The sequence below is a fragment of the Cajanus cajan genome, chromosome 4 (assembly GCF_000230855.2).
Source record: "Cajanus cajan strain Asha chromosome 4, NIPB_CcT2T_4, whole genome shotgun sequence".
Lineage (NCBI taxonomy): Eukaryota > Viridiplantae > Streptophyta > Magnoliopsida > Fabales > Fabaceae > Cajanus > Cajanus cajan.
The window spans coordinates 78012871-78064664 of record NC_138520.1 but is presented as its reverse complement, the minus strand read 5'-3'; the positions used below and the strand labels follow the sequence as shown (position 1 = coordinate 78064664).

The 51794-nt window shown below is 30.8% G+C and overlaps 6 protein-coding genes across 15 annotated transcripts; 3 read left to right on the top strand and 3 right to left on the bottom strand.

Annotated features, from left to right (window-relative positions):
• Positions 1-350: 350 nt before the first annotated feature.
• LOC109802797 (heat shock 70 kDa protein 4) lies at positions 351-2621 on the bottom strand. The gene is made up of 3 exons (XM_083073175.1): positions 2482-2621; positions 2184-2403; positions 351-2088 (listed from the first exon to the last, which is right to left on the bottom strand). The coding sequence occupies exons 1-3, from the start codon at positions 2518-2520 to the stop codon at positions 443-445; spliced, it is 1905 nt and encodes a 634-aa protein (XP_082929301.1). The 5' UTR covers positions 2521-2621; the 3' UTR covers positions 351-442.
• Positions 2622-6959: 4338 nt separating this feature from the next.
• LOC109802438 (heat shock 70 kDa protein 4) lies at positions 6960-10520 on the bottom strand. 8 transcript variants are annotated; one of them, XM_083073181.1, is made up of 5 exons: positions 10451-10520; positions 10334-10372; positions 9557-9648; positions 8804-9064; positions 6960-8712 (listed from the first exon to the last, which is right to left on the bottom strand). In XM_083073181.1, the coding sequence occupies exons 4-5, from the start codon at positions 9018-9020 to the stop codon at positions 7088-7090; spliced, it is 1842 nt and encodes a 613-aa protein (XP_082929307.1). In that variant the 5' UTR covers positions 9021-9064; positions 9557-9648; positions 10334-10372; positions 10451-10520; the 3' UTR covers positions 6960-7087. The 8 variants fall into 8 exon arrangements, with proteins under 8 accessions (XP_082929307.1, XP_082929308.1, XP_082929305.1 ...); XM_083073182.1 differs by adding an exon at positions 9176-9258 and having other exon boundaries at positions 9557-9657; positions 10334-10500; XM_083073179.1 differs by adding an exon at positions 9176-9258 and having other exon boundaries at positions 10334-10500.
• Positions 10521-29707: 19187 nt separating this feature from the next.
• LOC109812402 (heat shock cognate 70 kDa protein) lies at positions 29708-33321 on the bottom strand. The gene is made up of 5 exons (XM_083073185.1): positions 33244-33321; positions 33140-33203; positions 32456-32546; positions 31632-31854; positions 29708-31522 (listed from the first exon to the last, which is right to left on the bottom strand). The coding sequence occupies exons 4-5, from the start codon at positions 31849-31851 to the stop codon at positions 29889-29891; spliced, it is 1854 nt and encodes a 617-aa protein (XP_082929311.1). The 5' UTR covers positions 31852-31854; positions 32456-32546; positions 33140-33203; positions 33244-33321; the 3' UTR covers positions 29708-29888.
• Positions 33322-34204: 883 nt separating this feature from the next.
• Positions 34205-38133, top strand: LOC109812386 (heat shock 70 kDa protein 4). Its single transcript, XM_083073186.1, is given in 3 exon segments — positions 34205-35441; positions 35671-35923; positions 35925-38133. Coding segments are annotated over 3 exon segments (1809 nt in total). The 5' UTR covers positions 34205-35221; the 3' UTR covers positions 37261-38133.
• Positions 38134-41494: 3361 nt separating this feature from the next.
• On the top strand, positions 41495-44382 carry LOC109812398 (heat shock 70 kDa protein 4). Of its 3 annotated transcripts, none has more exons than XM_020376346.3 (3): positions 41495-41653; positions 42108-42330; positions 42644-44382. In XM_020376346.3, exons 2-3 carry the CDS (start codon positions 42111-42113, stop codon positions 44272-44274), a joined length of 1851 nt encoding a protein of 616 aa, XP_020231935.1. In that variant the 5' UTR covers positions 41495-41653; positions 42108-42110; the 3' UTR covers positions 44275-44382. The 3 variants fall into 3 exon arrangements, with proteins under 3 accessions (XP_020231935.1, XP_029130034.1, XP_029130033.1); XM_029274201.2 differs by having other exon boundaries at positions 42065-42330; XM_029274200.2 differs by having other exon boundaries at positions 41495-41659.
• A 3853-nt stretch (positions 44383-48235) lies between these two features.
• Positions 48236-48991, top strand: LOC109812385 (uncharacterized). Its single transcript, XM_083073821.1, has one exon. The coding sequence runs from the start codon at positions 48236-48238 to the stop codon at positions 48989-48991; it is 756 nt and encodes a 251-aa protein (XP_082929947.1).
• The last annotated feature ends 2803 nt before the right edge of the window (positions 48992-51794 follow it).

Sequence of the window (51794 nt, the reverse complement as noted above, 5' to 3'; positions counted from 1 at the left end):
GTGTCCAAAAAAAAAAAGATGGGTTATTCTTTACAAAATATCAATTAAATTTGTCAAAAAAAAATTACACTTACGTGTAATTTTGACAAATCCAACAACACATTCATTTAAATTATCCAAATTAAGTAACAAAAAAAATTATTTTAAATACAGTCAAAATAATTATCAGCTCCACCGCACGTGGAAAAAAATGTTTTATAATTGTTAACTACATTAATTTTATCATTGTCAAACTTAAAAAAATAATAAGATTTCCTTTCTTTGTATCAATACAATTGTAGAATAGAAAGTACGGGCCTCTGCAATTACTTTGATCTAAACTGAATCACGCTCCAGTCACGCACAAAACATCTAAAACAAGCTTTTCCAACTTAAACTATTTTAAGATAATACTAATTGTTTGCATTTATCAAAAAGAAAATGAGAAGCAACACAACCAAAATTACTTAACAATGATTCCCAAGGACTCGAGTCTTTCAAGGAAGCTCTCAAGCTCTTTCAGACAAGCCTCAAACACAGCAATGTCATACTGTTCATTCTCCTCATCAACCAAATCAGCAGCCCTATCTATTGCAGAACATATGTCCTCCTTTTCTTTAGAGCAAACCAATGACCTGATACAATCCTTCTTCAAGGCATTCCTGATTTTGTATACACACTTATCCAAATCATTCTTAGTATTGGCTTTCTTAAGGAACTCTCTATCTTCGGCCTCATAAAACTTTGCTTCTTGTATCATTCTTTCAATTTCTTTGGCCGACATTCTGTCTTTATCATTGATGATAGTAATTTCGTTCCTATTGCCAGTGGTCTTTTCCTCAGCAGAAACAGATAATATACCATTTTCATCAATTGAAAAGCTCACATCTAAAGGATGCCCACGAGGAGCGGGAGGAAAACTAGAAAGAACAGAAAACCCCAGCAAATTGTTATCACTGGCTCTTGTTCTCTCACCCTCATAAACATCAATCCCGACCGAAGATTGGTTATCAACGGATGTTCCAAATCCTTGTTTCTTCTTTAGAGGAATGGAAGTGTTCCTAGGAACCACAACACTCATAAGATCTCCTTTGACCGATACACCGAGAGACAGCGGTGTGACATCTAATAATACCAAATCTGGAACATTCTTAAAGCCTTTACTCAACAATGCAGCTTGCACAGCTGCGCCATAAGCAACAGCCTCATCAGGGTTAATACTCTTGCACAAATCTTTACCATTGAAGAAAGCCTGCAATAACTGCTGCACTTTGGGAATTCTAGAAGAGCCACCAACAAGGACAACATCATGCACACTGCTTTTGTCCATCTTAGCATCAGTAAGACACTTCTCTACTGTCTCAATGCACTCTTCAAACAGCTCCATATTAATTTCCTCAAACCTTGCACGACTGATTGAAGAGTTGAAGTCTATGCCTTGAAATATAGCATCAACATCAACTTTGGTGGTAACAGCACAAGAGAGTGTCCTTTTTGCCCTCTCACATGCAGTTCTCAACCTCCTTAGAGCCCTAGGATTGCCACTAATGTCCACTTTGTTTTTCCTTTTGATCTCTTCTACAAAATAGTTCACCATTCTGTTGTCGATGTCCTCTCCTCCAAGATGAGTGTTTCCAGCAGTGGCCTTAACCTGGAAGACCTTATCCTTGATTGTGAGGAGTGACATATCAAAAGTACCACCACCTAAGTCAAAGATGAAAATGTTTCGCTCTCCAACACAATTAGTTCTCTTGTCAAGGCCATATGCAATAGCAGCAGCAGTGGGTTCACTGATTATCCGTATAACATTGAGGCCAGCAATGGCACCAGCATCCATGGTGGCTTTACGCTGAGAGTCATTGAAATAAGCAGGCACAGTAACAACAGCATTCTTCACAGGTTTTTCCAAAAAAGCCTCAGCAATCTCCCGCATCTTAACAAGGACCATGGATGATACTTCCTCAGCACAAAGTTGCTTCTCCTGACCCTTGTATTTAACCACGATCATTGGTTTGTCATTGGTACCAGCAACGACCTTAAATGGCCACAACATTTTATCTTTTTGAACATTTTGCTCGCTATATTTCCTACCAATCAACCTCTTGGCATCTGCAAAAGTTAATAAAAACCCAATCATCCATTTTTTCTAAAAAAGAGTACAGAAAAATCATAAAAAAAGAAGTCACTGAGGACAGAAAATATACCGAAGATGGTGTTCTCTGGATCGGTGGCAGCATGATTTTTAGCAGCATCACCGATCAACCTTTCATGGTCAGTGAAAGCAACACAAGAAGGAGTAGTGTTGTTGCCTTGGTCATTGTGAATGATCTCCACTCGACAGTGTTGCTCCTGCCATACCGCAACACAAGAGTAAGTTGTTCCAAGGTCGATTCCTATCGCAAGACCCTCTTCTTTTGCCATTCTCTTTCAAGTGATACACAGGATAGAATTCAGAATTTGGGAGATTTAAAAATGTTGAATATGTATATATAAACTACGTACATGACGTGCATCTTGATTCCATAAAATGAAACTACACATGCCTAGTCATCGGAAATCACGACTTAATTATACCTATTAATAGGGTCTCTTCGTGCATCTGCAATTGGAAAACTAAACGACTGAAAATATTCGGTTCCTAGATGCGTGTCATTGAGTTGGGAACTGCCGACACCACCAAATGAGGTAGTAATCAATCGTCATGCACATGATATACTTCTGTAACTTCATTTTTGTCAGAACTGAGTATGTACATGGATATTAAAATAAAGTTAAATAATCTTATATTCGTAAATATTTTATACTCCTTTAATTTTTTTTCATAATCCTTTTCACACTATTTTTTTTATTCATTATCATTTTTCTAAAATTAATGAATTATTAATTTTTTTTATTTTTATCTTTAATAATTGATATATATTTACTGAATAATGTGTTTATTTATTTTTAATGTAAGTCTTCTATTTTTTATTTTTTATTGTTAGACGTTTAAGATTTATGCACAAGAATTATAAAAATGATTGATATTTTAATTTTTAAAAGTATTTATTATTTATTTTCTTATTATACCTTTTAAATGGTTGAAAAAAAAATAGATATATTAAAAATGAATAAACACATTGTTCAATAAACACATTAATTATCAAAGATAAAAATAAAAAATAAAAATAATAAAACATTAGTTTTAGAAAAATAACAATAAAAAAATAATATTAAAATGATTATGAATAAAAAAATTAAAAAAATACTTATTTTATCTCCAACCATCTAAAATATATAATAAGAAAATAAATAATAAATATTTTAAAAAATTAAAATATCAATTATTTTCTTAATTCTTGTGCATAAATCTTAAACATAAAAAAAATAACGGAAAGAGTAACATTTTACTGTATTTTATAAACATGCGTGCACCAAAAATAGGAGATTCTATTTAGTAATTATTAGATTTTCATTTTCATTAAAAACTTTTACTCTCATGTACTTTATACTTTTTTTTTAAAACTTTTCACTTCCGCAACGAAATGACTATCTGTTTTTAAATTTTAATATTTTTTTTATCACAACTATCTTCTGTCAAAGTTACCTAATAAATAAATATATTGAGGCATAAAATACATCTTTTTTCTCCTGGTTAACGATAGAGTAGGTAGTTACTTTGTTTTATATGTTTTTATTTCATGTTTTATCCTTAAGAAATACAGTAGTTAGTGAGACTGAGAGAGGATATTGAAATATAAATATCTTAATAAAGATGGTGATGAAATAGAGGTATCTTCTAATATATTGATTAATGAACAATTAAAGAAACAACATATATAATAAGAGATGTTAATATTAAAAATATTTTCAATTAATGTTTAAATCTTGAATATTAATATTAATATTAAATTATATTTTTGTCTCCTATAATATTACATTTGCAATTTTAGATTCCTGTATTTTTAATTCGACAATTTTAATTTTCCAATTTCATAAAATTCATCATTTTAGTCCTTGCATGATATAAAATTATGTAGATCACATAACAATTAAAATTTAATAATATTTAAACTAAATTTTACTTTTAATTAGCTTTCATTTTATCTCATAAAAGTCGTATAAAATGAGGTGAAATGAGATAAAAATATAAATATAAATATAATTTAATCTAAACATTATTAAATATTAATAATTGTGTCATTTTCTTGATGTCAAATTATAACTAATATTATAATTTTAAAATTAAATTTTTTATAAAATTCAGGAACTAAAATTATAAAAAATAAATAAACCAAATGTATAGATATGATATTGTAAAGGGGTCAATAGTGCAATTTAGCCTAATATTAATTTTATCCAATAATCTATATCAAAATAAACTTAAATATGTTTTTATTTCTAAAATGCATGTTTTAATTTTGGTTCCTATAATTTTTTTTTTGTTTTTCATTCTTCTAAAATTTGTAAACATTATTTTTAGATCTTGTAAAATATTTTTTGTCCTTGTAGAATGAGTGAATTTTAATTTTGGTACTATAAACTATTTTTTCTTTGATTTTCATCATTTTAAAATCTAAAATTACTATTTTTTTGTCCCTAATGATGATTTTAAGGTATGTAAATAAAATTTATTTTAAAGATTTTTAAAATTCTTTAAATGTATCGTATATAAATATGATATCATTAACAATTATACGTAACATTTAAGATAACCTTTTAATGAAAATTAAATATTTAAAAATGTTTACATAATAATAGAGACTAAAAACAATAGTTCTAAAATTTAAAGCAATGAAAAAAATATTACAAGGACTAAAATCTAAACTTATTCGTTTTACAAGAACTAAAAATATATTTAACTCATCAAAATATATATATATATATATATATATATATACATTACTCATAATCACTTTAACGTGAATATTATTAATTACTCTAACTTTAATATATGCTATAATTTTGAATAAGAATATATTAATATTATTAATTAATTTGAATCAAAATATATGGATAAAAGACACACACTAGAAGGGGTTGAATAATGTATATTAAAAATTCGCGTTTAAGCAACGAAAATGAAAAGAACTTCACAGACAAAATGCTGGAGAAGGGTTAGATGAAACATTAAAATTTTATACTAGTTCGTCTCAACTATCGAGACTATGTCTAGTTCTCAATCCAACTAAATTGAGTTTCACTATCTTTTAAACAAAATACAAATATTCTTTCAACAAACCACTTTTGACTCAATCCTAAGTAATCTTTGACTTGTCTCTTCAAACAATTATTCAAGTATTCTTTAAATAACAAATCTTTTCAGACTTAATACCAAATATCCTTTCAAATAAGCATATTCAGGTTCAACCCTTACAACAAAGGTTACAAGAAATTATGAGGTTGTTTCATTTCTTCTAGACGTGTTGCAACCTACAATGAAAGTACAAATAATTTATACATTCACAGTGAATGTTTCTTTGTATGTGTATGTATCTTTGATTGAATGCATGATCCTTATATAATAGTTTCAGAGAAGATGATCGTTGTAACAATTTGAATTGAACTCACAAGTTGCTTCATCTGTCTTCACTGCTAATCTTAGGGGAAAGATGTTGTCGTTGTTTCGTTTAATACGAGCATTAAATATTTTTCAGTAAAATGTGTATATCTTATTCGATCTAACTAGGAAGATACTTATCATTATTTTTTTTCTAGAATAGACATAATAGAAGTAATGTCAACGTTGAGGAGTTAATGTCGGAGCAGAGCAGTTTTTCCAAAGCCTTTTTTTTGCTTTTTCTGTAATACTTGAGATCTTGCCTTTTGATTTCGACAAATAATGACTTTTCCTTCTTTAACAGATTTTGAGAGTTTTGATACATCTTTCTTATTTGATTTGACTTTGAATCAGATTAATTAGTGTTAATAAGTTAAGTAACTTTCGATCAGTTAGTTTAAATCATATTATCAGTTGACGGCTTAAGGCTTTCATATTTTTGTTTTTCACGATCAATCAATTATGAACTAATATAATGAGCAAGAAACGAATAAAGTAACATTTGATCCATTTTAGTTTTATGTTTTATTAAAGCAAAAGAGAAAAAATGAAATGATAAGCCAAGTGAAAAATCAACAAACAAAAACGGACAGGCTCAAAATCCTTTCGGTTATATAATGTAATCTCATTCAATCTTATATTATTTTTAATCATGTAATTAACATCCGGTTTCATCGTTTCACTAAATTCGTTTGATCTCAATTCCTTGTCACACAATCACTTTATTATCAATCGTGAACCCTAACTCCTTTGGTGAGCTTAATTGGAAACAAACGTTAACTTCAAAAAATCATAACACATGCATACATTCAAATCTTATTCCTGCCAAAATCAAAGGGAAATTTTATGGCGCACCACTATACATTTGACTATTATATAGTATTGTATTGGATTTTATTGGGATGAGAAAAAAGAATGTAAAAATTGTCTCAAGTATTTTGAGAAATAAAATTGACGAGAGAAATAAAAATGATATTTTTAAGATCGGATCAACTCTTAAACTAGATCCCATTATTTGCACGCGCAACGTGAGTAAATTGATAAATTTGAATTATGATGAACTCTCAAGACTCATTTTGATGAGCGCGAGTGCAACATCATTTATTTGTTACTTTAAAAATGTTAATAACACTTTGATATATAAAAGTTCAAATCTTGAATGATCCAAGTAATATGTGATTTTTTTTAAAATAAACATGCATATGTGTCATATATATGCAACAAAAATTCCAATAATTAGAATGTTAAAAAGGATGCATGACTATGTAAGAAAATATATTTGTATAACATCATTTGCATTTTCAAAACTAATTGTTTGTGTAACTTTCCAAATTAAATAGCCTAGTTCTTTTCTTTTTATTTTCAGATGTGGAGAAATACAATTCAATATTATAATTTTAACTAGTATGTATATTGACTACCAAAATCAACGACGTAGTAATTTCATCATGTCCAGCCCAAATATATTAATCTTAAACAATGTTCAGATAATATCATAAAAGAAGTTTGTATATATAACAAACAAAATGAAACATAGCTGCCACAAAAAATCTAAACTAAAAAAAATACCTAATCAAAGTTGCCAATGACACCGTCGAAGAGGCTCACAAGTTCGATCAAATAATCCTCATACATCTCTGTTTCATCCTCGGAGTCATTATCCTTGAGCAAATTTGTGGCATTAATAACTGCAGAACCGATCTTCTTCCTTTGTTTTGAACTGATATCATCCTTCTTTAAAACTTTCTCCATCTTGTAAACATAATCATCCAAAGCATTCATTGCATTGGCCTTCCTACGGAACTTCCTATCTTCAACCTGGAATCTTTCAGCTTCTTGAATCATTCTTTTAATTTCTATTGGTGACAGTCTTTCTTTGTTATTGGTTATGGTAACTTGGTTCCTATTTCCTGTGGTTTTTTCCTCGGCAGAAACAGTTAGGATACCATTTTCATCAATGGCAAAACACACATAAAGAGGATGGTCCCGAGGAACTCGAGGAAAGCCAGAAAGTTTAAAATAACCCAACAAATTGTTATCACTTGCTCTTGATCTCTCACCCTCATAAACGTCAACCAGGACAGAGGATTGGTTATCTTCAGCTGTACAGAATTCTTGTGTCCTCTTTACAGGAATAGTAGTATTCCTAGGAATCATGACACTCATGATATCTTCCTTGACTGATGTACCAAGTGAGAGTGGTGTAACATCCAACAGCTCCAAGTCTGGAACATTTTTAATGTCTTCACTCAACAAAGCAGCCTGCACAGCTGCACCGTGAGCAACAGCTTCGTCAGGGTTAATGTTCTTGCACAGATCCTTCCCCTCGAAGAATTCCTGCAATAGTTTCTGCACTTTGGGAATCCTAGAAGAGCCACCAACAAGAACAACATCATCTACACTGCTCTTATCCATATTAGCATAAGTAAGACACGCATCTACTGTCTTCATACACTCTTCAAAGAGATCCATATTGATTTCCTCAAACCTTGCTCGAGTGACTAGAGAAGAGAAGTCAATGCCCTGAAATAAAGCATCTACCTCAATGGTGGTATCAACAGCGTATGAAAGTGTCCTTTTTGCCCTTTCACAAGCAGTTCTTAACCTCCTCAAGGCCCTTGGGTTCCCACTAATGTCCACTTTCTTCTTCCTCTTGAACTCCTCTACAAAGTAGTTTACCATTCGGTTGTCAAAGTCCTCTCCTCCAAGGTGAGTATTTCCTTCAGTGGCCTTTACTCGGATAACTTTGTCCTTAAATGTGAACAAAGACACATCAAAAGTCCCACCACCTAGGTCAAAGATGAAAATGTTTCGGTCTCCAACACAATTAGTTCTCTTGTCAAGGCCATATGCAATAGCTGCAGCGGTAGGTTCATTGATTATTCGCATAACACTGAGGCCAGCAATTGCAGCAGCATCAATGGTGGCTTTTCGCTGAGAGTCATTGAAATAAGCAGGCACGGTAACAACAGCTTTCTTTACAGGTGATTCCAAATACGCCTCTGCAATCTGCCGCATGTTTGTGAGGACCATAGCTGATACTTCCTCAGCGCAAAGACGCTTCTCTTGACCCTTGTACTTAACTATGATCATGGGTTTGTCATTAACACCAGCAACAACCTTGAATGGCCACAACATTTTGTCTTTTTGAATAATGGGATCACTATATTTCCTACCAATTAACCTCTTAGCATCTGCAGAAGTTATAAGAAATTTCATGGTTCATCTGTCATGTACTCATGGTAAAAAGAATGACACTGTAGTAGCTGAGCATAGAAAATATACCAAAGACAGTGTTTTCTGGGTTGGCAGCAGCCTGATTCTTAGCGGCATCACCAATCAATCTCTGCTTGTCTGTGAAAGCGACGCAAGAAGGTGTTGTTCTGTTGCCTTGGTCATTATGGATTATTTCTACTCTATCATGTTGCTCCTGCCACACTGCAACACAAGAGTACGTCGTGCCAAGGTCGATTCCTATGGCAAATTGATCTTCTTTGGCCATTCTTTTTCACGTGAACTGAGGCTTCAAGTTTTGTTAAATATGGCCTGTTGAGTGTTGATTGTGTATGTTACACATGTTAGTTCTTAAATTGTGGATCACATCTTTTTAAAACTATATATCAAAATTAGATAAGGCTAACAGTTAAAGTAGTTTACATTTACTTTATAAGAGATGAACTAATTGTTTTTTCTATCAGTAGACAGAAGTCACGAATTACCCACCTCCCATGAGCAGAGTCCTGCTAATTCGATCACACTCTGGTTTAATTGTAATTATAAATATGATGAATAATACGTCAAATTAGTCCACAAAATTACAGTCACTACTCAATTAGTCCCTAAAATTATGAAGAAAAAAAAAATCCTGAATTTGACAACTATGAATCAATTTAGTTGCTGATGGTAGTAACCAAATTAACTGATCTGCGTCACAGTCAAGGGCTAAATACATTTGTAATTGCTAAAGTGAAGGCCCGGAAGTTAGGATTAAAATATTGGAGGATTGTGAAATTGAGGGTGTTGATTCAGGACATTTACCTTGAAATATGAATAGCTAATAAGAAAGTAAAAAACCGCTTTGAATCTGTCTTTGGGTCCTTTCCTTCTTACTAACCGTCAGAATCCTGATTCTGCACAAACTTGTCAAACACGAGTATACCATCAAATGAAACAAGATGCGTCCATAAAAGTTATAGTTCAAGTTACCAATTTCGCCCATGCATTCATTCAGTGATATAATTTTGCCCCTTGTCTCATTCTTGGCGACTAAGCTCTATAACTAGTGACATGAAAGATTAAATTGAGGCCCTAATGCCGAGATTAAAACATTGGACGGCACCAATTTTGGGTACTAAAATTTTGTTAAATAAAAAAAATTGCTTCTAAAAAAAAAAAGTAGTTCATTTATTTATATAAATCCTCATGTCAAAGCTAAAAAAAGCGAAAAAAATTCTCCCCATTTATTTTTTTCATCATTTCTTTCATTGCTATGAATTTGGAAAAATTAAAGGTACCCTCCGGCCTCCATTAAGTGTGTATCATGTCCATTTCATTTTATTTGTTTTCTCAAATCCTTATTGAGGGAAGAAACGGAGAAAAAAAAATGACGCAAAGCAAGTTTTGTTTCAAAAGAAAAATGAGCACACACAAACCAGTCGTTACTGCACCACTACGTAGGTATTAATAAACAAGCAATCAACAAAAGTGTAACGAGTAAAATGAATCAAAAGGTTAAAGCATGTGTGTGTAAGCACAAGAATAAATAAAAAGAAAGAAAAAATACATGAACTTCGGGTAAGAAAATGGTTGCAATACCTTGAAGAGTGAAAAGCTCTGTCTTTGGCCTTGAAATGTCTGAAAGAGCAAGATAATTGTAGCAGTTTGTTAGTAGAGAACAGTGTCAAATATGAATATAAGTTGTTTCCATGATACCTCTCTTCTCTCTCCTAGAGACTTCCCAACGAAGCTAACACATCGCATGCCTAACGGAAATCACCACTTTATTATTCTCATTAACAGGGTCTCTTAGTGTGATTGGTGAATTTCCACCAAGAATTTTAAAATTTCAAAAAATTTAAATTTTTTTAAATTTTAATTTTCTTTTCTATTATTTTTTAAATATTTTATTTAGATAAATTAATTTAAATATGATAATTTAGTTTTCATTATAGATAAAAACTAATTTGGTGTATATATATATATATTGAAATTTTAAGCTTAATTTTTATAAAAAATAATTAGTTTAAATATTTAATAAATTTAAAAATATTTAAAAATATTTAATAATTAAAAATAAGAGAAATAAAAGATATATAAATAAAATAAGAAAAAAATATAAATAATTTTAAATTCTTACTTTTTTTTTAGAAAATTTAAAATTTTACTATTTTAAAAATTTTCACAAATATTTAGATTTTAAATTCTTAACAAATTCTTCAGTCAAACAAAATGTTTTGTCTTAAAATTTTTAAAATTCTTTAAAAAAATAAATTACTTCGATTAAATTTCTGTTCGTGGTGTGATATTGGAAGTTATACTTGGGAACTGACGACCCTACCAGATGAGGTAGTAATGAATCGTCGTCCACATGATGCACTTTTGTAACTTTATTTTTGTTTGAACTAAGTATATGGATATTAAAATAAACTTAAATAATCTTATATTCATACATATTTTATAGCATTTTATTTTATAAAATTGCGTGCTCCAAAAAATATTGTTTTAAGTAGAGCAAAAGTAGCTTTATATCATTATTAAAAAAATAATAACAAAATAAGTGAATGATTATCTTTATATTGTTATGAATAATAATTAGTGATTTAATTGTTCAGTTACCATGTACTTATAAATAGGTTACTCCTCTCCCAAAGATAATACACTAATCAGAATCTTTTCTCTATCTCATACTGTCTTATTTCTTCTCTCTATTTTTTCTTCCTTTTATAACACGTTATCAGCACGAAGAATTTTCTTGAAGAAGGTCATATTTTTTAAGACAAATATTTCAAGGTTAGTTATTCATTTTCCATAATAAGAATTTGTATTGTTTACATTGTTATGAAACAAATACTCCGGAAGACATTATAATAGTCCTGAAGACACTATTAAATAAAGAAATTCTTCATACATTTTTGAAATTTGTCTAGAAGACAATATCAAAGAAGAATGTTCAACCTCTTTTATTTTATTTTTTTTTCTCACCAGAAGTGGAAAAATGGTGAAAAAAAAATGAAACCGAAAGAACAAATTTTGTTTTTTGTTTTTGAAATTGAATGATTCTCCGTGAATGATATGTGTTGTAAAATTGTATAATTTTCCATGAATGTTATATATATACACATATAACGATTTTGCAATGATCCAGAAGACATTGTCAAATTTTAAGCATTTTATTTCTCACCGGAAGTGAGATAATTGTGCAAAAATGAAAAATAAAAGGATATTTTATCACCAGAAATGAGATAATTGTACAACAATGAAAATAACAGAATATTTTCTCACCGGAAGTGAGATAATTATGCAACAATAAAAATAAAAGGATATTTTCTCGGTGTAAGTGACATAATTGCACGACAATGAAAATAAAAGAATATTTTCCTCATCGGAAGTGAGAAAATAATATGAAAAGTGAAAAATAAAATAAATTTCACCAAAAGTGAAAAAATTTGATATAAATATATTATATTGTATTTGATCCTTTGATATAAATGAGGTCATCACCGGAAGTGAAATAATTTTGTAAATGTCATAATTATAATGTTGAATGATATTTGAGACACTTATAAAAAATTATGACTAGTAAAGCGTGTCCTCAAACTTATTTAGATTTTGTGTGATTTCTTGAAAAGATTATGAGTTTTCCTACATCTGTAATTTGATATTATTCATGATTAAATTGATTGAAATAAGCAACTTGTCATGTAATTGAACTCATGTGTTACGTTATTGAATCTTAAAGGGTTTGGTTTTAAATCCTATTGATATAATTGATATTATTTATTTTCATAATGTTATGCATCTATTATTTTAATTGATGTAGATATCATTGAATTATAATTTGATTGTGATTTGTACAAAAATATAGAATTTAATGAAATTATGATCAATGTTTATTTCCTTAATTTTTCGATACAACATTTATAAGGAGAATAATTTTCCTAATTTTTAGCATTATTTTTTTATCTCCTTAAAGTCAACCTAGCAATGACATAAATATATTTTTATTAAATAATTTTTTTTATAAGTATAATGAGAAAGATCAGTGTTTTAAAACCCGGACCGACCCGGCCAGTCGGACCGGTTGGACCGGGAACCGGTGGTCCAGCCGGTCCGAATCTGAAGTTAGATCGGTTATGCAGTTGACTCGTTTCAAACCGGATTGAACCAGTCAATTTTCCGGTTCAACCGGTGAACCGATGGGTCAAACCGGTTCAACCACTTTTTTTTTTTTTTTTAATTTTTTTAAGGGACCATAAATCACAAAAATAAATAATGAAAATTGAATCTCTTAATGAAAAAGCAAGGAGTCTTATTAAATATAACAATGACTACTTGTTCTAATATATTTATTTGCAATATATATAACTTAAATAATTTTTATAGTATATTATTAATTTTAAATTATATATTTAATAATGTAATATCTATGTAAATATTACATATATTATTTTGTGATATTAATTGCAAGCATATTATATATGTACATATTATTTATATTTTTAATTTGTATTAATATACCGTTTAACATGTAATTTTTTTATGTATTTTTTTACAAAATAAAAATAATTTTAAATAAGATAGAAAAATTGAAATTTAAAATAATATATGAATTTATTAAAATTTATAAGTATAAAATATATTTAATATTTTTAATAAAAATAAATAAAAATCGAGTCATGCGGTTCAACTAGTGACCCACCGGTTCAACCTTTGACCCACTAACCCAGTACCTTAACCGGTTCGATGACCGGTCCGGTTTTTAAAACTATGAGAAAGATTCATATTTTTTTATAACGAAAGACATAAACAAGTTATGATTTTTTTTTTCAAATGAATGATTTTTTTTTCCAGAAATTATTATCTTGTTGTCTTTTATCATATTGCTTATTTACATTTTTTTTTAATTTTATGAAGAATGGATATTGATAATAGCATCAATAATGAAGATATGTGTCTCGCTGATAGTGCAACGACTCACACAATTCTCAAGAATAATAAATTCTTTTCAAATTTAGTGATGCAAGAAATCAAAGTTAGTACCATTTCTGGTACTACAAATATAATTGAAGGCTCCGGAAGAGCTAATATATTGTTACGGGAGGAACGAAGTTGCATATTAAAAATGCATTATATTCTCCTAAGTCTTATAGAAACTTATTAAGTTTCAAGGATATTCGTTTAAATGGGTTTCATATTGAAACAAACAATAAAGGGAATGTAAAATATCTTTATATCACGAAAATTCACTTGAATAAAAAGGAAGTAGATATTTATGATATAAAGAAAGACATAAACAAGTTATGATTTTGTTTTTAAATGAATATATGATTGTGTTGTATCATTCATTTCCTAAAATGATAAAATAAAGTGTTAGTGAGATATGTTTTTAAATTTTTTTTTGTACGAAACATTTATTTGTAGATAATATACATGAGATGATATAAAAAAAAAATTAGTGCAGATTTTGATATTAAATTCATGTCTAAAGATACATAACAAGAATGTCATTTTTATAATGATTTCTCAATTTGAAAAATGTATTATATTTTTCATACATCTATTTTGCTCTAGAAGTAGCAATATTTTTTTTTATATAAAAAAGGATTAAGAAATATCCTTAGTTGGTTTATTGTCTCTTGAAGACTAAAACAAAATATTGAGATTTTTTTTATGCAAGAGACCAATTTAACTAACATTATTTTTATCTTCTCATATTCAATAATGCGAGAAAATAATGTTATATGATATTACAAATATAATTGAAGACTCCAGAAGAGCTAATATATTATCAGTGAAAGACACGAAGTTGCATATTAAAAATGCATTATATTTTTCTAAGTCTTACAGAAACTTATTTAGTTTCAACGATATTCGTTTAAATGAGTTTCACATTGAAACAAACAATGAAGAAAATGTAGAATAACTTTATATTACGAAACTCCACTTGAATAAAAAGGAAGTATTGAAAAAATTATTTATTTTTTCCTATGGACTGTATTGTACGTATATTAATACAGTTGAAACACATACTATTGTAAACCAGAAGTTTACAAATCAAAATAAATGAGGTTTGGCATGACCGGTTGGGTCACCCTTAGACTATTATGATGCGAAAAATAATTGAAAATTCATGTGGACATTTATTGAAGAACCAGAAGATTCTTCAATTAAATATTTTCTCATGTACTACTTGTTCCCAAAAGAAGTTAATAATCAGATCATCACCAGCAAAAATTAGGGATGAATCTATCTTATTTTTAGAACGGGTACAAGGTGATATTGTGGACCAATACACCTAGAGCTGTCAAAGTGGGCTCCAGCCCGTGGGTCAACCCGGCCCACCTTGAAAACGGGCCGGGCCGGGCCAAAAAAATGAAAAATTTATGATGGGTCAACAAATGTGTCCCGGCCCACTTTCGACCTGGCCCACCCGGGTTGAACCCGTGGTGGGCCGGGCGGCCCACCTGACCCACTTACCAACCCATCCCCTAAACCCACTAACAACCCACTAACAACTCACTTAACTATTTATTATTATATATGCATTATTTTAATAAAATATCATTTTTTTTATAGATAAAGATAAAATCAATGTTAAACAATATGAAATTACTATAAATTTATCTATCCAAACCTCTAATAAAATTTAATATTGATGAACTCTCATGAAAGATTTTTTATTTTTTTTGTTTTAATTTTTTAAAGTTGCACATTTATTAATTTAATTTTAATGTTGTATGCATGATACTTAGTTCAATAATTTTTACTTTAGATTAAATATTATTTTATATTGAAATTTATTTTAAATTATAAATTTTTTTAAAAAATCAGGTGGGTTGGTGGGTGGCCCGTTTAGCCCACTAACCCGTGGTGGGCCGGGCCGGGCTAGAAAAATTTGCATAAAAGATTTGGTGAGCCGGGCTGGGTTGGCCCACTTAAAAAGTGGGTTGAGGTGGGCCGGGCCAAATGGGCTAGGCTGGCCCGTTTTGACAGCTCTAAATACACCCCCCATGTGGACCATTTATATATTTTGTGATTTTAATTGATGCATCAACAAGGTGGTCACATGTTTGTTTATTACCAATTCGCAACCAGACGTTTGCGAGATTATTAGCTCAACTAATTACACTAAGAGCTCATTTTCCTGACTATCCAATTAAAAAAAATTGTTTGGATAATGCTGGTGAATTCACATCTCATTCTTTTAATGAGTTGATTTTCCCAACATTAGGGGGAGAACACAAATAGCTAGAAAAAGATATTAGTTGGAATGAATTATCACTATCTCATTTCGATCCTCGTACAAAACAATGTGAACTAGAAGTTCAAAAGATAATTCATTTGCAAAATCTAGCCAACCAATTACCAAATGTGTTCACAAATCAAAAAAGGGTGACTAAGTCATATGTACCAGCGGTTAATGCTCCAATAAGAGTCGAAGTCCTTGTTGGACAATTTAATACTACAAACGAGTCACAAATACGCCTGAAGCGTGGCAGACCAATTGATTCCAAGGATAAGAATCCTCGAATAAAAAAGGGAGCCAAAGAGCAAAATGACCAAATTGAGGATGTAAAAACTCAAAAAGATTCCTCTGACATAACTAACATTCCAGTTTCAAAAGAAACTCAGGTACCTAAAATTATTAAAAATGAAGAGATCTCAATAAATTATGTCATGAATGGAATACGATGGAAATGTCAATATTGATGACGTGTTTTGTTGAGATTTCCGTTGAAATACTTTTGTTATAATTGTAAATCTGTTTAATTCTAGCAACGGTCTCAAACACGGCAAGTATACCGGCCGTTCAAGTAGTAAAAATATCGTATCCACAGGGATTAGAAGGTAAAATAAGCATTTATTGACTATTCGTGCTAAAGAATGATTCCAATTTGTAGTTTGTCATGTGAATATGAATTGAAGAGCATGACTATTGGAATGAAAGCTATAAATAAATATTGGTTGTGAGTGGAAAAGGGTTAGAAATGGTATTATGGTATTGTGATGTTGTGGGGGTCAGATTTCACCAAATGTCAAACTAATGAATCCTTAATCTCTTGTTAAATTCATTGCTTAGTCAACCCAATAGTTTACTCAAACCTAATTCCTTAGAAAAAGAGCCTAGGTGCGGATATTGAATATCAATCCCTTGAGTACCCAATATCTACACCCGCATTACCGGTTAGGGTTTAAGACTACTAATGGGTCAAGCTCTATCCCTAGATACAATCTCCACTAGGCATATGTTCCAGAACTAGTTTCAAAGGTATTTTCCAATACTCAATGAAACCTTAAATCATGCAAAGGGTGATCAATCCAAAGCAAGCATTAAGCATAGAAACGTACACAACAAAGAATGAAACAACATGTATATATATCATTAAAAACGTAAGGATTACAATAGAGTACGTTGGTTACATCTAACCCCACAAAAATGGGTGAAACTACTCAACAAAGAGGGCAAATACAAAATAGAGATGGAAGAGAGGAATGAAGAATCGAAGGAAAGATTCGCACACGAACGATCCCAAGCCCTGGGAATCCCTTCCGCAGCTGCTGGAGGCGCCCAATGTGTGAATGAGGGTTTCTCCCTCGAAAATGCCTTCAAATACGAGCTTGGGGAGTCAGATTAGGATTCACGCGCCAGGCGCGTAAGTTTTCGCGCCCAGCGCAGGTCCTTCCAGAGAAGTCAAGCACTCTCTGTCTCAACACAAGCCCGACGCAATTCCTTTTGCACCCGGCGCAATTCCTTTTGCGCCCGGCGCAATATAACTTGCAGAGATGAAATACTCTGTTTTGGTCGCGCCCGGCGCGGGTCATCTTGCGCCCGGTGCAGTCACTCTTCTCTGCTCCTTAGCTTCTTTAGTTTCCAATCCTATGGGTCTTCAACTTCCCACTCTTCACTCAATACCTACACAAAAAAATGAGGTGGATTAGGGTATTGTTAGATGAATTTGGATTAGTTATATCTGCACACAAAATGAACTAAAAAGAGAACAATTATGTTGCAATGGTTCAGAGGATGAGTGGATTTGTTCAATAAGTCTCATCCAAAAAGAGGTATAATTGAGACTTAACAACTCCCCCAAACTTAGAACCTTGCTTGTCCTTAAGCAAAAGGTAATTAATCAAGCATATAACAAGCAATGCATGTGTGGTAAATTCTACATCCCAGTCCACTTGTATTTTCTTTTCGCAAGCATGAACCTAAGATGGATCTTCAGTCACAATTATTGCAATAGAACATGACAAGGTACAAACAAAGGTTTCAAAAGAGATCAAAGAGCTGAGAGAAGTTAATGACTATCTATGAATGCATCTTCACTAAGAAAGTGTTTCTCTCTATGCACACTAGTGTATCAGGGTGAGTGTTTCTCTCTAGTCTACTACTCACGCCACATGATTCAACTTTGCTCTTCGTTTCCAAATGAAACCAGTGGTAAAACAAATGCAAGCACTTATCACAAGGTCTTTATTAGGGCAAATTTGGGTCAAGCAATAGCTATTTTATGGTTTTTCAAGGATTACAGGTGCTATAGCTTAAGAGAGCAATTGAGATTTTACAATGATGTCCCTCTCCATACCCCATTACAATAATTTGGCACATGCCCTTTACCGGATCCAAGCCATTAGCATTTATGAGATGCATATTTACATTTTTGCATCTTACTAGCTATTTTTTTTTTATTTTTTTTTTATTTATTTTGAATGGCTGACCACATACTTTCTTCTTCCCAAATTCCTCATTCTTCAACTCCCCCAAACTTATTTGATGTTATCAATTTGCTCTCTTAACTACAGCAGAGGTTATGGTTAATTTTTCTAGATTTGGGATAAGTGGAAGGTGTGGTGTTTATAGGCTTAGGAAATTATGAGTCAGGTGAAAAATGGAGATGGCTTTTTGGCTTAGATGGTTATCAAAATAAGGAAATATGAATGCCTTGATCTTATAAGTGCACAACACTAGCAAACCACTAGGGAAACTCAAGCAAAGTCTATCATGCAACTTAAGTGTAATTCACTCATAGGTATTTAGGCTCAAACCTCACTCGGCTATGCATCCACAAACTATCAAACTCAGCTCAGTTCTATGATCAACATTGAAACCCGTATGCAACTAGTCATGAACTAAAGATCTAATGAGACTTGAAAATGTCTAAGGTACACGCACCATAAACATCAAGCAAACCACAATCCAGAATCAACCACAAGCAAAACAAGTATCAACAAGATTAAGAACCGTGCTAAAGCAAAATATTCACAAAAAGAACCAACAGTGTAATCACCAAAAAGAAACTAGATATAAAAACAGTTAAAATACTGAAAATAAAAGACAGAAAAATAAATTGCAATAAACAAAGGTAAACTAAGGTAGGCTCCATTTGCTTCCATCTATGGGGTCTGGTCATCATCATCAACAGCTGCTCTACCATCATTAGCAGCTCCACTCCCCCAAACTTAGGAGCCTGGTTCCCAGGCCAACCAGTATATGCCTGAAAGTCCTGGTAACTAGAAGTGGTTGCAGAGTGTAATCATGAAGAACAAAATGGTGAGCACAAAATTTATACACAGTGATGACCAAGCAACTATAACACCATGGAGAATATCCTTAGACCAAAAATAAGCACAACATGCATGCACACGGAATTGGACTATGACAATGCAACACAAATAGAACATAAAGAAACATGATTGAAAGTAGCTACATACAGGGTATCAGGAATGTTATGCGCCGGGTGCAGAACAGGTGCGCCGGGCTTTGTATCAGTAAAATCCAACGAGGTTTCAAAATCTGATATCGCGCCGGGCGTGACTTAAGCGCGCCCGATGTGGTGGTTCTAGAGACCAAAAATTGAATACTACGCCGGCACAGAGACTCATTCGCCGGGCACGTAACTACTTACAAGGTCAATTTACCCAAGTTTTCTTTAAGATCAGGCCCTATTTCCACCTAGACACAGAATTGCCTCATTCTTCACACTCCAAACAAGATGTACCCTATATTTGTCAACTCAAACATGATTCTAACAATTAACACATAACAAAGAACAATATATACCACAAAACAACATATAACACAAAACACAACACATAATACAAAACAACACATATAACACAGAACAACATGCAAAATTTAAAACACAGTTTAGATCTCTGGGTTGCCTCCTAGGAAGCGCTTGTTTACTGTCTCGAGCCTGACAGTGACCAACTTGTAGTGCTCTGATTCTCCTTCCCCTCCTGTTGCTCTTGTTCCCCTTTGCCCTGTGTTCAACCTCGTGATTGCTCAACAACGGCTCAGAAGGATTAGTCAATCTGGTTCGAACAGTACCTTGCATACAAGAGAAGGCGGAGGACTAGAGCGCACAGGTTAGCTCTAGCAATTCATTGCTAGCATAAAAAATAACAAAAACAATAAAGGATTAAATCACAAATAGCTATAAATACTAAATTGCCTTGCTAATCCCCGGCAACGGCGCCAAAAACTTGTTGAGATTTTCGTTGAAATACTTTTGTTATAATTGTAAATCTGTTTAATTCTAGCAACGGTCTCAAACACGGCAAGTATACCGGCCGTTCAAGTAGTAAAAATATCGTATCCACAGGGATTAGAAGGTAAAATAAGCATTTATTGACTATTCGTGTTAAAGAATGATTCCAATTTGTAGTTTGTCATGTGAATATGAATTGAAGAGCATGACTATTGGAATGAAAGCTATAAATAAATATTGGTTGTGAGTGGAAAAGGGTTAGAAATTGTATTATGGTATTGTGATGTTGTGGGGGTCAGATTTCACCAAATGTCAAACTAATGAATCCTTAATCTCTTGTTAAATTCATTGCTTAGTCAACCCAATAGTTTACTCAAACCTAATTTCTTAGAGAAAGAGCCTAGGTGCGGATATTGAATATCAATCCCTTGAGTACCCAATATCTACACCCGCATTACCGGTTAGGGTTTAAGACTACTAATGGGTCAAGCTCTATCCCTAGATACAATCTCCACTAGGCATATGTTCCAGAACTAGTTTCAAAGGTATTTTCCAATACTCAATGGAACCTTAAATCATGCAAAGGGTGATCAATCCAAAGCAAGCATTAAGCATAGAAACGTACACAACAAAGAATGAAACAACATGTATATATATCATTAAAAACGTAAGGATTACAATAGAGTACGTTGGTTACATCTAACCCCACAAAAATGAGTGAAACCACTCAACAAAGAGGGCAAATACAAAATAGAGATGGAAGAGAGGAATGAAGAACCAAAGGAAAGATCCGCACACGAACGATCCCAAGCCCTAGGAATCCCTTCCGCAGCTCCTAGAGGCGCCCAATGTGTGAATGAGGGTTTCTCCCTCGAAAATGCCTTCAAATACGAGCTTGGGGAGTCAGATTAGGGTTCACGCGCCCGGTGCATAAGTCTTCGCGCCCGGCGCAGGTCCTTCCAGAGAAGTCAAGCACTCTCTGTCTCAACACAAGTCCGGTGCAATTCCTTTTGTGCCCGGCACAATATAATTTGCAGAGATGAAATACTCTATTTCGGTCGCGCCTGGCGCGGGTCATCTTGCGCCTGGCGCAGTCACTCTTCTCTGTTCCTTAGCTTCTTTAAGTTCCAATCCTATGGGTCTTCAACTTCCCACTCTTCACTCAATACCTACACAAAAAATGAGGTGGATTAGGGTATTGTTAGATGAATTTGGGTTAGTTATATCTGCACACAAAATGAACCAAAAAGAGAATAATTATGTTGCAATGGTTTAGAGGATGAGTGAATTTGTTCAATAAGTCTCATCCAAAAAGAGGTATAATTGAGACTTAACATGTTTGCATATAATATAGCTCTAAATGAAATAAATGATATTGAGGATCAAGAACCAAAGTCCATCAACGATTGTCGACAAAGAAATGATTGACCAAAATGGAAAGATGCAATTGAGGCAGAATTAAACTCGCTTGCTAAGCAAAAAGTTTTTGGACCAGTACTACGTACACCAAAAGGTGTAAAACCAATTGGATACAAATGAGTTTTTGTGCGAAAACGAAATGAAAATGATGAAATTGTGAGATACAAAACAAGACTAGTTGCTCAAGGTTTTTCACAAAGACCCGGTATTGATTTTGAAGAGACATATTCACCTGTAGTGGATGCAAACACTTTTCGATATTTAATTAGTTTGGTTGTACATGAAAAACTTAATTTACATCTAATGGATGTAGTTACAGCCTATTTATATGGTTCTCTTGATGCTGACATTTATATGAAACTCCGAGAAGGATTTAATTTGCCTGACGATGCAATTTCTAGAGAAGATTATTCAATTAAATTAAATAAGTCCCTATATGGGTTAAAGCAATCAGGTCGTATGTGGTATAATCGACTAAGTGAATACTTGTTACAAGAAGGATATAAAAATGATCCAATTTGTCCGTGTATATTTATTAAAAGATCTCAAAATGGATTTGCCATAATTGTAGTTTATGTAGATGACATAAACATTATTGGAACTCCTGAAGAGCTTTCAAAAGCAATAGATTTCTTAAAGAAAGAATTTGAAATGAAGGATCTAGGAAGGACAAAGTTTTGTCTAGGATTGCAAGTTGAATACTTAGAAAATGGAATTCTTGTGCATCAAGAAGCTTATATAACAAAGGTGCTGAAAAGGTTTTATATGGACAAATCACATCCATTGTGCACTCCCATGGTTGTAAGATCTTTAGATATTAATAAAGATCCATTTAGACCCCAAGAAAAGGATGAAGAAATACTTGGTCCTGAAGTACCATATCTTAATTCTATAGGAGCACTAATGTACCTTGCTAATTATACATGACCTGATATAGCATTTGCTGTTAATTTGTTAGCAATATATAGTTCTTCACCTACACGAAGACATTGGAATGGAGTTAAATAAATATTTCGTTATCTTAGAGGTACGATGGATATGGGGTTATTATATTCAAATGTTTCCAAACCAGAACTAAATGGTTATGCAGACGCAGGTTATTTGTCGGATCCTCATAATGGTAAATCACAAACAGGATATTTGTTCACAAGTGGTGGTACAGCCATTTCATGGAAATCTGTAAAACAAATCAATCATATCAGCCACTTCATCTAATTATGCTGAAATTTTAGCATTACATAAGGCAAGTCGTGAATGTGTTTGACTAAGATCTATGATTCAACACATACGGGAAACTTGTGGTTTATCTTCTAGAAAAATGACATCGACAGTTATATATGAAGATAATGCTGCATGTATTGCACAATTGAAAGATGGATACATAAAGGGAGATAGAACAAAGCATATTCTACCAAAATTCTTTTTTACTCATGATCTTCAAAGGAATGGTGATATAAATGTTCAACAAGTCCGCTCAAGTGACAACCTAGCAGATCTCTTTACAAAGTCACTTCCAAGAAAAGTTTTTGAACCGTTGATACACAAAATTGGACTCCGTCGTCTTAAAGATTGTATGCATGAGGGGGAGAAATAAATATTTATGATGTACTCTTTTTCCTTCACTAGGTTTTTATCCCACAGGGTTTTTCCTAGTAAGGTTTTAACGAGGAACATTCTAAATATTGGACATCCAAGGGGGAGTGTTATGAATAATAATTAGTGGATTAATTAGTGGATGTCAATATTCATTATTAATCATTACCATTTATATGTCCGTTATGTATTATTCCCTTTATTATGTAATTGTTCAGTTACCATATGTACTTATAAATAGATTACTCATCTCCCAAAGATAATACACCAGTCAGATTCTTTTCTCCATCTCATACTGTCTTGTTTCTTCTCTCTACTCTTTCTTCCTTTTATAACAAGAATGTCATTTTTATAATGATTTCTCAATTTGAAAAATGTATTATATTTTTCATGTTTTAAGAGCACCAATAAAACTAATTAAGTTTTTCATCTCTACTTTAAGTTTTTATGTCCGTTATGTATTATTTCCTTTATTGTGTAATTGTTCAATTACCACATGTACTTATAAATAGGTTACTCCTCTCCCAAAGATAATACACTAATCAGAATCTTTTCTCTATCTCATACTGTCTTATTTATTCTCTCTATTTTTTCTTCCTTTTATAACATATATTTATTATAAAGTATATTATTTAGTAACCATTTATTTAGTATTCATTTTTATTAGACACTTTTATTCTTACATACTTTATAATTTAAAAAAAAAATCACTTCCACAATAAAAAAATAATCTATTTTTAAATTTTAATATTTTTTATCACAACTAGTTGTTTTTATATAAAAATTACCTAAAAAATAAATATAGTGAGGCAACAAATACCTCTTTTTCAACTACTTAATGATAAAGTAGATATTTATTTTGTTTTATATATATTTTTTTTCATGTTTTTATCCTTAAGAGATAGTTAGTGAGAGAAGATATTAAAATACAATATAAGATTAAAAGCATCTTAATAAAAGGTGGAGATGAAATGGAAGTATCTTCTTTATATATTAATTTGATTAATAAAAAATTAAAGAAACAAAATAAAATAAGAGATGTTAATATTAAAAATATTTTGAATTAATGTTCAAGTATCGAATATTAATTTTTAGATTAAATTACATTTTTATCTTCTATAATATTAAATATGTTATTTTGATTTTTCTATGTTTAATTATATAATTTTAGTTTTTTAATTTCATATAATTTGTAATTTTAATTTAATTGTGAAATACAAAGTAGATGACATAATAATCAAAATTTAATAATATTTAAATTAAATTTTACTTTCAATTATTTTTATTTTATATTGTAAAAGTTATATAAAATGAGGTGAAAATGGATAAAAATTAAGAATTAAAAGTGTAGTTTAATCTAAATATTATTAATTAATAATTGTGTCATTTACTTAATAATTAATAGATGAATATTTGATGAGACCACCAAAATTACAAATTTAATGAAATTGAAAGATTAAAATTGCAAAAAATAAATGAACCAAAAGTGTGGATATGATATTGTAGAAAAATCAAAAATGCAATTTAGCCTAATATTAATGCTATCCATTAATTTAAATCAAAATAGACTTAAATATATTTTTATTTCGCATAAAATGAGTAAATTTTGATTTTGGTCTTTATAAAATTTTTATTTGTTTTTCATCCTTTTAAATTTTGTAAACATTGTTTCTAGTTCTTGTAAAGTATTGTTTGTTCAAAATGAGTAAATTTTGATTTTGGACCCTATAAACAATTTTTTTCTTTGATTTTAAGTATTTTAAAATCTTAAATTACTAATTCTTTTTTGTTCCTAATGATGATTTCAAGACATATAAATAACGTTTATTTTAAAGATCTTTAAACAATTTAGATGTATTGCATACAAACATAATATCATTAAAAGTTGTATGTAACATCTAAGATGATCACTTAATCTTTTAATAAAAAAAATAAGTAATTAAAAATGATCACATAATAATAAGGACTAAAAACATGTTTAACTCATCAATATATATATATATATATAAGGGTGTTTGCGGTGCAGCTTAAGTTGATTTTTGTCTTAAAAGTCATCCAAGCCAAATAAGAAAATTAAATACAATTTGATTTAGTTTGATTTGAATAAATTATGAAATCCAAACCAAACTAATCTATTCTTTTACGGTTTGATTTGGTTCAATTTTTGCGATTTTACAATTTTGTTATTTTAAAATAAAAAAATATGTAAGATTATGTTAATTTTTTAAAGTCGTACGTAAAAATAGTAAAACTAAAAATATGCAAATACTCAAATATTTTAGTCACTTAATATATTTAATACTAATTCTAACCTTATTATTTTAGTAAAAATATTCTTTAATACAATTATCATATTAAATATTTTTTTCTCATATATAGTTTGTCACTTAATTTTTTAACATTATAAATAAATCATATTTTTTGTTCTAAATTCAGTTTAGTAGTTTACAATTTTATAAAATACCTTTTATATATTATAACATATATTTGAAGAGAAAAACATTTTTTTTGCAACTTATAATTTTATAAAACACATTTTTATATGTTATGTGTCAATTTTGTACACATCTACTATGTATTTGAAAAAAATATTTAAAATAAATGTGATTTGATTTAATTTGAAACGATTTCAAATTCTAATTTGAAAATCAAACTAAATCACATGATTTTAGAAATTTAAAAACCAAATTGAACCCCTAACTTATGATTTTCTATCAATTTTTAATTGCTACAAATGACAATAAGGTTTTGTGGAGTGGGTAATAGGATATCCATACCCGCCCGTTATATAAAAATCTACCCCAATTCGTTCTATATTTGTGTAGATATCTATTTAATGGATCCTGCAAATTTTATAAATATTTATGGATATTTATGAATTATTTTAAAAATTAGCAAATATTATAAATAACTTTAAACTTATATTTAATGTTAAGTATATTGAAATATTTAAACAAATAATTAATATTAATTTTTGAACTTGTAATTAATGATATTTTTGAAATATTAAAAATAATATAAAAGATGTAAGATAGAAATGCGAATATTTAAGTAATATTATTTAGGAAGTAACCGCGGATATGGATACTACCGTACCTGTTGCTCGCTCCGTTTGTAAACAGGTAAAAAAATACATATATTCATTATCCGCCGATATCCATTTAAACTACTTATTTATTATTTATGACAGATTTTATCCACAAATACTCACATATACGAGTATTTTTGTCATTCTATATATTACTTGCAATCACTTTAGTTTGAATATTATTTATTGCTTTAACTTGAATCAATGTTATAATTTTGAATAAGAATATATTAATGTTATCAATTAATCTGAATCAAAATATAGTGTCTTAATTATGTCAATTATATATTTTTATCAATTAAAATAATAGTCAAAATCTTATTGTATTTTCATAGAAAAATAATGGATGAACGAGTTTTGCTTTTCGTTTTGGTAATTTTTTTTATCACTTTAAAATTTGGAATTATTAATTTTGCTCCTTATAATATGAGTAATTTTTTATTTTTAAATTTATAAAATAATTTTCTTTAATTTTCACTCTTCTAAGTCTCAAAGTCGTTATTTTCTTGTTTTTAATGATTATTTTAAGATAGATAAATAATATTTATTTTAAAATTTTATAAAAAAATTTAAAATATCACACACGGATATATATTATTGACACCTTATAATAAACACATAAATGATTAATAAGAATCACATAATACTATGAATTAAAAATAATAGTTTTAAATTTTATAGGAATAAAAAATTTATTTTTTTATAAGTATTAAATTCAAATTTTGTTCATTTCATAAGTATTAAAACAGGAGGGATCTGTTTACTCGATGAGTAAGTCTACTTAGACTTATTCCGTTCAATAACTCATGTTTTATATTAAATTTTAATGATTTAACCGTTGAATTTAAAGTTCTTAATACATAAATTAAGTCTAAATTTTTAAAAAATTTGAAAATCATTTGATATTTTGTTTCATTAATTCAAATCAATGTATAAAATAATTTTATGATTATCTATCAATTTGAATTAATGAAATAAAGTATCAAATGATTTTGAATTTTTTTTAAAAATTTGCATACTTGATTTATGTATTAAGAACTTTAAATTCAACGGTTAGATTGTTAAAATTTGATGTAAAACATAAGTTATTGAACAAAGTAAGTTTATGTAGACTTACTCATGGAATAAACAGGTCCCTCCTCGTATTAAAATCATATTTAAGTATATATTTTCTTTTTTTACAAGACATACGAAATTGACTAATGTGTGCAAAAAAAAAAATTTTAATAATTTATTTGAAAACTTATAAGTTAACTCATACTTGAGTAGATTACCTTATAGGTTAATTTAATTAAAATAAGGGGGTGTACTGTTTAGAATTTCATAGGATTTTAAAAGATTTTTTTGAATAATTTGGTGAAGGATTTTTCACTCTTGGCAAGCAGACCAAGCTTCGTTGTAGTAATTTGATATCGTCCTCAGGGATTTGGGAATACTAGTAATTTCCTTTCTTGTTTACAAAGAACATGAATGAAATATTGATTTGAGTTTATAATAAAGCAATTAAAAGCAAAAGTATGAATGTAATAGAAAACCTTATATGAGAAAGAGATTGGATTCAAATGTACTTTCTAACTCTTTTAATCTTCATCAGATAAATATGATTCCACTTCTATCACTTCCATGTTCAATAATTACTCAAAATTGAGCCCTAAGGTGGTTAACCCTAAACATGATTCCTCTATGATTTAAGATTAACACCTTGCATTAAGACAATAACTTGAACCAAAATGGCTAACAAAATCAAGTGTATTCCTAGAACAAGAGATTATTAGGTGAATGCTTCAGTTCAGGGTTTTGAAAATGTTTCCCAACAAGGTTCAAAAACCTAATATCATAAAACGGGTGATCAAACCGGATTAAGCATTAAGAGAAGAATCAAACACAAGTAATAGAACTGAATATCATATAGATCTAAGAAGAAATAGAGTTAGTAGTTACATTGAATCCAACCAAGAGAAACTAGCCACTCATGGGGAGGGCCATAGCAAATAAAAAGATGAGTTTACACAATAGAAGAGAAGAAATGAAGATGGGTCCTCGTTCCCAAGCAAGCCAATCTTTAAGTCTAATATTCAAGCTCTCCTCTTCTCCTGGGTGATCTTTCTCTCTGTGTTTCTTTTGTTTCGTTTCGTTTTTATTCCCCCCTTTTTTTTCTTCCTTGCCCTAAAATACCTCCTATCCAAGTGAAAGTTGGGATTTTTAACCTAAGGCCGCAGCTCTGGATGTGTGGTTGTAGCTTTAGAAGTGTTGCAAGATGCACAAAGCTCCAAGGCTGTAGCTCTGAAATGGGGGCTGTAGCTCTGAATGTCTGGACTGCCCAAAATATTCCAAGGCTGGAGCTCTGGTTTCATGGCTGAAGCTTCAACTCTCTGGAATTGGTTCAGGCTTCGTGGCTGCAGCTTTGAATCTGGAGCTATAGCCTTAACTCTCTGGAACACTTCTTTTTGGTTTGGGCTTCATGGCTGCAGCTTTGGCTTTGGAGCTATAGCCTTGGATTTCCAACTTCATCAAAATCTACACAAAAAGGTAATATTTTCAACCAAGGAAACTACACTCTTGTAACTCCTTAGATTAATCTTAGTTCATCTATCAAATACAACCAAAATTACTTACATCTCTCCCAAAAAGAGTGTCAAATTAAGCATAAAAATATGCAATTTGAGCACTTATCAGTATTTGATTAAGATTTTATGTCACTTAAAAACAATTCAGTGATATTCAATCTGAATTTTCAAGATTTTTAAAGAGTCAATTAAAACCATTGGTATTCATTTGAGACTTTTTACAACTTAAAAATAATCCATTAGTATTAAAAAAAATATAGGAATTTTAAAAGGTTGTTGTATTAGAGAGATTTTGAAGGACTTTTTAGTGACATCTATAAATACCAAATTCATAAAACAATCACATCCAAACTCATCAGATTTTAAAAGATTGTTTGAAGCGACTTTTCAAGTACTTCAAAAATTTCTAAGTGAATTTTTCATTTTTTTTTCTATGTTCATGTCTTCTCCATTTTTTTTTCTTGCTAATAATACTGCACTACTGCTCATATATAATAATGTAAAACTTCTATACATAAATGATAGTATCATTGACTTGATCTATTTTTCTCTCTGTTCTCTTTAATTAACTTGTTCTATTTAGTTAAAATTGTTCCTTAATTATATAAAACAAAAAAACATAAATTCCAAATGACCCTCTTAATGGGAATATATAAATACCAGGTGGCGATTTCCAATGGCCTGGAAGATATAAATTCATTTTATGAAATCAAGATGCATTCATGTCTACGCATATACAGTAGTTTTAAGTATTTCTGTCGTTTAAGTTCATATTTCACATTTATATATAAAAAAACAAACCCCTGTAATGTAATCATGGAACGATCACAAGATAAATTAGAAGTAAATTTCAGTCAGCCACAAAATATCCAGTATATAAAAAGTTACCAAACTTAGACAATTTTAAGTTAATACCAATAGTTTGCATTTAAGAAAAAGGAAAATTGCAAGTCAACGTCAAATTACTTTTAAAGAACAACTAAACAATCTAGCTAGCCCATGGCCTTGAGGCGTCCAAAGAAGATCTCAAGCTCTTTCAAACAATCCTCGAACCTAGATATATCATCTTGCTCATAGTTCTCATCAAGCAAATCAGTAGCCTTATTTATAGCAGAACTGATATCCTCTTTTTCTTGTGAGCAAAGCATTGAGTTTATATCCTCCTTCTTTAAGACATTCCTTATTTTGTAAACACAATAATCCAAATCATTCCTTGTTTTGGCCTTCTCAAGAAACTTGTTATCTTCGGCCTTATAAATCTCTGCCTCTTGTATCATTCTTTCAATTTCTTTGGTTGACAATCTGTCTTTATCACTGGTTATGGTAATCTCGTTCTTATTACCTGTAGTTTTTTCTTCAGCTGAAACAGATAATATACCATTTTCATCTATGGCAAAGGTCACATTAAAAAAATGACCACGAGGGGCTGAAGGAAAGCCAGTAAGCTTAAAAAAACCCAACAAATTGTTATCACTAGCTCTTGTTCTCTCACCCTCATAAACCTGAATCAAGACATAGGATTGGTCATCTTCGGTTGTAATGTATTGTTTTGTCCTCTTTACAGGAATAGTAGTATTCCTAGGAATCACAACACTCATGATATCTCCTATTATATGCTTACCAAGTGACAACGGTGTAACATCCAACAGCACCAAATCTGGAACATTCTTAATGTCTTTACTCAACAAAGCAGCTTGCACAGCTGCGCCATAAGCAACAGCCTCGTCAGGGTTGATGCTCTTGCAAAGATCCTTTCCATTGAAAAAGTCCTGCAATAACTGCTGCACTTTGGGAATCCTAGAAGAGCCACCAACAAGGACCACATCATGTACACAGCTCTTCTCCATCTTAGCATCACTAAGACACCTTTCTATTGTCTCCATACACTCTTCAAAGAGTTCCATATTCAGTTCCTCAAACCTTGCACGAGTGATTGAAGAGCAAAAGTCTACGCCCTGAAATAAACCATCTACCTCAATGTTGGTTGTAACAGCATACGAGAGTGTCCTTTTTGCCCTCTCACACGCAGTCCTTAACCTCCTCAGTGCTCTTGGGTTGCCACTAATGTCCACTTTGTTTTTCCTTTTCATCTCCTCTACAAAGTACATCACCATTCTGTTGTCAATGTCCTCTCCCCCAAGATGAGTGTTTCCAGCAGTGGCCTTAACTTGGAAGACCTTATCCTTGATTGTGAGGAGAGACACATCAAAAGTACCACCTCCAAGGTCAAAGATGAAAATGTTCCGCTCTCCAACACAATTACTTCTCTTGTCAAGGCCATATGCAATAGCTGCAGCGGTAGGTTCACTGATTATCCGCATGACATTGAGGCCAGCGATGACACCAGCATCAATGGTGGCTTTACGCTGAGAGTCGTTGAAATAAGCAGGCACAGTAACAACTGCATTCTTTACAGATGTTTCCAAATACGCCTCTGCAATCTCCCGCATCTTTGTGAGGACTATAGATGATACTTCCTCAGCTGAAAGGTGCTTCACCTGACCCTTATAGTTAACCACAATCATGGGTTTGTCATTAACACCAGCAACCACCTTGAATGGCCACAACATTTTATCTTTTTGAATAATTGGATCACTATATTTCCTACCAATCAATCTCTTAACATCTGCAAAAGTTATAAGAAATCTTATCATTAGTTTGTCTGGCTAAAAGTCTACAGATAAATCATAACTGCAATTATTTAAATGCAGCACTGATAAAAATATATAAATTACCAAACACAGTGCTCTCCGGGTTTGCAGCAGCCTGGTTTTTAGCAGCATCGCCAATCAACCTTTGATGATCCGTGAAAGCAACACAAGAAGGAGTGGTGTTGTTGCCTTGATCGTTGTGAATGATCTGCACTCGACAGTGCTGCTCCTGCCATACTGCAACACACGAGTAAGTTGTTCCAAGGTCGATTCCCACCGCACAACCCTCGTATTTCCTGGCCATGATCTTTTAAGTAAATGAATTAAGATAAGAAAAGTTGAAGTCAGAACCCGAATAAATAATGAAACAAATCATTTTGGCTGTTACTAAGAATTCTTGAGTATTAGAATTGGATTTCAGGTAAAGAAATTTGTTATGATACACATGTTAGTTCTTAAATTGTGGATCACATCTTTTTAAAACTATATATCAAAATTAGATAAGGCTAACAGTTAAAGTAGTTTACATTTACTTTATAAGAGATGAACTAATTGTTTTTTCTATCAGTAGACAGAAGTCACGAATTACCCACCTCCCATGAGCAGAGTCCTGCTAATTCGATCACACTTTGGTTTAATTGTGATTATAAATATGATGAATAATACGTCAAATTAGTCCACAAAATTACAGTCACTACTTAATTAAGTCCCTAAAATTGTGAAGAAAAAAAAATCCTGAATTTGACAACTATGAATCAATTTAGTTGCTGATGGTAGTAACCAAATTAACTGATATGCGTCACAGTCAAGGGCTAAATACATTTGTAATTGCTAAAGTGAAGGCCCTTAAGTTAGGATAAAAATATTGGAAGATTGTGAAATTGAGGGTGTTGATTCAGGACATTTACCTGAAATATGAATAGCTGATAAGAAAGTAAAAAACCGCTTTGAATCTGTCTTTGGTTCCTTTCCTTCTTACTAACCGTCACAATCCTGATCCTGCACAAATTTGTGAAACACGAATATACCATCAAATGAAACAAGATGCGTCCATAAAAGTTGTAGTTCAAGTTAGCAATTTCTCCCTTGCATTCATTCAGTGATATAATTTTGCCCGTTGTCTTATACTTGGCGACTAAGCTACCAATTCACTTGACTCATAAAAGACTAAAATATAGCTCTATAATTAGTGACATGAAAGATTAAATTGAGGCCCTAATGCCGATATCAAAACATTGGACGGCATCAATTTTGGGTACTAAAATTTTGTTAAATCCAAAACATTGCTTCTAAAAAAAAAAATAGTTCATTTACTAGTATAAAGCCTCATGTCAAAGCTAAAAAAAGCGAAAAAATTCTCCCCATTTATTTTTTTCATCATTTCTTTCATTGCTATGAATTTGGAAAAATTAAAGATACTGCCCATTAAGTGGGTATCATATCATGTCCATTTCATTTTATTTGTTTTCTCAAAACCTTATTGAGGGAAGAAACGGAGAAAAAAAAATGACGCAAAGCAAGTTTTATTTCGAAAGAAAAATGATCAAAAGTGTAATGAGTGAAATGAATTAAACGGTTAAAGTATGTGATACCTTGAAAAGTGAAAAGCTCTTTCTTTGGCCTTGAAATGTCTGAGAGAACAAGATGACCGTATTGTATTGTTTGTGTTTGTTAGCGGAGAACAGTGTCAAATATGAATATAAGTTGCTTCCATGATACTTCTCTTCTCTCTCCAACAGACTTCTCAACGAAGCTAACACATTTTCCTGCACAAACGGAAATCACGGTTTTTATTCATCGATACCTATATTAATATATAAAGTCTTACTTTTTATAACCACTTTGAATTTCATATTTTATCATTATTATACATTTTTATTTTAATTTTTTTTAAAATAATATCTTTAATCAAATTCAAAAACTTGAAATTAATAGACTAATTAAAATATTAATTAAACTAATATATTTTTATTACTTAATTTTTATCTTTATTTTGATACATCTTTTTTAATTTTTACTTTTTAGTATCCATTATTCATAAGTACTTATTTATTATTTATGATGACTTTTATCCATAAATACCTGTAAACACGAGTAATTTTACCATTCTTACATATTACTCGCAATCACTTTAGTTTGAATATTGTTAAGTGCGTGTTTGGTTTTAATTTATAAACGTAATTTTTCACTCTCTCTCCACGTTTTGAAACAAATTTACGTGAAAGCTATAAATTTTTTATTTTTCATGAACGTGAATTTTCAGGTCCAAAAGTCCAAGCAAACACCCACTAAGTACTTTAACTTGAATATATGCTATAATTTTGAATAAGAATATGTTATCAATTAATCTGAATCAAAATATAGTGTCTTAATTATGTCAACCATATATTTTTATCAATTTAAAATAATAGTAAAAATTTTATTATATTTTAATAGAAAAATAATAAAAATAGCACGTTTTTCTTTTCGTGTGGTAATTTTTTTTATCCCTGAAATTTGGAATCATTAATTTTGCTTCTTATATTACGAGTAAATTTTGATTTTAAACTTGTAAAATATTTTTTTTATTTCACTCTCCTAAGTTTCATAGTTGTTATTTTTTTTCTTTTTAATGGTCATTTAGAGATAAATAAATAATATTTATTTAAATATTTATAAAAAAAATTTAAAATATCACACATCGACATATATTATTAACAATTGTTGAAGCCACTCGAGATGGTTACTTTACTTTATAATAAACACATAAGTGATTAATAAAGATTACATAATGCTATAAATTAAAAAAAATAATTTTAAGATTTTAAAAAATAAAAAATAAATAAATAATGTTTTTAAAGTTACTAAATTCAAAATTTGTTCATTTCATAAAGATTAAAATCACATTTAAGTATATATTTTCTTCTCTTTTTTTACGAGAAATACGAAATTGACTAATGTATAAAAAAAATATTTTAATAAATTATTTGAAAGCTTATAAGTTACTCAAATTTATAAGTTATAAAAGTATTTGACTTTGACAAGATACTTGAGTAGACTATCTTATAAGTTAGTTCAATCAAAATAAATTTATTTGATAGAACTTATAACTTATTTCTCTAAGCTAATTAAAATAATTTATATTTTATAAGCTTTTAGTTATTTTTATTTCCTTTTTTATCCCCTATGATTTACTTAATTTTTTTATTTTTTTTTTGCATTTTTTCAATTAGAAACCCTTTCGCCTATCCTCTAGTTCACTCTTATTTTCAAATAAATATTTTTTTATATATTATTTTACATTAATTAACTAATTTACCCATTAATCTTACTAAACATTTTGAATTAGATTAATTAGTGTTGGTCAGTTAGTTTATAAATGATATTATCAGTTGACGGCTTAAGGCTTTCATATTTTTGTTTTTCAATTTCCATAAAGAGATACCGTACGTGCACGAAGAGACCCTCTTAATGGGAATATATAAATACCAAGTGGCGATTTCCAATGGCAGGAAGATATAAATTCATTTAATGAAATCAAGATGCATTCATGTCTACGCATATACACTAGTTTTAAGTATTTGTGTCGTTTAAGTTCATATTTCACATTTATAAATAAAAAAACAAACCCCTATATTCAACAAAACTTCAAGTCTTTGCCTGAATTCAATTAACTTTTATTCACGTGAAAGAGAATGGCCAAAGGTGACCATGGATTTGCCATAGGAATCGACCTTGGTACAACCTACTCCTGCGTTGCAGTGTGGCTGGACCAACAAAATAGAGTGGAAATAATCCACAATGACCAAGGCAACAGAACAACACCTTCTTTTGTTGCTTTTACAGATGATCAGAGGTTGATTGGTGATGCTGCTAAGAATCAGGCTGCTGCAAATCCAAACAACACTGTCTTTGGTATATTTTCTACTTGCAACTGTTAATGCCTTAGTTTTATGACTTCTCTTAGATTTTGTTTAAACATAAGTTAAAAGTATTCTAAGAGCTTCTCTAATCTCTACCGAGAATAAATAACAGTTTTCACAAGGAAAGTTCTAAAAAACACTTTTAAATTTGTGTTCAAGCAGGCTTAGACTTTTAGCGGGATAAATGAAATACAATAATTTTTATTTAATTAACTTTGCAGATGCTAAGAGGTTGATTGGTAGGAAATACAGTGATCCCATTATTCAGATAGACAAAATGATGTGGCCATTCAATGTTGTTGCTGATATCAATGACAAACCTATGATCATCATTAAGTACAAAGGGCAAGAGAAGCTCCTTTCCGCTGAGGAAATATCATCTATGATCCTCATGAAAATGAAGGAGATTGCAGAAGCATATTTGGAAGCACAGGTAAAAGATGTTGTTGTTACTGTGCCGGCTTATTTCAATGACTCAGCGAAAAGCCACCATAGACGCTGCTTTAATTGCTGGCCTCAATGTTATGCGGATAATCAATGAACCTACTGCTGCAGCTATTGCATATGGCATTGACAAGAGAACTAACTGTGTCGGAGAGCGGAATATTTTCGTTTATGACCTTGGTGGTGGTACTTTTGATGTGTCTCTTCTCACAATTAAGGATAAGGTCTTCCAAGTTAAGGCCTCTGCTGGAAACACTCACCTAGGGGGAGAGGACTTTGACAACAGAATGGTGAATTACTTTGTAGAGGAGATCAAAAGGAAGAACAAAGTGGACATTAGTGGGAACTTAAGAGCGCTAAGGAGGTTGAGAACTGCATGTGAAAGGGCAAAACGGACACTCTCCTTTGCCGTTAGTACCTGTGTTGAGGTTGATGCTTTGTTCCAAGGCATTGACTTATGTTCTTCAATCACACGTGCAAAGTTTGAAGAAATTAATATGGAGCTCTTTGTGGAGTGCATGGAGACTGTAGATAGGTGTCTTAGTGACGCTAAGATGGAGAAGAGCAGTGTGCATGATGTTGTCCTTGTTGGTGGCTCCTCTAGGATTCCCAAAGTGCAACAACTCTTGCAAGACTACTTCAATGGGAAGGATCTTTGCAAGAGTATCAACCCTGATGAGGCTGTTGCTTTTGGTGCAGCTGTGCAAGCTGCTTTGTTGAGTGAAGGCTTTAAGAATGTTCCTGATTTGGTTCTGTTGGATGTTACACCTCTGTCACTTGGTATAGCCGTAAAAGGAGATCTCATGAGTGTTGTGATTCCTAGGAATACTCCTATTCCTGTTCAGATTAATGTGTATGAGGGTGAGAGAACAAAAGCCAGTAGTGATAACAATTTGCTTGGTTTTTTTAGTCTTTCCGGTTTTCCTCCTGCTCCTAAGTATCATCCTTTTGATATATGCTTTGATATAGATGTCAATGGTATTTTGTCAGTTTCTGCAGTGGAAACAGTCACTGGCTATAAGAATGAGATTACCATAATCAATGATCAAGGAAGATTGTCAGCAGAAGAAATTAAAAGAATGATACAAGAAGCTGAGACTTTCCAGGCTGAAGATAAGAAGTTCCTTAGGAAAGCTAATGCAATGAATGCTTTGGATGCTTACGTTTACAAGATGAGGAGTTTTTTAAAAAAGGAAGATATCAAGTTAAAACTTTTCTCACGGGAAAGGGAGGAGATTAATTCTGCAATTACGAAGGCCATGAATTTGTTTGATGGTAATAAGCTGCATGATGATGGAGATGTGTTTGAAGATTATCTGAAAGAGCTTGCTAACCTTTTTGAACCCATCATGGGCAAGTTTGGTTAAGTGTTTCTTAGTCTAGGCTTTTTTGTGGTGCTGACTTTTCATTTCCTAGTTTTTTCTTTTCCTGGAAAAGTTACTGTCATTGTGTATGTGATGATTGCAAACTTTTATGAAGAATATTATCTGAAGTCTAAAAGATGTAATGTTGAAGTTTAAATTATTTGTACTGAACATGTTTAAATTTGTGATCCTTTGACTTCTTCTCTGTCTACAACTAGATAAAATTTTAGTACTACCGTTGTCATGCACAATAAGGCTCCTCTATATACTGTTGTTGATTTTCTTTTGGTCCAAAGTGTGGTGTAAGTGTAAGAGGCAAAAGAGAAAAGTATATTGGGCACCTTTTGGAGTAGATGATGAGTTAAAATATTGGAATATTGGAAAATTATAATGTTTGTGAAGTGTATTTTTTTGTTAAATTTTATAGCTGATTTTACTGTGATGTGTTCTAAACAGTTTTCTCCCAGTTGTGTTGTGACTGGAAATTTTAAAGCATACGGTGACATTAATGCTGTTACAATACTCTACATTGATGAAATAGGTGACCACTTTTTTCCAAATTTATCCAAAGAAAGATTACCCTAAAGAGAAAAAATTAATGGAAGTAACCTATACTCTGTTTTTAATTGATTGACATTTTAGTATTAAAATAATGGTCTAATTATTCTTTTAATAATTATAATTATATAAATTTTACTTTTAATTTTAATAGTTTAATACATTCAATTTCTACACTCATATATAAACAAAAAAAAATCTAAATAATAGTACTTAATATATAAATTTAGAGGGACTATATACAAAATTTTACTTAGAACTGATTAGGAATCTGGTCACTTACGAGTAAATAAATTATTAGGTAATTTAAGACTATTAATCCATAATTTTAATAATCTCTACATAAATTAATAGTACTTAATAAGATATTATTTAGCGATGATAATGGCTAGGATCTAGATAGGTTCTACAGTACTTATTTTCATACCTGTATTTACAAAGAAAATACGTATCTAGTCTAATGTCCACACGAAAGATTACAAAACATTTAATTTTTATAAATAAACTTAAAAAAAGTGATGACGTAGGCAGGATACAAGACAAACGATGAGTGTAGGTGAAGACACGAAATAGTAAAAAGAAAAATCAAGGTTAAATAGGATTTTAGTTATAATATCATAATACAATTTAAATAAATAAATAAATTATTATAAAATAATCATATTATATATATAACTGTAGGACAGGACAGATTGAATATCATAATACATGTTTCACATCTATATTCACTAAATTTTGTGAGTTTATACCAACTATACCCATCCTAATATAAACAAATATTTACTCATTTCACGTTTAGGTATTTTTGTGGACATAAAGTACGAGTCTATTTTATTATTCTAATATTATGTAAAAATTCATTTGGAATTACACCTAATATTAGGGTTTTTTTTTAATATATTTTTCTTCCGATCACATTTTTTATATGCTTGAACTTAATGAACATTGCCGGTAGCTTTCAACAAATATTGAAACATCTATTTCAGTTTTGCCTTCTAATAGATAATGCTGTCTCATAATTTGTTAATTTATAATATACTTTATCCATCTTAAAATCAACTTTAATTTAAGATTTTTATACAAAAATTAATAATAATAAATATATCATTATTTATAATAAATTTTATTAAAATCTTATATTCTTTTAATAAATGTATTGTTTTTAGTGACTGCAAGTTAATATTAATGTAATTTATGTGTAGACAAATTAAGATAAATATTACATTAAAAATCGATAATATAAGTTATTTTGAAATTATTTTTAAATTTTAAAACTAAAACTAAAACTATAATTATTTTAAAATGAAGAAGTATTTATAATTATTTTAAGATAAATTTATTTTTTATCTCAAATTTAAAATTATTATTTTTAGTTCATATAATTTTTAAAAATTTTAGTTTAGTTTTCTAAACCATTAATAATATATCTAAAAATGATAAATTAAAATAATTATATAATATCAATTGAGTTTAATATAATATTTTTAATAATAAAAATACAAATAAGTAAAATTTATATTATAATATTTAATAAATTTTCTAATAAAATTAGATAAAAATTAAAATAAGACATTTTAAATTATAAAACTAAAAAAATTAATTTTATATTTAAATTTTTTTTTTTGAGGAAATATATTTAAAAGATTAAAAATATATTTAATAATAAAATTTAACACTGAGAAAGGCTCGCGCTGACTGACTGCATGGATCATGTTGCTGATTGAAGAAATAAATAAAATCAAACAAATGTGACACCAATCATAATCGAACACTTTCCATGGCAAGCATGAAAAACCCACTGGATCATAATTTAATGTATTATTATAAATCTAACAATTTAAATATATTAAGGTATTATAATTTTTCTTCTATAAAATTAGAGCATTTCCTTTGGTGCAACTTGCAAGTTTTAAAAATTTTTCTATATTTGCTATTTAACCCTACAACAGCAACAGTAAGACTCTCACACCTTAATGAAACAAGACCCAATCCAAATATGCAGCTCTCTCTGGGTCAAGACCTTCTCCTCCTCCAAAACCTCATCGGCTTCCTCTCAAACTTGGACCTCTGGCTCTTCGCATATCAACGCTCCTGCGCCCACGCCACCGGCACCTTCCCTCCGCGCAACGCCGTCCATGCCGCCCTTGTCTGTGACCTCCTCTCCCTCCGCAACACTGTCCTCCACGCCCGTTTCATCTGGAACGACAAAACAAACCCTCTCCTATGCGCTCCCAACGACACCGCCGTTTCCAAGCCCCTCTCCAAATGCAAACTCCAAAACATTTTCCAATCCAACAAGCCCTGCTTCCAAGATCGCGTCGTTCAGGGGGTTCTCTTAATGATCCTCGAACCCGTCTTCGAACCACGCTTCTCCCCCAAATCGCACGCGTTTCGACCCGATCGAAACGCCCACATTGTTATTTGCACCATCTGGAGCAACTTCGCCGGTTACTTGTGGTTCTTTAAGGGGATTTGAGCGAGATTTTGGACCGCATTGATCCAAACGTTGTAATGAATTCCCTCGAAAAGGGTACTATGGATAAGAAAATTTTAGGGCTAATAAAATCTGTTCGGTGAAGTTATAGTCTTTGACGAAACTTTTGGTAGGGAGAGTAAGTTTCAGAACATCGGATGGGAGGTGAGTGGAAAGAGGAAAAATGAAAATAAAGAAAAATAAAGAAGATAAAACATATTTAGATAGAGGTTATTATTTAAAATATTATAAATTAATAAAAGTTAAATAATAAATATTTAAAAAATCTTAAAAACATAAAAGTTTTGACAAATTTAATATGTCATTATTTATGTGGTTTTAGTTATAGAAAGTTTTGATATCCTAAACAAAACTTGCGAAATGCTTAAAGGATCTATTTCCAAAATGACCAGCCATATGTTTAACACCACTTCAACTTTCAAAGCCTGACTTCAATTATGTGTATCTCACAGTCTTTACTCATTGAAGGAGAGAATGACCACAGAAAAAAGATCAGAAATTTGCTAAGGTATCGAACTTGGCACTACTTACTTGTGTTGGAGTGTGGCAGTTTGCCATGAGCAACATAATAGAAATAATCCACAACCAACAAGGCAACACACTCTTGTTTTATTGAAGGACGATTTGCCGTATTTTAACAAATTGAAAGATAGAATTTTCTAGAATTGTTGTTTTAAAAATAAGTTAAATTATATTAGCAAAACCAAGGTGACGTTAAACCAGAGGGTTGTGTTTATTTGAAAGTAAAGAAAATTGTATTGATTAGATTTTACATAATGATTAGAATTAAAATATAGATGTGATGTAATTTTTTAAGTACTCTTGTAACATTTAATTAATTTATAATTTTTTATTATCAATGTATATATGCATTTTTATAAACACAAATGTATATATAAAAAGACATTTAATTTGTGAAAGCTTTAAGAGAATTTAATCCCAGTCATATAATAATCATATACGATGGTAAAAGTACTTGATGGTTGATATTTGATTAGAGATGTTTCTGTCGTTACACTATTTCATGTAATGCTACTTCTGACATGGCACTGAGTCTATAACTGCTTTTTCTTTTCTCAACTTTTGGCGGTTTCTCCAATGAGTCATCGTGAAGCTTTATTTTAGGAACTTTATTTAAAAGAAAAAGGTGAAAATTCTCAAGTCAAGTCAATTGTTAGCTTCGTTGCGAAGTATCATGCTTCAACATAATTATATTATTAAATTTCCCATCATTAATCTCATTTCAGTTGATAGTATACTCGTGCTTAACAAGTCTGTGGACGGTTAAGATTCTGAAGGAAAAACCTCTTCAGAGCTTATTCGGGATTAGTTCAAGACTCCAAGGTAAAGGTGGTTCTGAATCAACACTCTCATATATATCTTATTCCCTTAGTTAAATTGTTACATGTGATACAAGTGCATGCTTAAATTATTCAGGAACAAGTATCTAGATTAAACGTCTTCTTGTGTTGAAAAATATGAAAATTGATTTTCTCCTTTCAGAAAGGAAGGAGGTCAAGTTTCCTTTTTTGTGGTGTCGAAGAAAAAATGAAATGTTAAAAAATCATATTTTGGAAAAGTTGAGAGAGAAATTTTTACATATCTTTTGCGTTAATTTTAACTTTTGTTGGATGCCTCAAAAAATTTAATTTTTATTTTATTTTTCAATCTTATTTTCATCAAGTGTTTATGGAGAAGTTTATGTAAACATGGCATTTTTTTTTATTTTTTATTATGCTCGGTAACTTTCTAAAGCTGACTTCAATTCTTTTGAACACATTCTACAATCAATTGGAAGAGAATGGCAAAGCAAAATAAGGAATGGGCTGTAGGAATCGACCTTGGCACAACATACTCGTGTGTTGCTGTATGGCAAGAACAACACTGTCGAGTGGAGGTCATTCACAACGACCAAGGCAATAGAACCACACCTTCTTGTGTTGCTTTCACAGACAACCAAAGATTGATTGGCAATGCCGCTAAGAATCAGGCTGCCACCAACCCAACCAACACTGTCTTTGGTAATGAATTCTTATTCTTTTGTTTATGATTTCATTTAAATGTTTACACTAGTTACTTCTGTATTCGCTTTTAGCTGAACAAATATGATAGCTTAACATTCATCATTTATTTTGAGGGAAAAAAAAAATATTTTCATCCGGTTCTCAAATTTGTTCTCTCTTTCTTGTGTCAAGGTAACTCTAACTCTGTAACTTTTTAAATTAATAAATGTTATTCCTCAAGACTACTTTGATTAATATAATTTACAAATTAGCCTTAAATGCTTGCTCTAGTGGGAATAGCTTAAGAAAGATATATTTACTAATTTTGCAGATGTGAAAAGGTTAATTGGAAGAAGATATAGTGATCCCATTATTGAGAATGACTTAAGGTTGTGGCCATTCAAGGTCGTTGCTGGTGCTGATGACAAACCCATGATAGTTGTTTCATACAAGGGTCAGGAGAAGCATATTTCAGCTGAGGAAATCTCATCTATGATCCTTACAAAGATGCGCGAGATTGCAGAAGCATATTTGGAATCACCAGTTAAGAATGCAGTTGTTACTGTGCCTGCTTATTTCAATGACTCTCAACGTAAAGCCACCAAAGATGCTGGTGCCATTGCTGGCCTAAATGTTATGCGGATAATCAATGAGCCTACGGCTGCAGCACTAGCATATGGCATTGACAAGAGAGCTAATTGTGTTGGAGAGCGAAATATTTTCGTCTTTGATCTTGGTGGTGGTACATTTGATGTTTCTCTGCTCACAATTAAGGGCGATGTCTTTGAAGTCAAGGCCACTGCTGGTGACACTCACCTTGGAGGAGAGGACATTGATAACAGAATGGTGAACTACTTTGTAGAGGAGTTCAAGAGGAAGAGCAAAGTGGACATTAGTGGGAACTCAAGAGCACTGAGGAGGTTGAGAACTGCTTGTGAGAGAGCAAAAAGAACACTCTCATATGCTGCTGATACCACCATCGAGGTAGATGCTTTATCTGGGAGCATTGACTTCTGTTCATCAATCACTCGTGCAAGGTTTGAGGAACTAAACATGGGCCTCTTTAGAAAGTGTATGGAGACAGTAGATAGGTGTCTCGTTGATTCTAAGATGGACAAGAATGATATACATGATGTTGTACTTGTTGGTGGTTCTTCCAGGATCCCCAAAGTGCAGCAGCTATTGCAGGACTTGTTCAAGGGGAAGGATCTGTGCAAGAGCATCAACCCTGATGAGGCTGTTGCTTATGGAGCAGCAGTCCAAGCCGCTTTGTTGAGCAAAGGCATCAAATATGTTCCCAATCTAGTGCTATTGGATGTTACACCACTGTCACTTGGTATATCGCTCAAGGGAGATCTCATGAGTGTTATGATTCCTAGGAACACTACCATTCCTGTAAAGAAGAAAAAGGTATACTATACAAATGATGAAAACCCAACCGTTGTTGGGATTGAGGTTTATGAGGGTGAGAGAGCAAGAGATAGTGATAACAATTTGCTGGGATTTTTTAATCTCTCTGGTTTTCCTCCTGCTACTTGTGGTCAACCCTTGGATGTGTGCTTTTCCATAGATGAAAATGGTATCTTGTCTGTTTCTGCTGAGGGAAAAACCAATGGCAATAAGAACGAGATTACCATAACTAATGAAAAGGGAAGACTATCAACTGAACAAATTATGAGATTGATCCAAGAAGCTGAGAAATACAAGGCTGAAGACCTAAAGTACCAGAAGAAAGTTGAAGCAATGAATGCTTTGGATGATTACATATACAAGATAAGGAATGCTATAGAGGATGTTGATAACAGTCATGAGTTTCATCCACAAGACAAAATGAAAGTCAATTTGGCAATTACAAAGGCCAGGAATTTACTTGATGCTGGTCAACAGACAGGAACAAAGGTGTTTGAGGATTATCTGAAAGAGGTAGAGAGCCTCATTGAACCCATTATGAGGGTTAGCTAGTTTGTTTCTAGTTTACTTGGGTGAAACATGCAAAACTTTGAACCTGTTATGCAGACAATTTAATAGTTCTAATTTCCTGAATCAATCCTTGAACACATCTTTCGTCCACCTCTATCTAACATAAATCTGGATATGCCTATAATTATGTGTAGTGAACTTGAGTACATTTCTTCCATAGTTATTTGTTATGTTATACCATACATATAAATAGTAACATAGTCAAGCCTATATATAGTGTCTCAGCTTTGATAAAATTCATACATTCTTGTTGCTATTATTTTCCATTATATAGTGTCTCAGCTTTGATAAAATTCATACATTCTGTTCCAGTTCTTCCTTCATTGGTAGTTGAATTGCTTGCTAACGAAGCTAGTGGTGTGTTGTTAGTAAGTGCTATTTTTTGTACTATTCTTTGCGTTTGGTATTCAGTTGGATTGGGTCCCTCATACTACTTTAAAGCTCTCCCTGTACAGTTTGGCTCACTTTTGGTTGAATTTCTAGTTGACATTTTCTTCAAAAGTTCGTGAATTGTGAATACAACTACCTAAATCAGAACAAAAGTAAAAATACATTATAGCTTGCATGTGTGTTTTTCCGTAACTTTTTAACATAATAACAGTTTTTTAAACAATTATTAGGCAATTTCTTATTACATAGAAATTATGTTGGTGTCATGCAATGATAAATAAAATTCATCAAACTCTTGTTCATCTTTTTGAGAAAAAAAAAATGGATGAATTAGTTAAAACAAATTAATTTTATATATAGTGGTTTCATAGATTTTGCTCGAGTATGCAAAACAAATTTGACCTAACACAGTTTTTTCTTCATTTTTTTTCCAAAAAAAATTATATTTGTACACATAAAACTGGTCAAATGTTTATTTAAACTTAAAAGTGAATTTTAAATTGAGATCCTATATTAAAAATAATTTATAAAATTATTGTAACATGTGAATCACACATATAAATGTTTTTAAATATATAAATTATTCTAATTTAAATTCATAGTTAATAAAATTGGTACAAAAAAAATATAGAGATAATTTATATTTATATAAAAATAATTCTTTATTTTCTTGTACACAATTTTTTAACTGTTTTACTTTTATAAGTTATAACTACATTAGACACACTTCAAACCTTTTCTTTTATCTACTTAATTAGCTCTATTTTTTATTATTTTTAAAATTTGTGTCTCATTTGTACTAATATATATAAAAATATAAGCCAAAACCAACCTGATATATACATGTGAAAGGCATATAACAGTGAAGACTACATAAAAAGAAAGTCAAGCTTAATATATATATATATATATATATATATATATATATAACATGCATTTTAATATAGTACATTTAATGCATTATCCCAACATAACATATGGCTTCTATATATATTGTTACATTAGTAAATATGTAGAAACATGGAAACGACGACAATTTTGAAAGACAAGAAGTTGAAATATACGTACGCGTTTGCGGGTCGTATAAAAGAAGTATAACTGCTGAATCCATATTTTCCATGAAATTATGGTTTCACTATCGAGAAGGACCCAATTAGTTGATGACAAATTTGTCGTACAACGATAATTCAATTTCTTCGCAAATGAATTCAAGTCTGAAATTAAAAATATTATATACTCAGTGTGATTAAAAAGTTATCGGCTCTATATTAAACAAGATAAAGTTGTAGTTTATTATTTCCTAAAAGAAAAGAGTAAGATTGATTGTAATAAAATAAAATGCATGAAAATGCGGCTGAACTTTCCCCGTAAGTCGTCATGCCAATTCGTACAAGTTAAATGCAATTAATTTCTAAGCCTATTCTAATTCACCTGTCTGTCCTCAATGCATCGCAATTCTATTATTTTAAAATCGATTAATTATTAATTAGGTTAAATTACATTTTTAGTTTATTTATTTTTATCAATTTATAATTTTTATTTTAAAATAGAGACATTTAGCCTCTAATTTTAAAAATAGAGAATTTTGGTCCACCCATCAAATTAGCATCTAATTTTTAAAGTTTACTCACATTTAAGTGATATGATATTTAATAACATGACATTTAGAAATAAAAAAAATTAGAAAAAAATATACAAATAAAATTTTTATTAATAAAATAAATATCAATCACTTATAAAAATATATATAAATGAAGATATTTTGCATGTTATTTTTAATTTTTATTTATGTATGTCATGTCACTAAATATCATATTACTTAAGTGGTAACAAATTATCAAATAACATTAAAATTTAACAATCAACGAATATCAAACTAATGAAAGGGCCAAAATTCCATATTTTATGAAATAGGGGACTAAGGGGGTGTTTAGTATGAGAGAAGTTTTTTCATAATCATAATCCCTAAGACTACAAATTTTGAGAATCATAATTCTTAAGAATAATTAAAATATGTTTGATTACTCATGAAAAATCTTATGAATATTCATCATATAAGATTTTTAAGAATTAAAGATTTTCATATATAGTTATAATAATATATTACTCGATATATAAATACCTTTTACAAAAATATCTTTTATTAAAATAACTTCATAAATAAATGTATTTACTCAAATCTTATTATAAATAACATTAAATTATTTTTAAATTTTCAAAACTTATAATTAAAATTATTTAAATACATAATTCAACAAAAGAAATAACAAAAAAATATTACATAATAATTAAGAATGATAAAAATATATTGGTTCATTTCATTTAAATAAAAAAATAAAAGAAATAAAAAAAAGTGTTAATAAATATAATTAAACTGTAGAAACAAAATAAACTTTAATAATATTATTAAAATTAACAAAATCAAAAAATTGAAATAGAATGAGAGAGTGGGAGAGGGAGGGGGAGAGAAAGAGAAATAGAGGGGAAGAGAAAGGGGGGAGAGAAAGAGAGGGGGAGTGAGAGAGAGAGAAAGGAAGAGAGGGAGAAGTAAAATAAAAGAAGAGAGAGAAAGAAAGAGAAACTATATTCCTAGATTTTTTTTTAAATAGCTACTAAAATTATAATAAATAAATAAAAAACAACAAGATTATCAATTTAAGATTTATAAGAAAGTAAAAACATTATACATATTAAACGTTTCCTAAATATATCTCTATTTAAAAATAGAGAGATCAAAGTTTCATATTAATAAAAATAAAGAAATTAAAAATATATTTTAGTCTTTAATTAATATTATATTTTATTTTATGTATAATTTTATGTCTCTTAATTTCTTGTATACATTCATATGAAAATACTCTCAAATTTAATAAAAATGTCCCATTTTTTAATAGCAATGAAAACACGTTTTTGAGGGCAATTTGATAGTTTTAAATTGTGTTTCACAAACTTTTAATTTCTAGATAACCAATACTTAATTTTTGTAATTCAAATATGAGAGGAATCATATACTATGTAAAAAAAGTCATATTTGAAAAACATTGGAAATCAAATATGAATGAGAATCTCTCATCAAAAGAATTAATATGTTTATGTTAAACAGTATATAATTAAATAAGAAAGATTCAACGACTTGATACCTTAAAATCTTAAGTTAAGATATAATATAAAGTTTATTTGTATAATTTACTCAAAGTTTTTTCTGGTATTATCAGGGGTCTAATTGTTATAATTAGAAACTATAAACTATAAACACAACCAGCATATTGTGTCGTCCACTCCCGCGTGTCCGTATCAAAGAGAAATTTACGATCTAAAATAATAAATGTAAAAGGGTTTCTCAACTCAACAGGATATATCAGAAGCAATAACAAGTTGACCAGTTACGCGTTTGCTGTTGCATCCAAGAAGATAACAACCGAATTTCTGAGCAATGACACATTAATTTACAAGCCTTAGTTTCCAAGTAACTATATTATTTTTAACATGTTAATGATCATGAGCAAAAAAAAAAGCATCTTAAGCGAAAGTCACAAGAGATTAAATAACTGAGATGGATTGTCCCAGCCATGCACAACAACCAATGCAATTGAAGCCTCCAGGGGCACCATACAATTGCAGTGGTTGTCGAGAAATAGGGTTTGGACGCAGTTACCACTGTGGAAACCACAACTGCAGTTACATTCTCCATGAAGAGTGTTCAAATGTTGTTTCCATTGCCTTTCATCCATTTTTCCCACAAAGCTGTTTCAAGTTTTATGAGAAAGCACCGGGACACCGAACTAGGTATTGCGATGCCTGCGGAAAGGATGTGCTAGGTTTTGTTTACCATTGCTCCCGTACAGGATATGATCTGCATCCATGCTGCTTAAAGCTTAAACACAGGATTTCTGATGAAGACGGGCGTGTGACACTTGAACTGAGTCAGAAGGTTCCCTCAAAGTGTGTGAAGTGTAAGCATAGGAATGTTGTGAGTGGAGTTAAAGGGTGGTCTTATGTTTCTTCTGGTTCTGGGGGAACTTACTGTTATCATGTGTCGTGTGTAAAGGATTTGATTCTTGAGAATCTGAAGAGGGGTTATTTTAGTCAAGAAATTACAAATTCAGTTGGGATGAGTGATAGGGAGTACTCTCAACTGGCACTGAGAAGCATGGAGATGGTTCAAAGTGGAGGAAGTTCAAGGAGTTCAGGGACAATGAGGAAGTACACCAAGATTGCTGTGTTGGTGTTCAAGCTAATATTTTCAGCTGTTTTTGGAAACCCTATATCTGCCATTGCTGCTCTTGTGGAAGCCCTTGTTTCTGATTGATATATCCTACAATTGTTATTGCACTAGATACTATTTTGTGTTATTCTCTTATCAAAATTAGAACTTCAGTTTAATAATTTATGTTATGATACATATTATGAAAGTGAAATTCTAATTATGATTAGAAAATAATATTAAAAATAAATGTATCTTAGTTTTGTTCTTCTTGTTGTTGTTTTGTTTTTGTTTTTTTTAAAATATGGTGATGCAGTTTGGTATTAGATTGGTATCAAAATGAAGCTTCTTTAATATGGGGAAGTTGTTCAATTATGATTGTGCTGATATGATGTAGAGTGATGGGAGTCTCATATATTCCTATATGGTGGGAGTTGTTCAATTATGATTGTGGAAAACCCTAGCATGTTTCGGATTCATCAAGATATCCTATAATTGCTGTGTTGCTGTAGTTTTTTTTTATTTTTTATTTTATAATAATTTTGGCCAATGTTGGGGGTTGGAGTTTTATATTAGATTAGTATCACGATGAATTAATAGTGGGAGTTGTTCAATTACTACATGTGTGAAGATATGATGTTCAGTGAGAGAGCCATATAGAGTTCAATTTATGTAAGTTTTGAGATTTTTTGTATATCGTAAAATTTCGCAGTTTATTATGGTTTTGTAAATATATATATTTACACACACACACAAAACAAAAGAAGCATATAGTTTTCATTTCTTCTTTATTTTTGTCCCGTTCCAGTCGGGCTCTAGCAGCAGTTAATTGTAAACTTATGTTCAATTATTTAAAAATGGGAGAATAAGATAAAATATAAATTTACGTACAAGGGTATTATTGGTTTTCTTTTGAAAATGAAAATCTCGAAATTTTGCATGTTATGTATACATTATGGAATTTCTTTCTTTCTTTTTTATTTATTTATTGATTTTTACATCAATTCATTCACTCTCGGCCGGTTAATGGCGTTCGAGTAGCAATTATGAAATGTATAATGGAAGTACACTTTTTTCTTGGTTTATAACGAAATTATTCATGAATATGTTAAATGTCTTTGTCTTACGTAGCAACTTCTTCGAAATTTGCCATTAATAAACATATATATATATATATATATATATATATATATATATATATATATATATATATATAAAATTCTTCATCTCAGTCATTATCAATGTAGCTCCGGTGAACTTGTAATCCTTATCTTCAATTAAAGTTAATGTGAGAATGATATACGTGGCTCATTAATTCTTTAATTTTTCATTAATTAAGTACACTGAGTGAGACATAAAATATAAATTTAAGCCAACACAGTCTTGTTTTTGTGAAAGAAAACATGCATGAAAAAGTAGCAGTTCATCATGGCAAACTTCGTGGAAATTTGATAGTTAATGCAAATTTGTTTTACCCTATTTTTCTTTGGATTGTGTCACCAATTTAGTCATTCAATCAATGTATATAGCTACAGAGAAAGTACTGCATGGCGTTTGATATGATATAAAATAAACAATTTACCAGCAGGCTATATTCTATTTTTAATAATTGCAAGAGATAAACATATAACGCCTATATATATATATATATATATATATATATATATATATATGGATACCAAGGTTTTTCAAATATTTCTAAATTTTCATCGATCCGTCATTGATCTTTCTCCATATTTTACGTACTTCATGTAGATGTGTTATTTTAATAAGAACAATTTGATCAAATATAATCTTTCTCCATGCTTTGTATATTTTAAAAAATGAAGAAATATATGCGTTATTTCAAATGATACATCATAATTAATTGACTAAAGTATACTTCTAGTTTTTTTATAATATTTTATACATAATTTTAGTTCCTTAATTTTATAAAATTTGTAATTTCAATTTGTTCATTGGGTTATTCATCTATTAATTGTTAAAATTGTAATTATGTTAATCTCAATTAAAATAGATGATATAAAAATTAATATTTAGACTAAATTTTATTTTTAATTCTTATTTTATCTCATAAATTAAAGTGATAAAATGAGATGAAAATAAAAATTAAAAGTAAAAAGGAACCGTGGGGTCATCTCCATTTCAAGGTTGATGGTCACGTAATTGAGGAATGTCAGCGATCTTTGGTGGGTAGACGTCATCGCAATATCCAGTTGAAGACGATTCGTCAAGAATTACTACAAGAGGGTTTCCTAGATATCAAGGTAACAACGATGGGTGATGATATGGTACTGGTGGAATCGGATGCGGATGTTCAACTTCAGGATACGGTGTTTATGTATAAAAAGCTTTGGGAAAGGTGGTTTTATGAGGTAGTGGAATGGCATCCAAGGATGGTTTGTGTACGTCGAGAGACATGGGTACGTTGTTATGGCATCCCCCTTCATGCATGGTCGAAGGAATTTTTTATTAAAATGGTTTCATCGATGGGGGATTTCATTCAAGTTGATGAAGATACACGGGAAAGAAGGCGTCTTGATTATGCGCGAATTCTAATCAGTACGACGTATAAGGCGCTGATCAATGACGAGACACGAGTGTTGGTGAATGACTTATGCTTTTCGGTGCGTATCGTTGAGGAACATGGGGGACAATTTATGACAAAAGGATGGATTAGTGATGATAGCACCTCAGAGGATGTCTCCAGTAATCAATCACTTGATTTGGAAGATGTGGAAAATTTCTCTTCTGATGAGGATAGAGGGATGGAGGAGGGTCAACTGGAGTTAATGATTAAAGAAAACAGGAGTGGTGAGGCTACATCGAAGATTGGCAACGATGATAGTGGTGGGAATTGTATTGAGAGGGTAGAGCAAACAGTGAAAGAAGTATCAGAATCCTCTAT

What these genes read in the sequence shown, in the direction of transcription:
- LOC109802438 (XM_083073181.1), bottom strand. Translation starts at nt 9,020, where the DNA reads ATGGCCAAAGAAGATCAATTTGCCATAGGAATCGACCTTGGCACGACG. An exon ending in CCCAGAAAACACTGTCTTTG is followed by an intron (nt 8,713 to 8,803) that starts GTATATTTTCTA and finishes TAACTTCTGCAG; the next exon opens with ATGCTAAGAGGTTAATTGGT.
- LOC109812398 (XM_020376346.3), top strand. Translation starts at nt 42,111, where the DNA reads ATGGCAAAGCAAAATAAGGAATGGGCTGTAGGAATCGACCTTGGCACA. An exon ending in CCCAACCAACACTGTCTTTG is followed by an intron (nt 42,331 to 42,643) that starts GTAATGAATTCT and finishes CTAATTTTGCAG; the next exon opens with ATGTGAAAAGGTTAATTGGA.
- LOC109812385 (XM_083073821.1), top strand. Translation starts at nt 48,236, where the DNA reads ATGGATTGTCCCAGCCATGCACAACAACCAATGCAATTGAAGCCTCCA.
- LOC109812402 (XM_083073185.1), bottom strand. Translation starts at nt 31,851, where the DNA reads ATGGCCAGGAAATACGAGGGTTGTGCGGTGGGAATCGACCTTGGAACA. An exon ending in CCCGGAGAGCACTGTGTTTG is followed by an intron (nt 31,523 to 31,631) that starts GTAATTTATATA and finishes TAACTTTTGCAG; the next exon opens with ATGTTAAGAGATTGATTGGT.
- LOC109802797 (XM_083073175.1), bottom strand. Translation starts at nt 2,520, where the DNA reads ATGTGTAGTTTCATTTTATGGAATCAAGATGCACGTCAT. An exon ending in GGAATCAAGATGCACGTCAT is followed by an intron (nt 2,404 to 2,481) that starts GTACGTAGTTTA and finishes ATCACTTGAAAG; the next exon opens with AGAATGGCAAAAGAAGAGGG. An exon ending in TCCAGAGAACACCATCTTCG is followed by an intron (nt 2,089 to 2,183) that starts GTATATTTTCTG and finishes TAACTTTTGCAG; the next exon opens with ATGCCAAGAGGTTGATTGGT.